The sequence below is a fragment of the Triticum aestivum genome, chromosome 2B (genome assembly GCF_018294505.1).
Source record: "Triticum aestivum cultivar Chinese Spring chromosome 2B, IWGSC CS RefSeq v2.1, whole genome shotgun sequence".
Taxonomy (NCBI): domain Eukaryota; kingdom Viridiplantae; phylum Streptophyta; class Magnoliopsida; order Poales; family Poaceae; genus Triticum; species Triticum aestivum.
In genome coordinates, this window is record NC_057798.1 from 124,194,521 (window position 1) to 124,266,609 (window position 72,089).

Below are 72,089 nucleotides of genomic sequence, written 5' to 3' on the forward strand. Positions count from 1 at the left end.
ACATCACGCCACGGCCAAGCCTTTATTTGAATCATTTTACTGTTCCACCTCAGCGCGTTTAGCGAGGCGGTTTCCTTGGCACGTCTTGTCAAAGCAGAGATCGTGTCCCCTTATTCCAGGATTCTCATCAATACGGGCGTGGGTAACCCAACCGCGCCGTTAACCGCGGCGCTTGGGAGATAAGCGAGTTTTATTAGGCTGGTGGGAGCTTATAGTTTCGGCCGCCCATATAAGGGGATAAGGATCCACCCTTTCCATTTACGCCTTCTTCCTCCTTTGCTTATCCATCCCTGCGCACTCGAGCTCCAGCGCCCAAGTCCTCACTTCCCACCTCAACCTTCTCCAATCATGTCCGGAGCGGGAGGTAGATGGATGGCCTCCTCCGTCACGGAGGGGCAAATCAAAAAGTTGAGGAAGGCCGGATACTTGTCTAACGACATCGCGCATCGGCTTCCAGATGAGGGGAAACTCATCCCCACCCCTAGGCCACATGAGAGGGTCGTGTTTCTCCTCCATTTCCTCCGTGGACTGGGCTTTCCCCTTCACCCGTTTGTCCGGGGGCTCATGTTCTACTACGGCCTGGACTTCCACGATCTGGCCCCGAACTTCATCCTCAACATCTCGGTGTTTATCGTCGTGTGTGAGGCCTTGCTCCGCATCCAGCCTCACTTTGGCCTATGGCTGAAGATCTTCAGCGTCAAGCCGCAGGTCGTGGGCGGCCGCCAAGCGGAGTGCGGAGGCGCCATGGTGGGCAAGATAGCCAACGTTACCTGGCTTGAGGGCGCCTTCGTAGAGACCATCAAAGGGTGGCAGTCGGGGTGGTTCTATATCACCGAGCCGCGTGACCCTGAATGGGCAGCGGCCCCCGAATTCTGATCTGGCATCCCCACACAGCTCACATCTTGGAAAGAGATGGGCCTATTGTGGGGTAGTCCGGAAGAGGTGACCGGACTCCAAACCTGCGTTCGAGACCTGGTGAACAAGAAGGTTAAGCTTGTCAACGTAGTCCAGGTCATGCTCTTCCGCCGGATCCTTCCGTGTCAACGACGGGCCTTCAACTTGTGGGAGTTCGACCCGGCCCAGCACCAGACTCTGTCCCGGCTCTTCGACACAAAGCACGAGCACGCTTGGAAGGTGCTATTCAAGAGCTCCGAGGTCTCCCCTCCCGTCACCGAGGATCGCGGATTCTGCGCCAAGCGCCAAGCCACCGAAGTAAGCTTGCTTTTAGTCCTCCACGGGACACTTGATTTTCATAGTTTGACTCCATGTAGGATCTAAACTCCTGCTCCTTTGACAGGACTGGAAGAGGACATCCGGACAGTTTGACTGTCCGGCCCCTTTGTCCGAAGGCCCAGCAGACGCATGCTTGACGAAGTTGCTGGTTCCGGCACCTCACGTGGTACCGGAGAAGAAGGCCAAGAAGAAGGCCACGGGGACTCGAAAGAGTTCCCGGCGCCTGGTGGTGTCGGACTCATCGCCTGACAACCCCGAAGTACCCTCCGCCTCTGTGGACGAGGAGGAGGAGGAAGAAGAAGCCTCTCCCCCTCCAGCGGCGGGAGGAAAGAAAAGGAAGGCCGCCCCAATTGGGGAGGCCGGAGGGACCAAAAAGGGGAGGACCCTTCTGCCGGACTACGCCTCCGATGCCGAAGATGGCGGGGAGGAATGGCCATCCAGGGTCAAGCCCCTGGAAAAATCGTAAGTATCCGGATACCAGAATAACTCATGGCGATCCTCTAATGTATGGTACCTTCTGACGTCGAATTCAATCATGCAGTCCGCCCAAGGCTCAGCTCGGCGATTCGTCGAGCGGCTCCCTGGATTCGTCGGACATGAATAGCGCTTCACTTCCGACGGCCTCCTCCCCTCTCCCTACGGACGACGCCGAGGTGGAGTCCCAAAAGGGACTAAACCAGGAGGAGGTGGTCCTGGAGGCGCCGCAAGGCGACCTCCCGGACTCCAGGCCCAAAGGGGGTAAAGCCCCAGAGGGATCGAAGTCCGGCCCTGGGCCGGACACCACTCCGGAACCAACAACGGTTCCAGAGTCCGGTAGACGGTGCCTTCGCAAGAAAGGCACGCCTACAACACTGGCGGCCTCCGTCCAACCGGAGACGCCGGACAATTTGCTGGAGGTGCTTAACGGCGCCTCCATCGACGGGGAGCACCGCATTGTTATGAGTGCAGTGATTCGGAAGGTTCAGTCCGCCAAGAGCAGGCTGACAGAAGCCTGTACCAGCCTGCTAATAGGCTTTGAGGTATGTATTCAAAACATATAAAAATGTTACTGCATAGACAGTAGCCCCTGATGCTCAGTTCGGCGTTCAAAAGAAAAGCCGGACTGAGGATCTAAAAAGATATACGCAGGAGTCTAACATAAATATGTCGATATGGGAATGCAGGCTGCGCTGCTGACCTCTGCCGCACTGACTGCGGAGGTCGACGAATTGAAGCAGAACCTCGAGCGGTCCGAGAACGAGCTCGGTCGTGCCAAGAAGCAGCTCGAGGACAACGAGGGTATGTAATACCGTATGTAAATGTATATAGAAATACCTGGTTGCAAATAATGACAGGACCAACGTGAATGTTGCAGGGGCCACAACTCGGGTGGCAACCCTGAAGGAAGCGCTTTCCAAGGCCGAAGACAATGCGGCCATGGAGCGCTCAGAGCGAGAAAAGCAGGAGGCGCAGGCGGCGGAGGTGCGGCAAGAGCTCGATGCTCTTGTGAAAAAACATGAGAGGTTAGAGCTTGACTCGAAGACTCGAGAATCCGAGCTTGCCTCGGCACTTGAAAGCGCCAAATCTGCCAAGGACGAAGCCCAAAAAGCCCTCAGGAGATTGAGGCAATGAAAAAGATTGCGGCGGGTAAGGCATTCTTTATGCAAAGCAAGCATGTGAAAGTAAATTACCTGTTACTTACCCGAATCCGGAGCTCTCCAGGAGCATTCGCAGATCTGCCCCGCAGTGTATCCAATGCCGCCGCATTCTACCGAGCCGAGGAAGGAAGCTCGACGGAGAAAGTGTTCTGGTCCCAGTATGCTGAGGCTGGACACCTGGTGCCCTTGAGCGACCAGCTGAAGCGGCTGGTCGAGCTTCATAAGGCAGCCGAACAGGCCATGAAGGGCCTGATAGGACGGCTGTGGCCTGGTGAGGTCATGCCTTTGAGCTACTTTGGGCTGGTGCGGCGGCTGGTGGATGCCTGTCCATGGCTTGAAGTCATCAAGAGTTTCGTGTGTATCGAGGGCGTCCGTAGGGCTTTTGGCCGTGCTAAAGTGCACTGGGGCAAGCTGGATGCTGAGAAGCTGGTGAAGGATGGGCCGCCGGAGGGGAAGGAGCATCGCAGGCCCGAGATGTATTATGAGGGCGTCCTAAAGGGTGCCCATCTTGTGGCGGAGGAATGTACCATGGATGCAATTTTTTAGTAAACTCGCTCGTATTTGTCCTGTGCACTGAAAACTTGTTCATATGCGCTAAGCAACGCTTTTTGGATTTAAAATATTACCTTCTGTGCAGCCGTTTATGAAATCTGAGAGATGCAAGTCATCGGCTTCTACCCCCATGCCACGAGTGCTGGGGTGTTCAGGATAAACCTGAGCGCTCTTGTTCCCATTCTTGGATCCATCTAGGGAGGCGCTTAGCAAAACGAACAAGGCCATCGGACTTATAATGCTTTATCACTCTCACTTAGCCATAGAATTCTATAATTTTAAATTTCGGCGAAGCCCCTAGTATTCGGAAGACCGAGTTCGGGGCTCTATCCACGCCTAGGCCATATAAATCCGGCTCCTCGCTCTAAGTGGCATAAGTCTTTAGGGACTCGAAAAACCTCACGAACAGCGACCAGTCTCTCGCACTATCATGACGGTCAGTTTTAGCTTTCTCTACTGAGGTGTTAACCCAGCTCAACTGGGGCACAATCGCAGTAGTTCTCCCAGCGCTACCTTAGCCTACATTGCGGAACGTAAGGTACCAAAACATGGGAGCCGGGCAAACCCAACTATTGACCCAAGACATGATTTGGAGCCGATGCATATAGTGCTATAAGTTCGGGGTGCCGCACTCCTGAGAGTGTTCTGTCTTCTCACACCGTGTTATGGGGTGCTTAAGCCCCTGGTGTATTGGCCGTACCAAAGTGTACGGTTGCATAATTTCATGACTGAACATATTTGTATAAAAATAGATGAATACAATAATAGATAAGAGCTATGTATTGTTTATTAAAAAGGGCTGCTATGAAAGCAGAACGATACAAATAGTGCTATAAGCAAGAGATGGGATTATTTGACATGTCCCCCTCTAGGGGCAAGCTGCGAGACTTTAAGTGAAACGGGTATTTAGCTCGTTATAGAGACCACCTGGACATTTTACGTGGCTTGTTGTCTCCCTGGCTGTTGCATCGTGTGTTCGGCGAGTGTGTTACCGGACAGGCCTTCCGGATAGTTGGGTCCTGAAAGTATATAAAAAAAGGAAATGGCAGAATAGGGAGCCCCTAGTGCGGTTGAGCCGCATTCTGGGCGTGCCGTGGTTGTGCCCCTCCCCTTATGCCCATGGTATTTCCAAAGCGTAATTATGTATGTGTGATACCGCTATCGCCATCTGGCGAGGGCTGGGGTTGGGGCCACACTGCTATGCTTGCTCGGAACGTGCCAGCCGGTTTTGTTGTAGGTTACTTCGGGCGCACTTGACGTTGTCCGGACGTTTAACACCCGGATTGGAGAATTGCCTTGAGAGGCTACTTTGTACTTCCGCCGCCAGGGCCGCCGTGTGCTCCTCCGTTCGGAGAGATCGTTCGGTGTTTCCATTGATCGTAATGACTCCGCGAGGGCCTGGCATCTTGAGCGTGAGATATGCGTAGTGCGGCACCGCATTGAATTTTGCGAATGCGGTTCGTCCGAGCAGGGCGTGATAGCCACTGCGGACTGGGACTGTGTCTAAGATTAACTCTTCACTTCAGAAATTATCCGGGGATCCGAAGACCACTTCGAGTGTAACCGAGCCTGTACAGCTGGCTTCTACACCTGGTATGACGCCTTTAAAGGTTGTCTTTGTGGATTTAATCCTTGAGGGATCTATACCCATTTTTCGCACTGTATCCTGATAAAGCAGGTTCAGGCTGCTGCCGCCGTCCATGAGGACTCTAGTGAGGTGAAATCTGTCAATGATTGGGTCTAGGACCAATGTGGTGAATCCGCCGTGACGAATGCTAGTGGGGTGGTCCCTTCGATCAAAAGTGATCGGGCAGGAGGACCATGGGTTGAACTTTGGGGCGACTGGCTCCAACGCATAGACGTCCTTGAGAGCACGCTTCCACTCCTTTTGGGGATATGGGTTGCGTATATCATGTTCACCGTCCGCATTTGCGGGGGGAAGCCCTTCTGTCCTCTGTTGTTCGGCGGCCGGGGCTCCTCCTCGTCATCGCTATGTAGCCCCTTGTCTCTGGTTTCGGCACTTAACTTGCCTGCCTGCTTGAACACCCAACAATCCCTGTTGGTGTGGTTGGCTGGTTGTTCGGGGGTGTCGTGTATCTGGCACGAGCGATCGAGTATCCGGTCTAAACTGGATGGGCCCGGAGGGTTTCTTTTGAATGGCTTCTTCCGCTGACCGGGTTTAGAGCCTCTGAATCCGGCATTAACTGTCATATCCTCAGTATTGTCGCCGTTAATGTGGCGCTTGTGCTTGTTGTGACGTGACCTGCCATTGTTGTCCTTGGTATCCGAATTGCCAGGGCTCTTGGTTATGTTATTGCTACGAGCTAGCCAGCTGTCTTCTCCCGCGCAAAAGCAGGTCATGAGTGTCGTGAGGGCTGTCATAGATTTCGGCTTTTCCTGTCCTAGGTGCCGGGCAAGCCATTCGTCTCGGATGTTGTGCCTGAAGGCTGCAAGGGCCTCTGGCTCCGGACAGTCGACTATTTGATTTTTCTTGGTTAGGAACCGTGTCCAGAATTGTCTGGCCGATTCCTCTGGATGCTGGCTTATGTGGCTTAGGTCATCAGCGTCTGGTGGTCGCACATAAGTGCCCTGGAAGTTGTCAAGGAATGCGGATTCCAGGTCCTCCCAGCAACTTATTGACTCTGCTGGCAGGCTGTTAAGCCAATGCCAAGCTGGTCCTTTAAGCTTGAGCGGGAGGTATTTGATGGCGTGTAGATCATCACCACGGGCCATGTGGATATGAAGGAGATAATCCTCGATCCATACCGCCGGATTTGTTGTGCCATCGTATGATTCGATGTTTACGGGTTTAAAACCCTCGAGGATTTGATGATCCATTACTTCGTCTGTGAAGCATAGTGGGTGTGTGGCGCCCCTGTACTGGGCTATATCGCGACGTAGCTCGGATGAGCTTTGTCTGTTGTGTTCGGCCTGGCCATATTTATCATATCCGGTGTGACGGTTATTGTCACGTGACGTGGGGCGCCCGCGCGATCCGTAGATCGATCTTGTTTGCCTTGCCTTATCCTCCAATATGTCTTGTAGGTCTGTTGCGTTTCCCCGTGCTCTGGTATTTTTGGAGCGGCGCCGGGGTGCGGCTTGAGTTGAGGGCCGAAAGGCCACTCTGTCGCGGCCACGGGGTGGCCGATCGGGCGCATCGTACGCTGGTAATGTAGGTTTAGTTGCTTCCTCCTCTAGTTGGGGTAGCAGCCTACACTTTGGGTAGCTCTTGGAGGGGCGTTAGAGTTTATATTCTTCGGCCGCCAGGACTTCAGTCCATCTATCGGCTAGCAAGTCTTGGTCAGCTCCAAGTTGCTGCTGTTTTTCTTGAGGCTGCTTGCCGTGGCCATAAGCCTGCGTTTGAAATGCTCTTGTTCAACGGGATCCTCTGGCACGACGAATTCGTCATCGTCGAGGCTTGCCTCATCTTTGGAGGGAGGCATATATTGTCGTCCTCGACTTCCCTGTCTGTCGCTCTCTCATGAGGGCTGGCTCCTCCATCCCCCTGCGCTGAATCCAGCTGGAGGGGGTTGTCTTCGGCACTGTTCGGGGTGTTGTTGTCTCCAGTGTCGGACACGCCATTTTTGCTTTGGCGGGATTTAGAGCAGCGCCGCTGACGTTGGCGCTTGGGTTGCTTCTTGGAGGGGTCGTCCTCCGTTTTTTCATCGCCATCCCCTGCTTTGGGGGTGTCCACCATGTATATGTCATATGATGAGGTGGCTTTCCAGTGCCCTATAGGCAAGGTTGTCAGAATCGCGATTCTGTTATACGATTCTACGACTTTACGATCCAAACTAACCCCTATGATTCTACGATTTTAGTTCATAGAATCTACGTTTATACGATCCTGATAGTGAAGATTCTACGATTTGCGATCTTACCATCGGAGCTCCGATCCGATTCAAAATCACGATTCTGACAACCTTGCCTATAGGTGCTGGTTCTTGGTCGTCTCCTTCATCGGCGTCCATACCATCGATGTCTTTGGAGTCGAAGTCGAGCATGTCGGTTAGGTCGTCGACAGTGGCTACGAAGTGGGTGGTGGGTGGGTTTCGAATTTCTTCGTCGTCCGCATCCCAATCTTGCTGACCATAGTCCGGCTAGGGCTCTCCTGACAAAGAGAGAGACTTTAGTGAATTCAGGATATCGCCAAAGGGCGAGTGCTAAAAGACGTCCGCGGCGGTGAACTCCATGATCGGAGCCCAATCGGGTTCGATCGGAAGGGGTGTGGAAGATTCAGAGTCCGGAAAGGAGTCCGGCACCTTGGAGTCACAGGCCTCGCAAAGGACTAGGCTGGTATTCGGCTCTATCGCCGTAGAGATTGCGGCTCCTTGGGCGGCATCCAACCGTCCATCCCCGACTGGCGCAGTCGGCTCCGAGCTAATGGTCAGAGCGGACACCTGAGCGGCGCTCTGGGCGCTGTCTGGCGGCAGAGCTAGATCATGCCCATCGTGACAGTGCGACGCACTCGGCCGTGGCTCGAGTCCGTCGAAGATCAAGTCCCCGCGGATGTCGGCCGTGTAGTTTAAGCTTCCAAATCTGACTTGATGGCCAGGGGCGTAGCTTTCGATCTGCTCCAGATGGCCAAGCGAATTGGCCCGCAGTGCGAAGCCACCGAATACGGAGATCTGTCCGGGGAGAAAAGTCTCACCCTGGACCATGTCGTGGTTGATGATCAAAGAAGCCATCGGGCCTAAAGGTGACGACACAGAGGAACTCTCAATGAAAGCACCAATGTCGGTGTCAAAACCGGCGGATCTTGGGTAGGGGGTCCTGAACTATGCGTCTAGGCGGATGGTAACAGGAGACAAGGGACACGATGTTTTTACCCAGGTTCGGGCCCTCTCGATGGAGGTAAAACCCTACTCCTGCTTGATTAATATTGATGATATGGGTAGTACAAGAGTTGATCTACCACGAGATCAGAGAGGCTAAACCCTAGAAGCTAGCCTATGGTATGATTGTTGTTCGTCCTACGGACTAAAACTCTCCGGTTTATATAGACACTGGAGAGGGCTAGGGTTACACAGAGTCGGTTACAATGGGAGGAGATCTTCATATCGAATCGCCAAACTTGCCTTCCACGCCAAGGAAAGTCCTATCCGGACACAGGACGAAGTCTTCAATCTTTTATCTTCATAGTCCGGGAGTCCGGCCATCCGGACACCCCCTAATCCAGGACTCCCTCACCCCCCTTTCCTTCTCCCTCTCCACCTCTTTCCCTTTCCCCCTCTCCGTTTAAGAAGGAAAAAAGGCGGGGAGGGGGGAATCCTACTAGGAGTGGAGTCCTAGTAGGACTCCCCCCTCCATGGCGCGCCCCTGGTGGCCGGCCTCCTCCCCCTCCTCCTTTATATACGGGGGCACAGGGGCACCCCAAGACTCACCGATTGTTTAGCCGTGTGCGGTGCCCCCTCCACCATTTACTCCTTCGGTCATATTGTCATAGTGCTTAGGTGAAGCCCTGCGCGGATGACATCACCAACACCATCATCATGTCATCATGCTGACGGAACTCATCGAATCCATCGACACTCTGCTAGATCAAGAGTTTTAGGGACGTCATCGAGCTGAACGTGTGCAGAACTCGGAGGTGCCGTACGTTCAGTACTTGATCAGTTGATTTGAGAAGATGTTCCACTACATCAACCGCATTAAGTTAACGCTTCCGCTTTCGGTCTACGAGGGTATGTGGACACACTCTCCCCTCTCGTTGCTATGCATCTCCTAGATAGATCTTGCGTGAGCATAGGATTTTTTTTAAATTGCATGCTACGTTTCCCAACAATAAAAACTTATCTTTTTCTCAATTCTAGTTGTAGGCAAGTTTTAGCAATTTCACCAAGTCAGTCAACACCCTACACATGCAAGTCTAAGAGTTGAGTAGTGGAAAGTAAAGACTTTGCATATGAAAGTAAAGGAGAGACAGGAGAAATCAAACACAATGAAGACACGGTGATTGTGGCGTGGTTCCGATAGGTGGTGTTATCATACAACCATGTTGATGGAGATTTCAACCCACGAAGGGTAACGGCTCCATGAGTCCAAAGAGGGATCTACCCACAAAGGGTCTACGAAGAAGCAACTTCTCTATTCCACCATGGCTTACATCCACCAAGAACTAGCCTCACTCGGGGTAGATCTTCATGAAGTAGGTGATCTCCTTACCCTTACAAACTCCTTGGTTCAACTCCACAAGATCTTGGAGGCTCCCAAATGACACCTAACCAATCTAGGAGACACCACTCTCCAAAACGTAATAGATGTTGTTGTTGATGATGAACTCCTTACTCTTGTGCTTTAAAAGATAGTGGTTGCTGTTGGCGCTGCCTTTCACAGTGCCTCTCTTCTTCCTCTTGGCTATCTCTCGCAGCTCAACCTTCTCTCTTTGTTTCTTGGTTTCTCTCAATAACACACACACACACACATGGACACACATGCATGCACCCATATACCAAGGAAGAAGAACAAGAGGCCTTTGCCTAGATCACCCCCTTGGTGACCACCGTGGCTACATTGTGTTTGTGGCCTCACGACCATTTTTCCATTCACTCAAAGGGGACTATTTATACAAGGAATTAGACACTCCATGGTGCATGCAGCCACAACCACCATGCACCACTCACGCCATGCCACTACTTTGACACATTACTCCACTAACCACTCCATGCAGTAAACACATCCTAGACTTCCTCCATTATCCATACTACTTGGCAACTACCTGACCAAGCAAACTACATGCGTGCAAACTAACAAACTAGTACACCGATTCACTCCGCTCTAGTCCAACTAGTCCATTCAATAGTTCTGACTCCAGTGCGCCTTGGTACTTCACGCGACCATGCTGCATCTCAAGGCACTGCGGCTTCACACCACAATCGACATCTCACCATGCTCGCCGCATCACATGGCAGCCCGGAATCTCGTCTTCTCTGTGCACTCAACTGATGTCTTGATGACTAGCTACTTCCTAGATTGCTAAGTTACATGCATGACGAAAAACCAAGCTAAAATGCTGATACAATAATATCAAGATTAGTGCTAACATTCACCCCCTAATCTTGCTATCATACTCTTCTTCGCGGATCACCCGCAGCCACTTGCGGCATGAAGTGACTTCTCCTTGCCGAGGACGACGCCATCGCAACGCTGATCACCGTGCACCGTCTTGTCGTGGAAATCGCCACCATCACAACGCCAGACACCACGGCGTCGTGTCGCATGCAGCGGCCACCACTTGACGTGGACGACGCCATTGATGACCCACAAGTATATGGGGTCAATTGTAGCCTTTTCGATAAGTAAGAGTGCCGAACCCAACGAGGAGCAGAAGGAAATGACAGTGGTTTTCAGCAAGGTAATGTCTGCAGGTGCTAAAATTGTAAGTAGCGGAGTAGTTTGATAGCAATATAACTTGTAACAAGCAAGTAACGATAGTAGTAACAAAAGTGCAGAAAAGTAGCCCAATCCTTTTGAGGCAAAGGACAGGCCAAAACAGTTTCTTATGATAAGCAAAGTGTTCTTGAGGGTACATGGGAATTTCATCTAGTCACTTTCATCATGTTGGCCTAATTCGTGTTCGGTACTTTGATAATTTGATATGTGGGTGGACCAGTGCTTAGGTGCTGTTCTTACTTGAACAAATCTACTACTTATGATTAACCCTCTCGCAAGCATCCGCAACTATGCAAAAAGTATTAAGAATAAATTCTACCCATAGCATTAAACTTTTGGATCCAATCGGTCCCTTACTGAATAGCGCATAAACTGGGTTTAAGCTTCTGTCACTCTCGCAACCCACCATCTAATAACTACCCCACAATGCATTCTCTTAGGTCCAAATATGGTGAACTGTCATGTAGTCGATGTTCACATGACACCACTAAGAGAATGACAACATACATATCTTCAAAATATCGAACACATATCAAGTTCACATGATTACTTGCAGCATGATTTCTCCCGTGACCTCAAGAACGAAAGTAATCACTCACCAATGATAAACATGCTCAAGATCAGAGGGGTATTAAATAGCATAATGGATCTGAACATGTAATCTTCCACCAAATAAACCATACAGTAATCAACTACAAGATGTAATCAACACTACTAGTCACCCACAAGCACCAATCTATAGTTTTGATACAAAATTGAACACAAGAGATGAACTAGGGTTTGAGAGGAGTTGGTGTTGTTGAAGATATTGATGAATATAGCCCTCCCCAAGATGGGAGAGTTGTTGGTGATGATGATGATGATGATTTCCCCCTCCGGGAGGGAAGTTCCCCCGACAGAATCGCTCCATCGGTGGGCAAAAGTGCTCCTGCCCAAGTTCCGCCTCATGGCAGTGGCGCTTCATCCCGAAAGTCCTCTCCATATTTTTTTTCTAGGTAAAAATGACTTATATATCAGAAGATGGGCACCGGAGGTGGAGCGAGGAGGGCAACACCCACCAGGGCGCGCCTGGGCCTTCTGGCGTGCCCAGGTGGTTTGTGCCCACCTGGTGGACCCCCTCTGGTACTTATTTCCTCCAATAATTCTTAAATATTCCATAAAAAATCCTCGGGAAGTTTAGATCATTTGGAGTTATGCAGAATAGGTAGCTTGACGTAGCTTTTTCAGGTCGAGATTTCCAGTTGCCAGAATTCTCCCCCTTTGTGCATACCTTGCATATTATGAGAGAAAAGGCATTAGAATTACTCCAAATAGCATTATTACACAATAAAACAACATAAATAAAGTAGGAAAACATGATGCAAAATGGACGTATCAACTCCCCCAAGCTTAGACCTTGCTTGTCCTCAAGTGAAAACCGAAATCGAAAAACATGTCCACATGCTTAGAGAGAGAGGTGTCGATAAAAAAATACGGACATAGCAGCATCATGTGACTTATTATAACAGAAAAAACTTTAACATAATACTTTTATCATAGACTTATCATGAAAAAGTGACAATTCATCACAACATCGAAGTATAAAGCATAAAATCTATTGGGAACCAACAAACTATGTTCTCAGTCAACTTTGCAACTACAATTCATCATCTTTTCAGGAAGGGTCACGTATCGGAGCCTTTAGGCAAGTCCACATACTCAACCATCATTTAGTCTTCTATGATTGCTAACACTCACCGCGTACACATGAGCAAAACATTTCAACCGGACACATACAAAGATAGGGGCTTATAGTTTTTCCTCCCAACACACTCACCTCAGGGGTGATGTCAACAATAATAACTCATGCTACCCATATTCAACTGGATATATATGTACCTAGATCTTTCCTCGCTCGATGATGCTTGCCAAAGGAGAAAAATAAAAGGAATAGAGAGAAAAACTTTGACTCTTGCATGAAAGTAAATACATGAAAGTAAAAGATAGGCCCTTTGTAGAGGAAAGCAGAGGTTGCCATGCGCTTTTTCTTTGTATGCTCAACCCCTTAGTGCAAGAGAATGCCACGTTATATTGCCCCTTGTGATGACAACCTTTATTATGCAGTCTGTCACTTTTATTCTTCACCATCACAAGTTCGTACAACGCTCAATTTCCCCTTACACTAAATGATCTTACACTTTTAGAAGCAATTTTATTGCCCTTTTTGCACTGATGACAACTTACTTGAAGGATCTTACTCATCCATAGGTAGGTATGGTGGACTCTCAAACAAGATTTGGGTTGAAGGGTTTTGGATGCACAAGTAGTATTTCTACTTAGTGCGGAGTTTTTGGCTAGCAAAGATAGGGGCAAGCACCACATGTTGAAGGATCTATGACAATATAACTTCTATGTGAATATGAACAAACATAAATCATTGAGTTGTCTTCCTTGTCCAACGTCAACAATTTTGGCATATAATATTTTGATGGGCGCTCACAAGCATAAAAGATTTCCAGGATAGTATATTTATATGTGAATCTTCTCTTCCCTTATTAATTCTTTCATGAGTTGCATCATTGACCAATGATATGTTTGATCTACAATAAAATTTTCTACTTATACTTTTTCTTATTTAATGTCATCACTTACCATAAGATTAGCACATGATCTTTTTTTATTTTCTTTCTTTTTGTTGAAACAAGAGAGTAAAGAAGGCAAAACTCAAACTAAACTTTATTATATATCTCACACACGATTACAAGGATTGATCACTAAGCAAACTCACAAAAAGAAAGGATTGAACTAAACTTTTATTCATCTAATAGTAAAAGATAAACATGGATCGAACTAAGAAAGTAAAGGCTAAAGATAGTGGAGATGATACGATACCGGGGCACCTCCACCAAGCTTGGCAAAAGCCAAGGGGAGTGCCCATACCCAATACTCAGTTTTCTTTTGGCGGTGAAGAAGGAGGTGGTGGTGATGAAGTAGAAGGATTCTTGTCCTCGAGTTTCAATGATAGAGGCTCACCATCATAATAGGAGGAGTGAGTCTCCCAGATCCTGCAACTGGCAGCCAAACTCATACCTTTAAACCTTGCCTCATATTCAAAGACTTGGCATTGAAGGTCATGGATCTGGCTATGGAGGAAGTTGATTTGCTCGTTGAGGGAGAAGATGATGTCCTTTATGGGCTAGCCATCCATCTTGAGATCATGGGTGTAGTCTGTGATCATGAGGTGATTGGCATTAAGTCCATGTTCCACCATCCCCTTGCACCTCAATATGTCCTGCTCCATAGCTTCAAGCCTGGCCTCCACGGATCCAGACCCCTGGGTCCTTGAACATAGAGGGTGTGCAGCATCCCATTGCGCATCTGGATAGCTTGAGGGTGCTGCATCACCTCCCACAGGTATGGGTTGATGACGTTGCCGAAGAATTTGTCCTTGGAGGAGCTTGAAGCGACCTTGATGGATTGGATCTGACAGAAAATAGCAAGAAAAGAAACAGGAGATTTCTCCGTGATACGGAGGTCAACGGGTTCTGGAGGTATATATAGAATTTTTTATCTTGGGGAGAAGGCATAACGAAAGAAAAACAGAGGCCTGAAACTACCCGAGGTGGGCACAACCCACCTGGGCGCGCCAGGCATGCCTGGCACGCCCTGGTGTATCGTGCCCACTAGGGTCACTTTCCTGAAAGTTTCTTATTTTCCTAATTTTCTAAATATTCCAAAACTAACAAAAAATATTTTTGCGAATTTTTCGGAGTCCGTTCACTTACCGTATCATACACCTCCTTTTTTCATTATTCTGGGGTGTTCCGGAAGGTTTCCTTTATGTGTTCTTCCGGTGTCAAAGTTTGGATAATATTGCTTTCAACATTAATGGGCGTACCTGAGATTATGTTTTATTTGTTGCCCATTGACAACCATCGGGTTAGTACCTTCGGCATTATTTATTTTGATAGCTCCAGATCGATAGACCTCCTCGATGACATAGGGTCCTTCCTATTTGGAGAGGAGTTTTCCTGCAAAGAATCTGAAACGAGAGTTGTACAAAAGAACATATTTTCCAACTTTAAACTCACGCTTTTGGATTCTTTTGTCATGCCATCTTTTAACTTTTTCTTTGAATAATTTTGCATTTTCATAAGCCTGGGTTCTCCATTCATCTAATGAGCTAATATCAAATAACCTCTTTTCACTAGCAAATTTGAAATCATAATTGATTTCTTTAATTTCCCAATATGCTTTATGTTCTAACTCAAGAGGCAAATGACAAGCTTTTCCATAAACCATTTTATATGGAGACATACCCATAGGATTTTTATAAGCTGTTCTATAAGCCTAAAGTGCATCATCTAATTCCTTAGACCAATTCTTCCGGGACCTATTGACATTCTTTTGTAAGATTAGTTTTATTTCTCTATTGCTAAGTTCAACTTGACCACTAGACTGAGGATGATAAGCTGATGCAATTCTATGGTTAACATCATACTTAGCAAGCATTTTACGGAAAGCACCATGAATAAAATGTGAACCACCATCAGCCATTAAATATCTAGGGACCCCAAACCTTGGGAAAATAACTTCCTTAAGCATTTTAATAGAGGTGTTGTGATCAGCACTACTTGTTGGAATAGCTTCTACCCACTTAGTAACATAATCAACAGCTACCAAAATATGTGTATACCCATTAGAGGAAGGAAAAGGTCCCATGAAATCAAATCCCCAAACATCAAATGGTTCAACAACAAGTGAAGAATTCATAGGCATTTCTTGACGCTTACCGATATTACCTATTCTTTGGCGTTCATCACAAGACGAGACAAACTTACGGGCATCTTTGAAGAGAGTAGGCCAATAAAAACCAGATTGCAATACCTTATGAGCTATTCTGTCTCCCGTGTGATGTCCTCTGTAAGCTTCAGAGTGACATTTCCGTAGGATTTGTTCCTGTTCATGCTCAGGTACACAACGTCTAATAATACCATCTACTCCTTATTTATAAAGATGTGGGTCATCCCAAAAGTAATGTCTTAAATCATAGAAGAATTTTTTCTTTTGTTGGTATGTGAAGCTAGGTGGTATGCATTTAGCAACAATATAATTAGCATAGTCAGCATAAGAAGGTGTACTATTAGAAACATTTATTGTAGCTAATTGTTCATCAGGAAAGCTATCATTAATAGGTTGTGGGTCATCAAGAATATTTTCAAGCCTAGACAAGTTATCAGCTACGGGGTTCTCTGCTCCGTTCCTATCAGTGATATGCAAATCAAATTCTTGTAGCAGAAGAACCCACCTAATGAGTCTAGGTTTAGCATCTTTCTTTCCCATAAGATATTTTAAAGCAGCATGATCAGTGTGAACAATTACTTTAGAATCAACAACGTAAGATCTGAATTTATCATAAGCAAACACCACTGCTAAGAATTCTTTTTCAGTAGTCGCATAGTTTCGTTGAGCACTGTTTAGAGTTTTACTAGCATAATGAATAACATTCAGTTTCTTATCAACTCTTTGTCCTAGAACAGCACCAACAACATAATCACTAGCATCACACATAATCTCAAAAGGCAAGTTCCAGTCAGGTGGTTGAACAACAGGTGTAGTAATTAAGGCTTTCTTTATTGTTTCAAAGGCTTCCAAACAATCATCATCAAACACAAGGGAATATCCTTTTGCAAAAGATTCGTAAGAGGCCTAGAAATTTTAGAAAAGTCTTTCATAAACCTCCTATAGAAACCAGCATGACCAAGGAAACTACGAATACCTTTGATATCTTTAGGACATGGCATTTTCTCAATTGCATCAACCTTGGCTTTGTCCACCTCATTGCCTCTTTCAGAAATTTTATGGCACAAAACAATACCTTCATTAACCATAAAGTGGCACTTCTCCCAATTCAAGACAATATTTGTTTGTTCACATCTCTGCAAGACTCGATCAAGATTGCTTAAACTATCATCAAAAGACTTCCCATAAACAAAAAAGTCATCCATGAAAATCTCAACAATCTTTTCACAAAAATCATAGAATATACTAGTCATACATCTTTGAAAGGTAGCAGGTGCATTACATAAACCAAAAGGCATACGTCTATAAGCAAAGGTTCCAAAAGGACAAGTAAAAGTGGTATTTTCTTGATCAGATTGCAATACAGGTATTTGTGAAAAGCCAGAATATCCATCAAGGAAGCAAAAATGTGTGTGCTTAGATAATCTTTCTAACATTTGATCGATAAAAGTCAGAGGGTAATGATCTTTTCTAGTTGCTTTGTTTAATTTTCTATAATCAATTACCATCCTATAGCTTATGACAATATTTTGTGGAGTGAGCTCATTCTTATCATTAGCAACAACAGTAATACCTCCCTTCTTAGGGACACAATGAACAGGACTTACCCATCTACTATCAGCTATAGGATAGATTATACCTGCTTCCAGAAGTTTCAATATTTTCATTACCACTTCTTTCATCTTCGGATTTAACCGGCGTTGGTGATCAACAACGGGTTTAGAATCAGGTTCCATATTAATCTTGTGCTGACATAGTGTGGGACTAATGCCCTTAAGATCATCACGACTATATCCAATAGCAGCTCTGTGCTTCCTTAGAACTTTAAACAATCTTTCTTCTTCATGTTCTGAAAGGTTAGCACTAATAATAACAGGATATATCTTCTTTTCATCAAGATAAGCATATTTCAAAGTGTCTAACGATTGTTTTAATTCAAACACATGATCACCTTTAGGTGGAGGAGGACCTCCTAGAGTTTCAATAGGCAAATTGTGTTTAAGCAGAGGTTGTTGTTCAGAAAAGATTCTATCTATTTCATTTCTTTCACGCATATGCAAATCATTTTCATGGTCTAGCAAATATTGTTCCAAGGGATCAGTAGGACGCACAGCAATAGAAGCAAGACCAATAATTTCATCCTTACTAGGCAAATCTTTCTCATGAGGTTGTCTACTAAACTTGGAAAAATTAAATTCACGAGATTCTTCACCAAAGCTAACACGGATAGTTCGTTTCTAACAATCTATTTTGACATTGACGGTGTTCAAGAAAGGTCTACGAAAAATAATGGGACAAAAATCATCTTGTGGGGAGCTAAGAACAAGAAAATCAGCAGGGTATTTCATTTTCCCACACAAGACTTCAACATCTCTAAGAATCCCAATTAGTGATATAGTATCTCTATTAGCAAGTTTAATAGTGACATCTATGCCTTCTATTTCAGCGGGCGCTATTTCATCTTTAATTTCTTGATATAAGGAAAAAGGAATGGCACTCACACTAGCACCTAGGTCACATAACCCATGATAACAGTGATCTCCTCTCTTAAGTGAGACAACAGGCATGCCAACAACTGGTCTATGTTTATCTTTTCCTTCAGGTTTTGCAATTCTAGAAGCTTCACCACAGAAGTAAATAACATGCCCATCAATATTATAAACTAAGAGATATTTAACCATAGCAAAACTAGGTTCAACTCTGATTTGTTCACATGGTTTGGGTGTTCTAACATAACTTTTGTTAACCACAGTTGAAGCTTTAGCATGTTCCTTCATCCTAACAGGGAAAGGTGGTTTTTCAATATAAGAAGTAGGAACAATTGGATAAACATTGTAAATGATAGTTTCTTCTTTAGCTTTTACCGGTTCTTTAATTTCTTCTTTAATAGGTGGGTGATATTTAAACCACTTCTCCTTAGGGAGATCAACATGAGTAGAAAAAGATTCACAAAAGTAAGCTACTATCTCAGAGTCAAGTCCATATTTAGTGTTAAACTTTTGAAAAGCATCGGTATTCATAAAGGATTTAACACAATCAAACTTAGGTTCAATACCCGACTCTTTACCTTCTCGAGTTCCCAATCTTTAGAGTTGCATTTAATTTTTTCTAAAAGATCCCACCGGAATTCAACAATCTTCTTCATAAAAGAACTAGTACAAGAAGTATTGAGCATGGTTTGATCATTACAAGAAAGCCGAGCCTAAAAATTCTGAATAATAATTTCTCTTGAGAGCTCATGATTGGGGCATGAATATAACATTGACTTAAGCCTCCCCAAGCTAGAGTGATACTTTGTCCTTCATGAGGCCAAATGTTATATATATATAATTCCGATCACGATGAACTAGATACATAGGATAATTTTTTTGATGAAATTCCAATTTCAGACGGTTCCAGTTCCAAGATCCAATATCATCGCATAGCCTATACCATGTCAATGCTTTTACCTTCAAAGATAAAGGGAAAACCTTCTTCTTAGCTTCATCTCCGGGCAAACCTGCAAGCTTAAACAATCCATAAATTTCATCCACATATATCAAGTGCATATCAGGATGTTCGATTTCATCTCCTCCATAAGGATTAGCTGGCAGTTACTCTAACATACCCGAAGGAATTTCATATTCAATATTTTTAGTAGGTGCAGTAGGTTGAGGGGCAACTAATTGTGGTTCTGGTCGAGGTGAAGATATCCCGAACAAACCCCTTAAATGATTGTTTTCCATAGTAGCAAGTGACAATAAATTTTAGCACGTAGTAATAATGTTTCCTTACCAATTTCCACTTACCAAGAGCGCTTCACTCCACGGCAACGGCGCCAGAAAATAGCCTTGATGACCCACAAGTATATGGGGTCAATTGTAGCATTTTCGATAAGTAAGACTATCGAACCCAACGAGGAGCAGAAGGAAATGACAAGTGCTAAAATTGTAAGTAGTGGAGTAGTTTGATAGCAAGATAATTTGTAACAAGCAAGTAATGATAGTAGTAACAAAAATGCAGCAAGGTAGCCCAATCCTTTTGAGGCAAATGACAAGCCAAAATGGTTTCTTATGATAAGCAAAGTGTTCTTGAGGGTACACATGAATTTCATCTAGTCACTTTCATCATGTTGGCTTAATCTGTGTTCGGTACTTTGATAATTTGATATGTGGGTGGACCGGTGCTTAGGTGTTGTTCTTACTTGAACAAACCTCCTACTTATGATTAACCCTCTAGCAAGCATCCGCAACTATGAGAAAAGTATTAAGAATAAATTCTAACCATAGCATTAAACTTTTGGATCCAATCGGTCCCTTACGAATAGCGCATAAACTGAGGTTTAAGCTTCTATCACTCTCACAACCCACCATCTAATAACTACTCTACAATGCATTCCCTTAGGCCCAAATATGGTGAAGTGTCATGTAGTCGACGTTCACATGACACCACTAAGAGAATGACAACATACATATCATCAAAATGTCAAACACATATCAAGTTCACATGATTACTTGCAACATGATTTCTCCCGTGACCTCAAGAACGAAAGTAACTACTCACCAATGATAAACATGCTCAAGATCAGAGGGGTATTAAATAGCATAATGGATCCGAACATATAATCTTCCACCAAATAAACCATAAGTAAACAACTACAAGATGTAATCAACACTACTAGTCACCCACAAGCACTAATCTATAGTTTTGAAAGAAATTGAACACAAGAGATGAATTAGGGTTTGAGAGGAGTTGGTGCTGTTGAAGATATTGATGAAGATAGCCCTCCCCAAGATGTGAGAGTTGTTGGTGATGATGATGATGATGATGATTTCCCCCTCCGGGAGGGAAGTTCCCCCGGCGGAATTGCTTCGTCGGAGGGGCAAAAGTGCTCCTGCCCAAGTTCCGCCTCGAGGCAGTGGCGCTTTGTCCCGAAAGTCCTCTCCTTATTTTTTCTAGGTCAAAATGACTTATATACCAGAAGATGGGCACCGGAGGTGGGCCAAGGAGGGCATCACCCACCAGGGCGCGCCCAGGTGGGTTGTGCCCACCTGGTTGCCCCCCTCTCGTACTTATTTGCTTCAATAATTCTTAAATATTTCATAAAAAATCCCCGAGAAGTTTCAACTCATTTGGAGTTGTGCAGAATAGGTAGCTTGACGTAGCTTTTTCAGGTCCAGATTTCCAGCTGCCAGAATTCTCCCCCTTTGTGCATACCTTGCATATTATGAGAGAAAAGACATTAGAATTACTCCAAAAAGCATTATTATACAATAAAACAACATAAATAACAGTAGGAAAATATGATGCAAAATGAATGTATCAGTCATCGCGTCGCTGATCACCACACCATCATCACCTCGCGGCATCACACAGCAACGTCCCACCGGCGGCATTGAGCCGCCACTGGCCATCACCTCGCGCCGGCGTCCTCCACCTCACATGCTGTCCACCGCGACGCCACCAACATGGGTCGACAAGGCTCTGAATACCAATTATTGGTGCTGCCTCTCGCAGTGCCGCTCTTCTTCCTCTTGGCTGTCTCTCACAACTCAACCTTCTCTCTTTGTTTCTTGTTTCTCTCAAGAACACACGCACATGGACACACACTCATGCACCCATATACCAAGGAAGAGCAACACAATGCCTTTGCCTAGAGAACTCCCTTGGTGACCACCGTGGCTACATTGTGCTTGTGGCCTCACAACCATTTTTCCATTCACTCAAAGGGAACTATTTATACAAGGACTTAGACACTCCACGGTTCATGCAGCCACAACCACCATGCACCACTCACACCATGCAACTACTTTGGCCCATTACTCCACTAACCACTCCATGCAGTAACCATGTCCTAGACTTCCTCCATTATCCATACTACTCGGCAACTACCTGACCAAGCAAACTACATGCATGCAAAACTGCAAACTAACAAACTAGTACACCGATTCACTCGGCTCTAGTCCAACTAGTCCATTCAGCAGTTTTGACTCCAGTGCGCCTTGGTACTTCACGTGATCGTGCCGCATCTCACGGCACCGCGGCTTCACACCGCAATCAACATCTCACCATGCTCGCCGCATCTCATGGCCGCCCGGCATCTCGTCTTCTCCGCGCACTCAACTGACGTCTTGATGACTAGCTACTTCCTAGATCACCTAAGTTACATGCATGACGAAAAAACAAGCTAAAGTGCTGATACAGTAATATCAAGATTAGTGATAACAGTTGCTGCTCTGTGTTCGCCAAGAGCGACGTGGCGCCGGAATGGATCCGGAACGACCCAGACCTCGCCACAGCGTGGGCGCTCGACCGCTCCGTGAGCACCGCGAAGACAACTGCTAGGCGCTGTCGCCGCCTTGATGGCAAGCTCGCCAAGATCGGCGAGGAGTGGTCGCTTGGCAACTGCTCCACAAACGTCGGTCGCGGCAAGGCCGCCGTCAGGACTCCTAACGCCACGTCGGCAATGGCCGTCGCGGCCCTTCGCACGGCGCAGCAGGAGACGGAGAGGCTCCTCCACAAGCGGCAGGCGGCCGCCGGACAAGGATGCCATGGCCCTCCAGTGATGTACCGACGCTGGAGGGACGATGACGACAACGACAACGATGATGACGACAATGATGATGGCACGGACGGCGACGGCGGCGCGGCGGGGCAGGGCGGCCACGCGTATGAGGTGGTCGTCCTGTATAGGGGCTTTTTTTTAGTTAAACGTCGAATTTTAATGAAATCCGCCGTGTTCACATGAAATTCGTCATGTTGGGTTAAATGCGGGTTGAAATGTATGCGTCTACAGTTGGATGGCGCCTCCGCATCCGTGTCTGCAGACTAATCCCCCTATCCGTGGACGGATGCGGAAGAAATTTAGCGGGTCGACGTTAAAGATGCCCTAACATATGTGTAGTGTCATACAACACTTTATTTATTAGATTGCAGATCATCTTGTCTTTGTATGGGATGTTAATATGTTACTCAAATCATCTCTTTTGGTATTAAATCATTGCTAGTGAATTTGCTCAGTTGTACCTTGCTCTATGGGCAGTCTTAGCGGAGAGACATTTTGTACCAGAGGCGCAGGTGTTCGTCTCTTGAGTACAGTTCGTCAAGGACCCATTATACAAGCAGGCAAATGAATGCATCCCATCCACCAGCTTCGGTCCTGTTTGAGGAGAAGGGGATCGAGCCGAGGAAATTACAGCGGGATGGCGGCGGCGAGCTCGCACACTGCTTGTCTACTCGCGGCCGCGGACGTTGTCTCCGAGCAGCGGAGGCGCAGCCATGGCGATGGATTTCCCCGTCTCTCCGGTAGACAGGTAAAAGAATCCCTCCTTGTGCAGCACAAATTGTTCTTCATTACCGTCCAGCATAAAAAAAAGAAGCTTAGAGCTTCAATTCAACGGGCGCAGGTTGCATGTCTTCCCGGCGGAGGCGGCTAGCGCGGCGTCCCTAGTGGAGTTTGATTGGTGGGGCTGATCGTGGGGAAGAGGAGTCAGCTAATGGATCTCGCGGGGCGGTTCTCGGACGATTTGAGCGCAGCTTAACTGGGCAGCACGGGGTCCTGCTGCTCTGTGCGGCGAGGAAACAAGTGTGGCTGCTGGCGCCGCCGCCATGTCCGGTTTCAGTGAGAGTGAGGGGGACATCGCAGATGCCATTGACCGGGGGGGCGTTGAAGCACATCTGGATGGAGACACTGTAATTGAAGATCGAACAGAAAGTGGCGATGGAGGCTCCGCTCAGTCTACTGGCAAGGTGAATCTGCAATCGCCGGGATAGACTAGGAGGTAATTAGCATATTCATAAAAATGCATTCGTCTCTTGCATCAGTATGTGATATGATCTGCACGCTCTGTAAGTGTCACTCCCTCCGTCCCAAAATAAGTGACTCAACTTTGTACTAACTAAAGTTAGTACAAGTTAGTACAAAGTTGAGTCACTTATTTTAGGACAGAGGGAGTATGTTGGAAGTCTCGATTGAATAAATCACATTGTGATTGCCGTATGTGTGCTCCTGGGTATTAATGTGCAGCTGGAGTTGTAATTGCAGGGGAATTCTATAAAAAGAAAACAGAAGGCCATGTTCCTGTTTAGAGTGGTATATAGGTTGGTATAGGTTGAAAAAAGTCAATCTGTAGCAATCGGCCGGTGCTCAACTCGGCCGAGCTAACGGATTTTGTGAACTTCACACCCAAGGTACAAACCATCCCCCACGAACCTGTAGTGCTGGATATATTGATGATTCCAGACTAGTAAGAACTGCAGAACTCACAAAGAGAATGTCCGCTGCCGTTGGTGAATGACTTCAAACTTTAAATTGAGAAATCTGTCGATATATCTGCTCTGCTACTGCACCTGTTGAAGAACTTTATGTTTGATTTTGCAGGGTTAGGGTGGGGAGTCATCCAGCAGATATAACACCATGTCCCAGCAGGGTGGGGGTACTCGAGCAAATGATAAGAGGATATGCAGATAAGTTGGGTGAACATGTGGTAGAGCCAGCACTAGGTTTGACATTGGAGAAAATCAACAAAGACCAGGCGGGAAATGATGCTAGCAAGACAATAGATATGTTTGCGGAGATACTCCCTCCAGTCCTTTTTACTCCGCGTATTAGATTTGCATCCGGTCAAACATTGCAAAGTTTGACCATATTTATATTAAAAAATACCAATGCCTATAATACCAAATATATATACTATGAAACTACATTTCATAATGAATCTAACAATATTGATCTGGCATTGTGAATGCTGATACTTTTTTTCTATATGTTTGGTCAAAGTAGAGATACTTTGACTTTGGACAAAACTTATAAGCACTTTGGCCAAGGACTGTGAATTCCTGTTTAGAGTGCAACCTGATGTTGGGAGCCATTTTTTTCAGTCGTGTTGGGAGCCATATTAAGAGTCTGATGTGGGCTACCAGTAGCAGCCGTGACCACATAGGAAGAAAACCTGCTCAAATCCTCTGGGTGAAAATTTTACAGCAATCCAGGTGTAACAGGTCCTTGTAATGCATAATTCAGCAAGTCTGAAAATCAGTTGTTTTCTTTTTTCCTGTGGGGTGGGTGTACTCCAGAACTAGGAAGTTCTGTTTGTAGTAGAATGCTGTGATAGATGTGGAGACATAAAATGACGCTTACGGGATGTTTTATTTGACTGAACTGATTTTGATTCTGTTTGAGAAATTGTGTATCAGGCGATTTCTTGAGACATGCAGTTCTGGGAGTTGGGCTTGGCACACTCAGGGTACCAGTTCCTGTCGAGGAGTAAACATGACGATCGCGTGCACTACCGAAGGAGGCCAGCATATGGAGGTTCTTGCGTTAATTTTCTTTACTGATGCTTGCACAAGGCTATGGCTCCTCACCCGCAACAATTTCGTTTCCAGTTCTCTGAATCTAGTGGTGGCCTAGTTAGTGACGGGGTGGAGGGCACAGATGACGCCCAAACAGCACAAAAATGTCAGTCTCCGTCTGGACCAACGGCGGGCAGAGGTTCATGCGTGCATTAAACGATAGCCAGGCGTGTGCCAGGTCACTGTTCCAAAATGGTGATACGGCCGTGAATACATCACATTTTATAGGACATAGCACAGATCATGATAAAAGGGTGTGGTATAGATTGTAGGAGCATTTGGACTTGGGAGCCGAATTGCATTTCCGTAGTACTCACATCCTTCAAACAATGGAAGCCTCCTGTTACATCTTCCTAGCATATATTAAGGTCATACTCGAGTGAAGCATCTTTCGGTTGGGAAGCGACGATTTGGTGCTCGGGCTCAGCTGAGCCCGAAATCCCGCTCGTCCATTCCAAGCTCGGGATGTGAACAAATCCAGATGGTGTGTCAGACCCGAGCCGTGGTAAATCAGGGGTACAGGGGAATACGGTATGAAACAGTGGCGAAGTCGTGGGCCCGAAGCGTAGCGGCAGGACGGACTGCACTGCGCGTCCCACTGGGCCGTGGACCAGGACGTCACCTTTTTTGTCTGGGCCACAGATCAGATAATGGGTCTAGGTCGGGGTCGATGCCTGAGCCGTCTGTCGGTCAGCGCAGCGGGGCAACACCGATTTTTTGTCCAAAAGGACCCCCTGGCCAACAGAATTGCCAAAAAAGACCACATGTCAAAAACATTGTCAGAAAGGACCCCCTCGCTAGTGGCGGCAGGCGACACGTGGCGCCTGCCGCCACCGCAGGAGGCGGCCGCGCGGGATATAACCGTCTGTGCACAGTGCGCCGAGCCGGGACGGAACGGCCAGGCCTGGTGGGCCACGCCGCCACCCAGCGAGGCGGCCTCTGTTGCCGTTGTCGCTCGCGGGCCGACAGGCCGTGCTGCAGTGGCGACGTGACTGCGGGCCAGGCCGCCAGCTGCTGAGGCGGCCTCTCTGCCACAGCGGACAAGGGGACACTGACGGCGTTGATTCCCGTGTGCGACAGCGACGCTGACGGCGGTGATTGCCACGCGCGGGAAAATGCACGCTGGTGCCCTGCTTTAGATTCTTTCGCCCGGGAATCAGTCCTGCTTTAGCTTCTTTTGCCTCAGCGGATGGGACAACACTGTGAGAATTGCTCTGGCTATTGCTTGAGCGGATGCGACGGCACTGCGGGAATCAGTCACTCGCTGCGGGAATCCGATGTTGCGGGAAGCTGTTGTGCCGACACTACAGGAATCCTAAAATTTCCCGCTTAATTTTCTCTGTATTTTGATATATTCTTTAATAACATTCTTGTTTCTTGTTGTAGTCTCCTTCGCCACGTACTATCATTGGATTGACACGGAGATGTCGGCTTGGGCAGTGACTGAGGTTCGTGAAAGAAGTCACCGTGCATGGAATAGTTTCTATGCGGAAGAGCGACGCGAGAAGGCGGAAGCTGAGGAGAAAGCAGAGCAAGAGAGGGAGTTAAAAGAATAATATGCGGAGCAACACCGTTTTTTTCAGGATTTAGGAAAGAAAAACAGGGAAGAGGCTCGTCGCATGAAGGAGCAGGAACGACAGCAAAAAGAGGCTCGTGAGGCGGAGAGGCAGAGAAAGAAAGAAAGGGCTCGTGAGGCCAAGGCAGCAGAAGAAGCTGGCGATGGAAAAGGAAAATATCCACGCTGGACTCAGTAGATCCCTGTGGTAGTATTATAAATTTCGCAATCATTTGTATCTTTATTTCTGCAGTTTAATGTAGCTTTATTTCAGTAGTTAAATGTAGCTATATTTCAAATCTACGATGTATCTTATTTTCAGTTGTACCGTGTTGTAATGGGAAAAAATATAGTTTTAGAATAAAGTAGTGGCATTTTTTCCCCTCCACTAATGTTGAACATCGTGCAACAACTACAAATTAAGATAGAACACAATGCCCTACAATAAGAGAGTACAAACTAATAATGCAAGTACATCTGAATTAAACGGTAGAACTGGAATACAGCTTAAAAACTACATGAAGGCATCATTGTCATCCTCCGTCGATGCAGAACTCTTGCCCTTCGAGGATGCAGAACTCTTACCCTTCGATGATGCAGAACTCTTGCTCTTCGAGGATGCAGTACTCTTGCCCTTTGAGGATGCAGAACCCAAAAGCGGCGGCATGAAGATATCATCTTCGTCCTCGTTTTTCTCAGTCCATAAAAATGGATGCTTTTCTAAAGTCCTTTTGAAAGTTTCACTCTTCGGCTCCACTACCTTCTTTCACCTTGCATGCAACCTAAAAAGTTCTTTACGTACCTTCTCATAGGTCCTTTCAGGCCATCCAGACCTACGTAATTGGTGAGCCAACTCATTCATTATGGTGTCACTACTGGTGAGTTCGTCCCATGGAACTATCCTATTGTCCATCCTGAAATCGGTAGCTAGCCTGAGAAGAGTGCTGCTCATCCCAGGGTGAAAACTACGATCGAAAGGATAATGGGACATCTTGACTACACTACACTCGAATGCTTATCCACCTCTGTCTGAAGGGGGTTTTATAGGTAGAGAGGAGAAAATGGCGGGAAAGAACGATTGTAGTATGGCGGGAAAGGGTTGGCAGGAACATATGGCAGGAAGGGGTTGGCGGGAAACAGGTGGCAGGAAGATATGGCGGGAAGGGGTTGGCAGGAAACGGGTGGCGGGCTCATATGGAGGGAAAGCGTTAGCGGGAAAATATTGAGGGGAAAGGGTTGCGCGAAAACATAAGCCGAAGACTGGTGCATTTTTATTTCAGCATACATAGATGTTCAAATCGAAAAGTCTGATACTGACATATGTAGATACAATGGGTCACACACGTGGATAGATGAATCACCCTAGTTTACGATGACCACATGGCATTTCCTTACGACCGGAAAGCTCCAAGCGATTAGGTGGCCGAGTTACACGAAGACCGCGGCCGTACTCCAATTCGGCTTCATGTGTCTGCGACTCCTGTGTAGGTGGTGGAGTCGGGAATCCTTGTTACGAACCTGAAGCATAATTGTAGGTGTATGGTTGTGACTCCGCGGGGATAAAAGATGGGCCAATAACGTCCCCTCCGAAGAACTCTGTAACTAATGATGTAACCGTGTCGCCATGATCATGTGATGCTCCCGGGACGCCTGTGTTGACGCCACGTTGGGTGTTCTCATCGTCCCAATTAACATCAGGTATGCCACCCTGCACATAGAAACATTGTTAACAAACTGTTAGAGGATAATATATGTTATCATTGTAAATGCATTAAAATGTAAACATGACTACCTGATCAGATCCCTCGCCTGTACTGTCTGGCCATTGTACGTGGTACTGGTTTAAATCTGGTACACGAGTCTCCTCGGGCATGGAGATCCCTCGCGTGGAGAGATACGACTAAGATCCCTCACCTTGGGTGTATGCGTCATATCCTGTGTACGCATATGGGTTAGGGGAAAGAGTCTGCTTGGGCATCGAATCCAAGCCCTTGCCATGGCCCTGAGATGTCTGCCCCTGACGAAGCTGCACCGAAGAAGAGCGATGCAGTGGCAGAGATGAGTCATGTCGTGGCAATGTCGTTCTAGTACTCGGACTCTCCCCCCACTGCCCATGGCTCGTACGCGCCTCGCTCGGTCTGGACGACGGCGCCGCACTCGGTCTGGCTGACCTTGCTACTGGCATGTTGTACGCTCCAGTGACAACATCATCGCCTCTACCGCATCTGAACTTTGTTACCAGGTATTGTTGAAAACATTTGCTGAATGACGGGCGAGCTGGGCCCTGGGCAGGCATGCTTTCCATAGCCATCTGCCCTACTTCGTTGCAACTTGCAAGTTGAGCAATATTTGGATGTTATTTGGTTCAAATGATTATGAAATGATGGACCTAAAAAAGTTACAAGTGATTACCATCTGATCACAATAGTAAGCTGCATGCAGCTCAATATGTCTCCGCGCCTGCTCCTCCTGTGTGAGATGTGTCGGTATAGTAGTTGGCTGACTGGCCAGGCTAGCACGTGTGTTGATGCAGTACCACTGCTTGTACGCTTGATCTGTACTTCCATCGTATGGTCTGTAAAATTAAATAATTACATAAACCGTTGTGATGAAAGCAAAGTATCTTCATGCATCGTAAATAAAATAATGTAAATAAAATATACCTAAGTTCATGCACTATATCTACTAGCGCTTCATTTTCCCACTTCTGTACCCATTGAATGTTGTGTTTCCTCCAATCGTATAAATTCCAACCCCTGCCCATATTGGTTAGCCTGCAAATTATGTAACAAAGTGTGAGTTTAGTAAATTAAAAAAGACACTAACTATTTAGGGAGGTCACATCTTACTTATGGGTTTCCTCATCGATACGTCTTGGAAAAGGTGGTGGAATTTCTTGATAGAGACCGAATTGTCTCATTACACGCTCTGGGTTGTAAGGCTCAACATACCACAGGAACAATAAGTTGCAGCGAGTCAGCCAGAATGCACTATCGCTTAACATGCCTAGTGTGAAGGGTCGAGCATCAAAGACCATTTGTAGTTGGTCCTGAGTCCACGGGTTCCATGTGACTTCTGCCTCATCAAGTATCTCAAACTGCTGGTGGTACATAGGGTAACAATTTTTCGCAATATCTGGAGACCAACGTTTCCGTGCCTTTGTCCACCTGGTGGCCATAGTTGCACTACCACCCTCACTAAAGTCGTATGGGTGTGCGGGTTGTACTATACGAGGTCGTCCTACAGGGGGGTATTCCCAGGACCACAACTGTAGAAATTCGTAGGCGACACAAAGTAATGGAGCTTTTTGTGCGAAAGAGGTTTTTTGTGTGGCATCACACAAGCCTCTATATGTATGAGATAACATGGCAGAACCGAAGCTGTATTTTGGCTGCTCGGGTAAAGGTTCATCTACCATATTCTGTGCAATGTAGATGAGATCAGGGAGAACTACGTCCCCATGTGAATTTGGAAACAGAGTCCCGAAGAGCCACAACAAATACGCAAACAGATGTCTTTTTCTCGTCTCCTCATTGGCGAAGCTAGATAAAATACGGAAGTTATCATGAAGCCAGACGAGTGGGATGCCCCGAGGGCCACCAGTACGTTGTGATTCTGGCATTTCCATCCCAAGACGGGCTGCTATATCTAATGGCCAAGATGGAGACACTCTTGGAGAGACTAACGGCTCACCTCTAATTGGTAGAGCAGTGATCATAGAAACATCTTTCAGTGTAGGTGCAAGCTCCTCAAAACGAAAGTGAAAGGTGTGGGTTTCAGGTCTCCACCGGTCAATGAGGGATGTCAAAAGGGATGGGTCCGAACGTAACTGGGAAGGGTCTTCGCTTGATGTGAGCCTAGCAAAACCTTGTAGTCCATATGCGTCAAGGTGAGTAAGGAAAGAATTGTGTATTGGCCATGTTTTCTTTATGGTTCGAAGTCTGAAAGGCCGATAATCATGCTTAGTATTTGGGTTCAAAAATAGGTGGCAACGGTGGCCGGCGTCATGGGGCCCCTACAAAAGCACTGGCACTTCACCCATAACCTGCACACAAACATACAAATATAAATTACGAGGAAGACACAAATACAAATGTAAATCAAAATTAACTTAAAAAATACAAAGAGATACGATTTATATTAATTATCTGAAGTTAACATCACGAGTACAATAATACAAAGAGATTCAATTTAAATTTAATATAAGTACACATAACGAGTACCTGAAGGCTTGTATAGTCTGGGCGAATGCCCAGAATAAGCGGTCCAGGATTAGTTCACCCGGGTTCATTGGGTTTGGACGTTCTCTCCGCCAAACTTGAGTCCCCCTATTAGCACTTGCTATCTAATGAAGCATTCTAGGGGCATAAGAATAGGCCTCCTCATAGGTACCATACAAGTTCTTGAATATATTTTCCTTCGCATGCCTAGTCTTGCTGTAGCTAACAGGGAAGCCAATTTGATCCTCTACATCTTTTTGCAGAGCCCTAACACTAATGTTGAGAGTTCCCTGCACAATCGTTTCCATTATCTGTGCCACATATTTTGCTGTCACATTGCAGTGATTTGAAAGAGTCCCAGTTTGCTCACAGGTATGCTCCACTATTTTTGTGATATGCCATGACTGACATACCCCAGGCTTCAGTCTAGCGAGAACTCTTCCGTGGCAACCTTTCACGGTGTGGGTGCATATGACCTTCAACTCTTTTTTATCAGACTGCTTCACTCTATGCTGGTGGTGGATGCCGATTGCATAGCTACCCATTGCCTGGTAAGCAGACTTCTTGTCTGGGAAAACTTGCCCAACCTCCAGGCTCCCCGCTCCTAGGCCAGAAGTAGAGTGAAATTCGTTGGTGATGCTCATATCCTGTAAAAATCCAGGTTGAAGTGCCGCCGCGACCGTCCTTTGAGGAAGAACATCTTCTTCTTCGCTTGACTCCGAAGACGCAGAAGAATGATCATCATCATCTAGCGCCTCTGGCAATCCCTCCACGTGTTTGCTCATGTCAACGGCCGCAGACCAATATCATGTGTCATACATAGGTTGGCCGCCCGTCGGTTCTGATGGGCCGACGCTAGGGGCTGATGTGATGGCCAACTCGACCTCACCACCCCTGCTACTGCATCCGGCAACATCAGTGACTGAAATGAACTCCACATACACCATCGGCTGAACATACATTGAGTTATTGGGATTGCTTGCAAACCTCATGTACGACCCCCACGACCGATCACCTGTGACAGGCCGCAAACCCCAACGGGCAACTGTCCCATCATTTCCTCCGTCAACGATGAAGGCCTCCATTGTCATTTTTTTCCCCTGCATCCCTGGGCCAAACACCGCTCGGATGTACCTTCTAACTGCTGCGTAACCCACGTTGACCATGTCTCTCATTACAATTGTAGTCGACTCGCACAAGGACACATCCACCCCGAAAGGACCGTCACGTAAGACGTTCCTATAGTACACTACTAAATTCTCCATAGTACCTAACCACCATACATTTTTACATTTCAAATAGTTAGTAACTGAACATTTAGTAATGATGACAACATTTATATATCATACGACTAAAATAATAACCGTATTTTTGTTACAAATATTTGGTTTGTTTCTAGAATCATTTGCGTAGACTTTAAGGGTTTGGTTAAAGTGTATTTAAAGATCTATTTTTTCTCAAACTCGTCTACAAGAGTAAAAATGACTATTAGTACAAATTAATTTTCTTACAACAACCATTAAACATAACAGTACAATAATAACATTTTAATGTCATATGAGTAAAACATTTAATTTCTTCCGGCTTTATATAATTTTTTCATAGCATACGATAGCAATCATTTATTTACAAATAATAATATTTGCAGCGGCATGCACATTATTCACAACAGTACATCAATATAAAAAATATTAACAAAATTACGGTGTCATTTTATACCTTAGCTTCAATATGGATGTGCTTGCGAATGCAATTAAAAGTCCAAATAGTTCGAATAAATTTCCGTCGCCAGTACTATATGAACTGAGTCAACCTATTATCACATGAACATCAATATTACACACGGATTTTTCTTTCTGCTATCAAAAGTATGAAAATAGCACTTGCATGTATGTGGTCATCACCTCAAAAGGGACAGCGAAGATAGAAACACAATTTCTTCAATCACGTCATCTCCTCCTTGTTTGCTACCAAGATGAATTATTTTATCTAATTACATACATCATCAAGTACATTAGCACATAATCTTAACATATAAAATTTAGATTATTGCGACATAACAAAGTAAACCTACGCTTCCTAACTATAGACTTATTAATAAACATACCATATGAAATAACATACCACATGCAATGAACAATTACTGTACAAGTTTTTTTCCTAATTACCGTATTAAGATTTCTCGCATGTCAATACTAATGGATGCACCTAACATAGATATAACATGTTCAATCTACTCTTCTAAAAAAATATTATAAATGTTGTATTTGTCGTCTGAAATTATTTCTAACATCTACGCACTAACATCGCATAGCTAATGACGGGCTAAAAGACTAACTAATTACCATCGTGCATGCACAAAAAATTACACGTATTGCAAAGCTCATACCTTGATCTTCAACTTCGTAGTTCACTTTCGCAACGCAAATCCTACTCCTCAAGCTCTAAATGACTCCTTCAAGTGCTAAAATTATGCCTAAAACAATAGAGAATACACACTTAGGAACTAATCAAACAGAACAAAAACATCATGCATGTGAACGAAACCAACAAAAATGGATAGATCTTACCTTAATCTATCTTTTCTTCAACTTCATCATCTTCAAAATCCAACTCCAAATCGACCAAAATCACGAGTAGAAGTGGCTACCAAGTTTTTCTTTCTGTATGTGTATGCGCTTAGAGAGAGCAAAGAGGTAGAGAAGGCAACCAGAGATATGCGAGAGAGAGTGTATGCACACGGAGCCGTGGATGTGCGTTTAAAAAGAAGAGGAACACTGTATTGTCGACAGAACTAGCCAGAACTCACCTACCGCGGCATCGGATTCCAGCATCGCGGTGTCTCATCACACGCAGCAACAACAACGCTCTCGAGTGTGCGGCAGGAAAACACGCGTTGAAAACAGCACGCCTGAGTGCTGTCGCTTCGGCTGGAGAAATAGACGGAAGCGAGAATCACGCACTGCTTTAATCAGTATCGTCTACGTAGCAATCAGTACTACAAAGTTTAGGCGGGAATCCGATTCTGAATCATCGAAACTTGTGGCAGAAAGCAAACAAGGAACTGGGGAAAAGCAGCGCCTGTGAAAATCTGCGCCCACCGGAATCAACGCCGTTTGCGTCGTTGTCGCGTGTGCAGCAACAGGGTCGCCGCCTGCTGCAGTGGCGGCCTGGCCCACAGGCGGGGCCCGCGAGCATCACAGGTTGTCGGCCCGCGCCCAACAGCGGCAACAGAGGCCGCCTCGCTGGGTGGCGGCATGGCCCACCAGGCCTGGCCGTTCCGTCCCGGCTCGGCGCACTGTGCACAAACGGTTATATCCCGCGCGGCCGCCTCCTGGCGTGGCGGTAGGCGCCACGTGTCGCCTGCCGCGCCTGCCGCCACTAGCGAGGGGGTCTTTTTTGACAATATTTTTGACAGTGGTTTTTTTTGGCAATTCTGTTGGCCAGGGGTCCTTTTGGACAAAAAATCGGCAACACCCCACCCCCGCACGCATGTGTCCAAAAGAAAAAAAGTATTCCACCCTCTCCCATCACCTCGTTTGTTCTGGAAACCCTCGCCGGCGCCGCCCACTCGTGCTTCATCGCCGGCAACTGGTGGGATGGACACTGCGGTCATGGAGTTTTTGCTTGACGTGGTTGACAGGTTAGTTCCCAGCAGATCTATGCCTTATTGCTTTATGGATTTGTTGCCCATAAGCTCCATCAGCTGATAGAAGTGCCCCCCTGACGATCTATCCTTTTCTTCCGGTGATGGTTGCCGATTTTCTCAGGTTCCCAATAAGAGAGGAATTCGCTGACAGCCTTGAACAGCCGGATCCGGTTTTGCTGCATTACCTGATAGGAAACAGGGCAGTGAATGCAGAAGCAGGTGATTCTGATGGTGGATCTAGCATGGCTCAAAAGGATGGCGAGGATGGGGCGGATGTACCATGAGAAGGTGCCCGTCGGCGACATGCTGCTTCACCGACGAGGTCAGCTCAGCACACTGACAGAGTAAATCTAGAGGCCCCTGGGTGGACCAAAAGGTAGGAGGAAAAAATGCAGTTTTTTTTGGTAATTATAGCTGCATTCTGTTGTGGATTCTTGTGTGTATCACGTACCTTGCATTTTAAGATCAAGGGTTGTTGATGAATTTTTGTTTAGCTGGTGAATTGCGTTGGCAGATACAAGAATTTCAGTCTGATTCACTTTCAGAAACCCGGTTCAGTTATGTTGAACGTCTAACTATGTAGAGCACCAGTACTTGTGGAAAAGTATGAGTGTTCATCGAGCAACTATCACATCTGACAAAGTAAAATTTTCTTTCATTTGCAGACCAATGCAGAGCTATGGAAGTGGCGATCAGCAAGACTTACCCTGGCATCGTGCACCGATGGTGCAAGTGGCATGTCCTGAAGAAAGAAAAAGAAACATTGGGTCCACTGTACACGAAGAAGATTGATTTTCTCGGATAAATCAGAAAATAAAATGAGAAAAATTGTGGTACTGAAGACTAAGACTCTTTTTTCTCTCTTGATGATCACACAATTGATGGAGATTCTACGCCTCGAAGAGATCCCTAAGCACCATGTCGTGAAGCGGTGGACGAGAGACGCAAGGGATATACTGCCAGATCACTTGGTCCGGTACTAGTGAGATAATTCAGTAAACCTATCGTTCACGTGTAGGCATGCAATGTTGTACCTGAAGGCCATGGAAGTCGTGTAGATGGGGGATGCAAGTGCTGCATGTTATGACCATGTGAATGCAGGTCTCGGCGCTCTGCTGCTGAGTGGAGCCCCATTGGCGGAGAAAAGGGATGGTTTGGCATTTGAGGACCAATTGGTTGAAACAATGGGTGCAAGGCTACATGGCACCTTGGACATTGCAAATGTGGAAGGAGGAGATGGACGATGCCACGGTGCTGGGCATTCTGCTAGTGTGAATGGGCTGCATGGTCTTTCAGCCCCGGATAAGCATAGAGGCACTGGAAGGCCGACAAACAGCAGAGACAGAGCCCCATACAAAGGGTTAAGTAAACCAACTAGATTCTGCAGCATTTGTCAACGAGAAGATCACAAAAGGACCACATGACCGGATAGAGGGGATGCACCAAAGAAGTCACGGAAGCCAGGGAAATGCAAGAACTGCGGAATAGAAGGGCATCGGCGGAATACCTGCAAAATCCCAATTGGTTTTACTGGGAACTGAGCTATAAAAATTTCAGTTCGGGCTAAATGTTCTTAACCAGGGGATTTTCCAGCGTGTTTGAAATGGACACTCCTCCACTCTATATTCCTTCAGTCTAGATGGTCGTGTGTCCTGCTGTATCTAAGAGCATGAACTCTGTGTGTGTATGTCTGAATTGCGATGAACCATGTATGGTTTTTGTTTGAATTCTGATGAACTAATTTACTTGCAGACAAATTGTGTTCCTCCCTAGGAAAAAAATTCTGCAAACACCAAGAAAAATGGGACATATGCCCAGTCTAGCCGATTATTTGTCTTTCGTCCGAAATGGTGTGTGCTTTGCTTCCTGAACTGAAGATGTGCTGGGTTGACACATGGGCACCATGCATGATCACGACGGAGTAGGTCTTCAGCGGGCACTCTCATTTTCAATATTCAGAAAACTGATGGGCAGATTAAATGCGTGCGGGGTCCTGGGGTAGCCCCGGATGCAGTATAAAACAGGGATTGCCTCAGTTCAGCAATTGCCAATAGTTCAAACATAATTGAAAGCTAGCGGCTACATCAGACAGGGCGCTCGTTTGTTCAATCGGCGGCGAGTGGCTCAACCTGAACGTCCGGTGGGCGTGACACTTTTGGCCTCTCGAAAGATCAAGTGATCATGGATTCCCCCCTTCTTGACCAATCCATCTATAGTGATTCTCTAGAGGAGATGAGGTGTTGCGTCGTTTGCTGATGGAATCTGCTCCTCGCAGACATTGTCATACACGAGCATGGATTCAGCATCAAGCGCGTGGAGTACAACGCAACTGCCGGAGATGGAGCTGGAAATGGATCAACACGAAGAGGGGATTTTTTTTTTTTTTGGATGGGGAATGGGTGTGTGGGTTGGCATTTATGGCCAGTGCTCTGGCCACCGTCTGGACAGACGCCTCACAAGGCTCATGAACGCTCAGAACTATTGCTGAGCCATCTCTAGTCCTTCTGTCCCTCAACGGCAGCGAGACGCATCGTCGCATTGAATGCATCTCAACAACAGTCGCAAAAAGGCATATACGGAATAGAAATACACTGCGACGCACACATCCACATGTGAACCATTGGTCTGGATTTCGGGATCAGCTGAGCCCGAGCTCAGAAGAGGATTTTCGCTTTCGGTTGCCCTTATTTTTCTAGTGTCTCACTTTGCATTTTGCACCAGGGGCTGAAGTTTCTACGTCGTTCTCGGTGCAAATATTTTTCATACCAAGTAGTTCTCAGTGCAAGATTTTGGCGTTCTAAGTCTATTGGAGTCGACGCCCAAATAACTGAGCCTAGTCAGTATGATTGGGACGTCATGCCTATTCAGCTATTCTAGTCTCGGGAGTGGAAGAAAGTTTAACTTGTCAAGGTTGTTTGTTCAGACTGAAACCATGACCATCTCTTCTAGGATAATGTTCATCATAAATTGAATAATAACTGAAACCATCTCTTGTTTTCCTTCACGCCGTGTGTATAAGATAAGAAGGCAGCAGAGAGTACACCTTGTGACTAGTGACAGTACTCACATTCTTCAAACAATGGAAGCCTCCCGTTATACATCTTCCTCACAGTATTATCAAATAACATATATTAAGGTCATACATAGTACTCGAGTGAAATATCTTCGGTTGCCCTTATTTTTCTAGTGTCCCACTTTGCATTTTGCACTGGGGGCCAAAATTTCTAGTCGTTCTCGGTGCAGATATTTTTCATACCTAGTCATTCTCAGTCCAAGACTTTGACGTCCTAAGTCTTTTGGAGTCGACGCCCAAATAACTGAGCCTAGTCAGTATGATTGGGACTCCATGCCTATTCTAGTCTCGGGAGTGGAAGAAAGTTTAACTTATCGAGGTGGTTTGTTCAGACTGAAACCATGACCATCTCTTCTAGGATCATTTTTATCATAAATTAAATAATAACTGAAACCATCTCTTGTTTTCCTTCACGCTGTGTGTATAAGATAAGAAGGCGGAGAGTACACAGCAACCACACTACTCGCATCCTCCTTCAAACAATGGAAGCCTCCCGTTACATCTTCCTCGTAATATACCTTCACATTCTGTGCTCAATCCTCCTTCCTGTCCCAGCAACATCCGCATCCAACGAAACCGATCTATTAGCGCTTGTATCCTTCAAGTCTCTTGTATCAGGTGATCCACTGAAGATACTATCCTCGTGGAATGGCTCTGTCCACCACTGCCTGTGGCCGGGCATCAAGTGCGGCCGCCGTCATCCTGACCGTGTTACTTCTCTCATTCTAAACTCTAGCCGTCTTTCAGGTCAGATATCTCCAGCTTTGTCCAACCTCACCTTTCTCTATGAGCTGAGCCTCAGTGATAACCAGTTCACCGGAATTATCCCGGAAGAGCTCGGGAAGCTGGTTAGACTAAGCTCCATTGATCTGTCTCACAACACCCTCGGTGGCCATATGCCACCAACTCTTGGAAACTGCACAAGATTACTCACTATTAACCTCAGAAAGAATAACCTTCAAGGCATGATCCCTTCTAGTCTTGGACTATGTACGGACCTAGTTAACCTGGTGTTAACCTCTAATAACCTCGTAGGAAACATCCCACCAGACCTTGGCAATCTAACCAGTTTGCTATTACTTCGTTTGGATGTGAACAATCTGACTGGTTCCATCCCATCTTCTCTTGGCCAGCTCCATGTACTTCAAACCATTTGCGTTAACGAGAACGATCTTTCTGGCGAGATACCGCCTTCCTTGTACAATATTTCATCCATGGATATCTTTCAGCTAGCTTACAACAGTCTCCAAGGTAGTCTTCCTTCTGATATTGGTGTTTCGTTTCCTAACCTGGTGAGTCTGGTTATATTTGGAAATTACCTTCAAGGGCAAATCCCTGAGTCAATATCCAACTGTTCCTACTTATCTTCTATTGAAATTGCTAGTAACAAATTCACAGGTCCCATTCCTGCTAGCATAGGAAGCTTGCAAAACCTTGAGATATTAGCATTTTCTAACAATCTACTTGAGGCCAAGACAACTAGAGACTGGGGATTTCTTGACCAGTTAAGCAATTGCACAGAGTTGCAAGTGTTAGACCTCGCCCAGAACCAACTCCAAGGAATGATACCTAACTCTATAGGAAACCTTTCCACTAGTCTTTACTTTTTTAGTATGAGATATAGTGGAATTTCAGAAAGCATCCCTGCTGTAATCGGTAACCTAGTAGGTCTGACTAGAATTCTGCTAGACAACATGCTACTTAGTGGCCCCATACCCCAGGAAATTGGCAACCTCTTGAGACTTGAGATAATAGATCTGTCCCTTAACTCCATATCTGGGGAAATCCCGTCGATGTTTAGAAATCTTACCCGGATCAGTGGATTCTTTCTCCAAAGCAATGATCTTAAAGGGAATATACCAGAGCAGATGAGTCGTATGCAATCGCTACAATCCGTGAACCTTTCAGATAACAAGTTAGTGGGTACTATTCCAAAAGAAATAATGTCTTACTCCCTTTCTATGGCCATAGATTTGTCGCATAATCATCTCAGCGGTCCATTGCCACTGGAAATCAGTAAGCTGAAGAACATACAGAGTATAATCCTTTCAAATAACAACTTATCTGGTGAAATTCCGAGCACCATCGATGGTTGTGAAGTACTGCAAGCACTTTATCTTGATAGGAACATGTTTGATGGGTCCTTGCCATCCTCTTTTGGTAACATGAGATCTTTGCAAGTTCTTGATCTGTCCCACAATTCTTTTTCTGGTGAATTACCACACTCTATAGATCAGATGAAGCTCCAATTCTTGAATATTTCTTTCAACAATTTTGAGGGAGAACTACCCAAAGGAGGAGTATTCCTTAACATTACTGCAATTGATGTAAGAGGAAATCCTGATCTTTGTGGTGGAATATCACAAATGAAGCTACAAAGATGTGGCATACATGTCCAAACACACAAAAAAGGTTACTGGAGAACCATTGCAATTGCATTTTCCATAATTGGTGCATTTGCAAGCTTGTGCATGGCCATATGTTTCTTTGCATGTCGATATTCCAAGAGATCACATAGCAATGCAAAATCCAGTCATGCCTTGAAATTTGAACTCAAGCGGGTGTCCTACAATGACATTTTCAAGGCTACAGATGGTTTCTCTCAGGCTAATCTAGTCGGAAGAGGCGCATTTGGAACAGTATACAAAGCCACCATGAGCTTTGAAACTCCAACAGTTGTTGCTGTAAAGATCCTTGACCTTCAAAAGCAAGCTGGTTCTAAGACATTTGTGACTGAATGTGAGGCACTGAGAAATATACGGCACCGAAACCTTATTAAGGTTTTGAGCTCATGTTCCAGTACGGATCACAACGGTATTGATTTCAAGGCACTGGTTTTTGAGTTCATGCCGAATGGGAGTCTGGAGACTTGGCTACATCCTACAGCATGCACTGCTCGACCATTTGAAGCTCTAGGCCTTACCCAGAGGATGGACATAGCAATTGATGTTGCCACAGCATTAGACTACCTCCACCACCACGGTGCAGTGCCAATTGTGCACTGCGATTTGAAGCCTAGCAATGTTCTTTTGGACGGTGAAATGGTTGCACATGTGGGTGATTTTGGATTAGCAAAGTTTTTGGTTCAACAAGATACCATGATATCTCATTCGGCAACAAGCACCGGGATCAAGGGTACTATTGGCTACATTCCCCCAGGTATATATATATGCATATATGTGGATGTTTGTATATATTTGTGCGGACAGATATACTATGTTTTAGCATATCTATCAGTAACGTTTACCTTTTCATGATTTTCTTAAGAACAGTTACATGGATAATTAGTTTTAGAAAAGTCCATGTGCCTATTTATGCACTTAATCATATCTAACAAATTAATAGCTTGTTTTCTGTTGCAAATAAGAATGGAACAAATATAAGTTTACTTTCGCATTCACACACTACTGAAAGCAGCAGTAGCACCGCCTCCAGAAAAAAAAACCTATGCCCATTTTAGCATTAATTCAGCTGTTGATAGAAAATGCACCATGTGTAAGAAAGGCATTAATTCCCTATTATTTATTTTCAGAATATGGCATGGGAGCTCAAGCATCTGTGCAGGGCGATGCATATAGCTATGGGGTTCTTCTGCTCGAGATATTCACTGGAGTAAGTCCAACTGATGAAAAGTTTGTAGATGGGATGAGCCTTCAGAAACTGGTTGAGATGTCTTTTCCTGAGACAGTCATGGAAATAGTTGATCACAAACTGTTCTTTACTAACGGTCAAAATAAGAAAGGAAACCATACCCATGACCGCGACAATATCTATCAGTGCCTGCTCACGGTGATACGATGTGGACTCGGGTGCTCCAGGGAGTTGCCAAGAGAGCGCACCGATATGCATGATGTTGTCAAAGAGCTAAACTCAGCAAAAGAGAAGCTACTGAGATGGGACAACCACCATGTCATGGTTGATTGATGCTTGGCGCTGCCCGCGGTCGATCATTTTGCGTAAATAAGGACTTTATGCATCTCCTGTCCTCTGCATCAAGATAACGCACACAACCCAGTGATCGATCAACTTAGAAAGACTAGTATATATGGAGAACGATTTGTGCTGAATATTTTATCAGCAGCTTGTAAATTAGCTGGAGTCTCTTATCCTCCTTCCGCTATTTTTGGTACAAGAGTAGCACAGTGGCCTCGTGTGGGCAACGTCTTTAAAATGTGCAATTATTGTTTGAAGCTTAATCAATCTTATCTTAAAATCATATTATCAAAATTTTACTTATTATTTCTACACATCGAGAGATTGAAAACCGTGGAGGGAATGAACAACTTCGCGATGACCTTGTTGAGCATTTGTGAGCGCTCCATGGGCAATAAAATTCTTCATGTTATGTTTACTTCGCATGATTTGGACCATATGTTATGTTTACTTTCAATGATTTAAACCATTTATTATGTTTTAATTTGAATTAAATGTTTTAAATCTAATATCATCAGTTGAATTATTACGGTGATAGAATAGACATGCATATGTCATCTATATGTAATTTTATAAGAGAAATTGTCGGTGTAAATAAAACCAGGTTAATAACGATCTGGTGCAGTGGGCCCTGAGAATAAACCGGGCCGTATGTTTTTGTGCGTCGGAGGACATCATAAAGAGGTCGAGCAGAATCCGGTGGACCTTGCCCTGCGCCTGGGCGGGACATCACGGGCTTGAAACCTTTCGGGAACTGGTGTTGCATTACCCTCTCTGTGAAGCACAGCGGGTGTGCGGCGCCTCGAACTCGGACTATATCGCGTCGGAGGTCTTCGGCCATCCGGCTCCGCTGCCGCTCCCGAACTCTATCGTTTTTGGTTCAGTCAGTCGTCCCGGTGAGCGGGCGGGTCTTCTCTAGGTCCGTAGGTGGACCTGGTATGGCCTCCTCGAGCGTCTAGGTCATGATGGAGGTCATATTTGTAGGAAGGTCGCGCTTTATCCTTGCCATTACGGCGGCGTGGAGCGGCAGGGTGCTCGGCCTCGTCAGCTTCTCTGTCCCGCCCCCTAAGGGGGCGGTCCGGCTGTTCGGCGCGGGTGTGTGTTGGACACGTTTGGCTCTACGGCCTCATTGTCGAATTGTGGCAATAATCGTCGCATGTGATAACTTTTGATTGGCCATTCACGGCCGTACCCTTCTTCGACGACTAGGACTTTAGTCGATCGGTCGTTGAGGGTTTCCTGTTCAGCCTTGATTATGCGTTTTTGTTTCTTCAGGCTGCGGGCGGTGGTTATAAGCCTCCGCCTGAAACGTTCCTGCTCTAGCGGGTCTTCAGGGACGATGCAATCTTCATCCCCGAGACTGGCCTCCTCATCGGAGGGTGGGAGGTAGTTGCTGTCTTCGGAGTCCTTGAGGTCTTCTAGGTTGAGCGGGTCCTCCTGCCCCGCGGCGTCATCCTGCTGATGTTCGTTGGCTGCAGCTCCCGCGAGGTCATCTGTATTATTCATGGTGTCATTTTCCGTGGAGTTCGCGTTGCTCGCATGGCTTCAACGCGCCTTTATCGGTGGCGCTGTCTGGGACTTTTGGGTGGCTCATCTCCAGGCTTGTTATTATCCTGATTGGCAGTGTCGTTGCCGTCCTTGGGGGTGTCCACCATGTAGATGTCACAGGTGGACGTGGCCGACCAACGGCCGATGACGGAGGGGGGGGGGCAACATCGGTGCTAGCCGTGGCTCCGCTATCCTCGTCCATGTATTCAGCGTTTTCCGAATTATAATCTAGCATGCCGGTTAAATCTTCGACAGTGGCTACCAAGTGGGTGATGGGTGGGCCGCAAAATTCCCCATGGTACGCCTCGAAGGGTTGCTGATTGTGGGTTGAGGGCAGGTACTCCCAGATGGTCATTCTCTGAATTCGGTCCAGTGGCTCGTTTAACGTAGCGAGGCTCGCCGAACTTGAGGGCTCTAGGCCAAATTCCGTCGTAATGGGGCGGGGGGGGGGGGGCAGTCTGTGCCCTAGTCGATCCTTGGTTTCCGCAGGCTGAGCTAAGCTCGGGGTACGGGACCGGATCCTTGAGGGGCTCCGGATTATCCCCGGAGACAGAGGACGGGTGAGGGAGTCCTGGACTAGGGGGTGTCCGGATAGCCGAACTATCATCATCAGCCGGACTCCAAGACTATGAAGATACAAGACTGAAGATTTCGTCCCATGTCCGGATGGGACTTTCCTTGGCGTGGAAGGCAAGCTTGGCGATACGGATGTGTAGATCTCCTACCATTGTAACCGACTCTATGTAACCCTAGCCCTCTCCGGTATCTATATAAACCGGATGGCTTTAGTCCATAGGACGAACAACAATCATATCATAGGCTAGCTTCTAGGGTTTAGCCTCCTTGATCTCGTGGTAGATCTACTCTTGTAACACACATCATCAATATTAATCAAGCAGGACGTAGGGTTTTACCTCCATCAAGAGGGCCCGAACCTGGGTAAAACATCGTGTCCCTTGTCTCCTGTTACCATCCGCCTAGACGCACAGTTCGGGACCCCCTACCCGAGATCCGCCGGTTTTGACACCGACATTGGTGCTTTCATTGAGAGTTCCTCTGTGTCGTCACCGATAGGCTCGATGGCTTCTTCGATCATCATCAACGACGCAGTCCAGGGTGAGACCTTCCTCCCCGGACAGATCTTCGTATTCGGCGGCTTTGCACTGCGGGCCAATTCGCTTGGCCATCTGGAGCAGATCGAAAGCTACGCCCCTGGCCGTCAGGTCAGATTTGGAAGTTTGAACTTCACGGCTGACATCCGCGGGGACTTGATCTTCGATGGATTCGAGCCACAGCCAAGCGCGCCGCACTGTCACGACGGGCATGATTTAGCTCTGCAGCCGGACAGTACCCTGGAGGCCGCACTCGAGCCCGCTCCGATCTTCAATTCGGAGCCGGCTGCGCAGATCGAGGACGGATGGCTAGACACCGCCTCGGGGGCTGCAACCTCTACGGCGATAGAGCCGAACACTGACCTTGTCCCTCATGAAGCTCGTGACTCCGAGGTGCCGGACTCCTTGCCGGACTCCGAACCTCCCGCGCCCCCTCCAATCGAATCCGATTGGGCGCCGGTCATGGAGTTCACCGCAGCGGACATCTTTCAACACTCACCTTTCGGCGACATCTTGAGTTCGCTAAAGTATCTCTCGTTATCAGGAGAGCCCTGGCCGGACTGCGGTCAGGACGGTTGGGATGCGGACGACGAAGAAATTCAAAGCCCACCCACCACCCACTTAGTAGCCACTGTCGACGATCTAACCGACATGCTAGACTACGACTCCGAAGACATCGACGGTATGGACGACGATGCCGGAGACGACCAAGAACCAGCGCCTACCGGGCACTGGAAAGCCACCTCATCATATGACATATACATGGTGGATATCCCAAAGGATGGGAATGGCGAAGGAACAGCGGAGGATGACCCCTCCAAGAAACAGCCCAAGCGCCGGCGTCAGCGGCGCCGCTCTAAATCCCGCCACAGCAAGAATGAAGATTCCGGCACCGGAGATAATAACACACCAGACAGTGCCGAAGACAACCCACTCCAGCAAGATTCAGCGCAGGAGGACGGAGACGCCAGCCCTCATGAGAGAGCGGCAGAAGAAGAGGTAGAGGATTATATGCCTCCCTCCGGAGACGAGGCAAGCCTCGACGATGACGAATTCGTCGTGCCTGAGGATCCCGTCGAACAAGAGCGTTTTAAACGCAGGCTTATGGCCACGGCAAACAGCCTCAAGAAAAAGCAGCAACAGCTTAGAGCTGATCAAGATCTGCTAGCCGACAGATGGACTGAAGTCCTCGCGGCCGAAGAGCATGAGCTCGAACGCCCCTCCAAAAGCTACCCTAAACGCAAGCTGCTCCCCCGATTAGAGGAGGAGGCGTATGAACCTGCATCACCAGCAGACAATACGGCTGACCGACCACCCCGTGGTCGCGACAGAGAGGCCCCTAGGCCCTTCACTAGAACCGTACCCCGGCATCGCTCGAAAAGCACAAGGCCACAGGGGAACGCTCCGGACTTGCGAGATATATTGGAGGATAAGGCAAGACAATCAAGATCGATCTATGGATCGCGTGGGCGCCCCATGATACGTGACGACAACCGTCGCGCCGGACACAGTAAGTCCGGCCGGGCCGAACAAAATAGACAAAGCTCTTTTGAGCTCCGTCGTGATATCGCCCAGTACAGAGGCGCCGCACACCCACTATGCTTCACAGATGAAGTAATGGATCATCAAATCCCCGAAGGGTTTAAACCCGTGAATATTGAATCTTACGATGGCACAACAGACCCCGCGGTTTGGATCGAAGACTATCTCCTCCACATCCACATGGCCCGCGGTGACGATCTTCACGCCATCAAATATCTCCCACTCAAACTTAAAGGACCAGCCCGGCATTGGCTTAACAGCTTGCCAGCAGAGTCAATCGGGAGTTGGGAAGACCTGGAAGCCGCATTCCTCGATAACTTCCAAGGCACGTATGTGCGACCACCAGACGCTGATGACCTAAGCCACATAATTCAGCAGCCAGACGAATCGGCCAGACAATTCTGGACACGGTTCTTAACCAAGAAAAACCAAATCGTCGACTGTCCGGATGCGGAGGCCCTCGCGGCCTTCAAGCATAACATCCGCGACGAGTGGCTTGCCCGGCACCTGGGACAGGAAAAGCCGAAATCCATGGCAGCCCTCACATCACTCATGACCCGCTTCTGCGCGGGTGAGGACAGCTGGCTAGCACGCAGCAACAACCTCAGCAAAAATTCTGGCAGTCCGGATATCAAGGACCGTAATGGCAGGTCGCGTCGCAACAAAAACAAACGCCGCATTAACGGCGATAATAGTGAAGATACGGCAGTCAATGCCGGATTCAGAGGCTCTAAACCCGGTCAGCGGAAAAAGCCATTCAAAAGAACTACTCCGGGTCCGTCCAATTTGGACCGAATACTCGACCGCTCGTGCCAGATACACGGCACCCCCGAAAAGCCAGCCAACCACACCAACAGGGACTGTTGGGTATTCAAGCAGGCAGGCAAGTTAATTGCCGAAAACAATGACAAGGGGCTGCATAGCGATGACGAGGAAGAGACCCGACCGCCGAACAATAGAGGACAGAAGGGTTTCCCCCCACAGGTGCGGACGGTGAACATGATATACGCAACGCACATACCCAAAAGGGAGCGGAAGCGTGCACTCAGGGATGTATACGCGATGGAGCCAGTTGCCCCGAAGTTCAATCCATGGTCCTCCTGCCCGATCACTTTTGACCGAAGGGACCACCCCACCAGCATCCGCCACGGCGGATTCGCCGCATTGGTTTTAGACCCAATCGTCGATGGATTTCACCTCACCAGAGTCCTGATGGACGGCGGCAGCAGCCTGAACCTGCTTTATCAGGATACAGTGCGCAAAATGGGCATAGACCCCTCAAGGATTAAACCTACCAAGACGACCTTTAAAGGCGTCATACCAGGTGTAGAAGCCAATTGTACAGGCTCAGTTACACTGGAAGTGGTCTTCGGATCCCCGGATAACTTCCGAAGCGAGGAGTTAATCTTCGACATAGTTCCGTTCCGCAGCGGCTATCATGCTCTGCTCGGACGTACCGCGTTCGCAAAGTTCAACGCGGTGCCGCACTACGCATACCTCAAGCTCAAGATGCCAGGCCCTCGAGGAGTCATCACGGTCAACGGAAACACTGAACGCTCTCTCCGAACGGAGGAACATACAGCGGCTCTCGCGGCAGAAGTACAGTGCAGCCTCTTAAGGCAATTCTCGAGTCCGGCCGTTAAGCGACCGGACACGGCTAAACGCGCCCGGAGTAACCTACAACAAGACCACCTGGCACGTTCCGAGCACGCGTAGCAGTGCGGCCCCAACCCCAGCCCCTGCAAAACGTCAAGACAGGTCCTTCGCGTACACCATTACGCTCTGAAGATACCATGGGCATGGGGAGAGGGGCACGACCACGATAGGCCCAGACTGCGGCTCAACCACACCAGGGGCTCTCAAGTGTGTCGTTCTTTTTTTCTTTTTCCTTTTTATTTTTACCCACAGGACTCCGTTCGTCAGAGGCCCTGTCCGGCAGCAGACCTGCCGAACTCACGATGCAACAGCCAGGGAAGGAGAAAGGCTACAACGAATATCCAGGTGGTCTCCATTACGAGCATTAAATCTGTTTTATGCACCATTCCGCAGCCTACCCCTGGAGGGGGACATGTTTAATAGTCCCACCCCTTGCTTATCGCACCATTTGTATCGTTCTGCATTTACAGCAGTTTTTCTTGAATAAGTAATGCAGCACCTTTTTGCTTCCAATTGCATTTCTTTCTTATACATATGTTCATTTATGACATGTTGCATCCGTACATTTTGGTACGGCTAAATACACCAGGGGCTTATGTTTCCCGCATCATGGTGTGATAAGTCCGAACACTTTCACAAGTGCGGCACCCCGAACTTATAGCATTATATGCATCGGCTCCGAATCATGTCTTGGGTCAATAGTTGGGTTTGCCCGGCTCCCATGTTTTGGTACCTTACGTTCCGTTGTATCGGCTAAGGTAGCACTGGGAGAACCACTGCGATTGCGCCCCAGTTGAGCTGGGCGAGCGCCTCAGTGGAGAAAGCTAAAACTGACCGTCATGATGAGGCGAGAGCTGGTCGCTGTTCGAGAGGTTTTTTGCGAGTCCCTAAAGACTTATGCCGCTTAGAGCGAGGAGCCGGCTTTTGTCCGGCCCAGGCGTGGATAGCGCCCCAAATTCGGCCTTCCGAAGACTAGGGGCTTCGCCGAAATTTAAAATTATAGAATTCTATGGCTAAGTGAGAGTGTTCAAGCATTATAAGTCCGGTTGCCTTGTTCGCTGTGTTGAGCGCCTCCCTAGATGGACCCAAAAATGGGAACAAGAGTGCTCAAGTTTATCCCGAACACCCCAGCACTCGTGGCATGGGGGCTGAAGCCGACGACTTGCCATCTCTCAGATTTGATAAACAGCCGCACAGAAGGTAATATTTTAAATTAACAAGCGTTGCTTAGCGCATATGAACTAAGTTTTCAGCGCACAGGATAACAAAATGCGAGTCTACTCAAATATTACATCTTTGGAGCACTCACCCGCAATAGTGCGGGCACCCTTCAGCACAGTCTTATAATACATCTCGGGAGTACGATACTCCTTGCCCTGCGGTGGCGCGTCCGTCACAAGCTTCTGAGCATCCATCTTGCCCCAGTGCACCTTTGCGCGGGCAAGGGCCCGACGGGCACCTTCAATACAGGCGGAGTGCTTGATGACTTCAACCCATGGACACGCATCCACCAGCCGCCGCACCAGGCCGAAGTAGCTCCCAGGCATGGCCTCCTTCGGCCACAGCCGAACAATGAGGCCCTTCATGGCCTGTTCGGCCGCCTTGTGGAGCTCGACCAGCTGCTTCAGCTGGTCGCTAAGGGGCACCGGATGTCCGGCCTCAGCATACTGAGACCAGAAGACCTTCTCCGTCGAGCTCCCCTCCTCGGCCCGGTAGAACGCGGCAGCATCGGACACGCTGCGAGGAAGATCTGCGAACGCTCCTGGAGAGCTCCGAATTCGGGTAAGCAACAGGTAATTAACACTCACATGCTTACTTTGCATGAAAAATGCCTTACCCGCTGCTATTTTCTTCAACGCCTCGATTTCTTGGAGGGCCTTGTAGGCTTCGGCCTTAGCGGCTTTGGCACTCTCAAGAGCCGTTGCAAGCTCAGACTCTCGAGTCTTCGAGTCACGCTCCAGGCTCTCATGTTTTTTCACAAGATCCTGGAGCTCTTGCTGTACCTCCGCCACCCGCGCCTCCTGCTTCTCTCGCTCGGTACGCTCCGCGGCCGCATTACGTTCGGCCGCGGCCACCGCCTCCTTCAGGGTAGCCACCTCGTTAGTGGCCCCTGCAATACCCACGTTATCCTTGTCATTCTTCTTGCAACCAAAATCCTTTTCTGTAAGGTACAATTTTAATAAGGTGTTACTCACCTTCCTTGTCCTCGAGCTGCTTCTTGGCACGGCCGAGCTCGTTCTTGGACCGCTCGAGGCTTTGCTTCAAAGTATTGACCTCCGCAGTCAATGCGGCAGAGGTCAGCAGCGCAGCCTGCAATCCCATATTGACATATTTTTTATGACTCCTGCGTATATCTTTTTAGATCCTCAGTCCGGCTTTTCTTTCCGAACACCGAACCGAGCATCAGGGGCTACTGTCTATGCGGTACTATTTTACATATATCAAAATTCTTACCTCAAAGCCTGTTAGAAGGCTGCTGCAGGCTTCGGTCAGCCCGCTCTTGGCGAGCTGAACCTTCTGAATCACCGCACTCATAACAGTGCGGTGTTCCTCTTCGATGGAGGCGCCATTGAGCGCCTCCAGCAAGCTATCCGGCGCCTCCGGTTGGACGGAGGCTGCCGGCGTCACGGTCTTGCCCTTCTTACGAAGGGGCCGCCCGCCGGACTCCGGAGCCACTATGGGTTCCGGGGCCGAGTCCGGTGCAAAGTCCGGGAGGTTGTCCTGCGACACCTCCGGGGCCTCCTCCTCCTGGTGGGTCCCTTCCCGGGATCCCACCTCGGCATCGTCCGCATCACGGGGGGTGGAGGCGGTCGGAAGAGAATCCATATCCGACGCACCTAAGGACCCGCTCGACGAAGCGGGAAGATCATCCTTGGGCGGACTGCAGGGTTGTATGCGGCATTAGAAAGACATTGCGTGGCAAAAAAGAAAAACCATGAAGTTATTCGGGAGTCCGGATACTTACGATCTCGCCAGGGGCTTGGCCCTTGGAGGCCAGTCCTCGTCGTCGTCACTGGCGTTGGCAGAGCAGTCCGGGGAAAGAGTTTTTCCCTTCTTGGACCCTTCGGCCTCCCTCGTTGGGGAGGCCTTCCTTTTCCTCCCTCCCCCCGCTGGGGGAGAGGCTTTCTTCTTCTCCTCCTCACCTTTGTGAGAGGAGTCGGCCTCGGAGTCGTCATCCGATAACACCTGAAAACGGGAACTCTTCCGAGTGCCCGTGGCCTTCTTCTTGGCCTTCTTCTCCGGCACCACGTGGGGTGCCGGAGCCAGCAGCCCCGTTAGGCGGGCGTCCGCTGGGTCCTCTGGCAATGGGGCCGGACAGATAGTCTGTTCGGCCTTCGTCAGCCAGTCCTGTCAAAGGAAAGGGAGTTTAGATCCCGCATAGAGTCAAACTATGGAAAACAAGCGTCCCGTAAAGGACAAAATCGCTTACCTCGTCAGCCGGACGCTGCGAGCTGAATCCGCGATCTTCGGTAGCGGATGCGGGAGCCTCGGCGCCCTTGAACAGCACCTTCCAGACATCTTCGTACGTAGTGTCGAAGAGCCCGCTCAAAGTCTGGTGCTGCGCCGGATCGAACTCCCACATGTTGAAGCCCCGTCGTTGGCACGGGAGGATCCGGCGGATGAGCATGACCTGGACTACGTTGACAAGCTTGAGCTTCTTGTCCACTAGCTTTTGGACGCAGGCTTGGAGTCCGGTCAGCTCCTCCGAATCACCCCATGTCCGGCCGCTCTCTTTCCAGGAGGTGAGCCGTGTGGGGATGCCAGATCTGAATTCGGGGGCCGCTGCCCATTCGGGGTCACGCGGCTCGGTGATGTAGAACCACCCCGATTGCCACCCCTTAATGGTTTCCACGAAAGTGCCCTCAAGCCAAGTAACGTTGGACATCCTGCCCACCATGGCGCCTCCGCACTCCGCTTGGCTGCCCTTCACAACCTTCGGCTTGACACTGAAGGTCTTGAGCCACAAGCCGAAGTGGGGCTGGATGCAGAGGAAGGCCTCACACACGACGATAAACGCCGAGATGTTGAGGATGAAATTCGGGGCCAGATCATGGAAATCCAGGCCGTAGTAGAACATGAGCCCCCGGACAAAGGGATGGAGTGGGAAGCCCAGTCCGCGGAGGAAATGGGTAAGAAATACTACCCTCTCATGGGGCCTGGGGGTGGGGATGAGCTCTCCCTCGTCGGGGAGCCGATGCGCGATGTTGCTGGATAAATATCCGGCGCTGCGCAGCTTCTGGATGTGCCCCTCCGTGACGGAGGAGGCCATCCACTTGCCTCCCGCTCCGGACATAGTTGGAGAAGGTTGAGGTGAGATGTGCGGACTTGGGCGCTGGAGCTCGAGTTCGCGGAGATGGATAAGCCAAGGAGGAAGAAGGCGCAGGTAAAAGGGTTGGATCTTTATCCCCTTATATGGGCGGACACAAACATGCGTCCCCACCGGCCTGATAAAACTCGCTTATCCCCAAGCGCCGCAATCAATGGCGCGGTTGGGTTACCCACGTCCGTATTGATGGGAATCCCGGAATAAGGGGAACACGATCTCTGCTTCGACAAGACGTGCCAAGGAAACCGCTTCGCTAAACGCGCTGAGGTGGTACAATAAAAACAATTCGAGTAAAGGCTTGGTAGTGGTGTGACGTCACGCCACGAAATACGTCAGCAGATTGAACTTGTGTAAATATTATTCTCTCTACGGTGGTATGTGGAATTTATTTTGCAGAGCCGGACACTATCCTGGTGTTCACAATCTTCTATAAATTATTCGGAGGAGGAACCCGCCTTGCAATGCCGAAGACAATATGCGCGCCGGACTCGTCGTCATTGAAGCCTGGTTCAGGGGCTACTGAGGGAGTCCTGGACTAGGGGGTGTCCGGATAGCCGAACTATCATCATCGGCCGGACTCCAAGACTATGAAGATACAAGATTGAAGACTTCGTCCCGTGTCCGGATGGGACTTTCCTTGGCGTGGAAGGCAAGCTTGGCGATACGGATATGTAGATCTCCTACCATTGTAACCGACTCTGTGTAACCCTAGCCCTCTCCGGTGTCTATATAAACCGGATGGCTTTAGTCCATAGGACGTACAACAATCATACCATAGGCTAGCTTCTAGGGTTTAGCCTCCTTGATCTCGTGGTAGATCTACTCTTGTAACACACATCATCAATATTAATCAAGCAGGACGTAGGGTTTTACCTCCATCAAGAGGGCCCGAACCTGGGTAAAACATCGTGTCCCTTGTCTCCTGTTACCATCCGCCTAGACGCACAGTTCGGGACCCCCTACCCGAGATCCGCCGGTTTTGACACCGACAACGGGCCTTGGTCCTTACGCGGTTTCCACGCCGGGATTCGAGGTCGAGCCGTTTCGAGCCGGGAGTGACCCCCGGCCATCGGTTGCCGACTCGTCGTAAGGGCTCAAGGCCAGCAGAGGTTGTGAGGGGGCAGGGGGTCCCGAGCTGTGGATCTTGGAAGTGGGGAACAAGGGACGATGAACACGGTGTTTACCCAAGTTTGGGCTCTCTCGAAGAGGTAATACCATACGTCATGCTTGATTATATTGGATATGTATATGGTTACAGGGTGGATCTACCTCGAGATCAGCATGAGCTAAACCCTAAGGCGATGAGGTGATGTATGTAGCTCTAGCCCTAAAGACTACGAGCCTCGGTTTTTATAGACACCGATAGGGTTAGGGTTACACGTGATAGGTTACAAAAAGAGAAAGATCTTGCCTGTTCTTGGCTTGGAGGGCACACCACGACTCCAAAATCTCCTTATCCGATCATGGGTCCATACTCGGTCTTGGCCCCATAGCAGCCCATCAGTCCGGCCCAAGCACAACAGGCCAACAACCCGAGGACCCCTTAATCCAGGACTTCGTTAATGGGTGACATTTGTTTGCAAGTTCCAACTGGCGAATAATGGTGTAGATGATAAGACATGGGTTGGTGTTACTTCCTTTTGCAACCTCTTTGCTAAAGTGATTCAAGATATGTTTGCTTGCTCATTTAGGATAGTTACTGAACCTCTTTGGTACCAAGGGTTGTTCTGTTTTTGCAGAAACCTTATTCTAGATTTATATTTACGCATATGATCTTTTATCCTGGTTTGTGAGGATCGTTAATTGGTTTCATCATTTTTATAGGCTATTGAAGGTGACACAATCATGAATGGCCGCACTAATGGGTAGGAGAGTTTCTAAAGGGTTATAATAAGGAATGTTAAGATGCTATAAGGGTTGAAAGAATTTGTCAAAACATGTTTAGCTATTTGAAAAATCATCAAATGTATTCTAGAAGAAAGGAACAATTGTATGTTTTATGGTGTAGCAGTCAGGAACTACAAACATGTATCTTGTCATTCTAATGGAAGTTTGTCTAAGGAGACAAAGTCCTGGATGTGGGGTTGTTCATGCGGTGCATATGTTAAAATGTTAGGGGTGACTGTTAAATGAATTTAGTAGCTCAATACTTCTGGTTTGTGTGTTGGCGCAAGAATAGTTTCAATACATACATTAGCATATACATACTTGGAAGTGTGTAACACATCTTGTCTGGAGTAAGGAGATTTAATATGTATACAAGGAAACTTACAAAATTTGTGCTGTTTATTTACATTGCAGGGTAAAAGCCACACAACCTCACTGTACTTCTAAGTTTGTTGTATTTGAAGAGCTATGTTGTTTAGTGATATGCAACAATGCTTACAATTCGGACAAAGAGTTTAGTTGTTTCACAACAAATAATAGGTTAAATGATTGTAATGTTTGACTATTTATATTCGTCAAAACGTGCGTCGGACATGCACGCTTACTAGCCAACGAAAAAGACCAAAACAGCAAAATAAACCGGCTATGTGGCAAGTCTAGTCACCACCAAATACCCTAGGCACAAAGTGCATCAATGAGGTTATAAATATATTTTTCTTCAAAATATGGGTAATGTCTGTCACAAAGGTCAATCTTGGTGGTAGACAAGGGGAATTTTACTCTAAAAGAAGTAGTAAACATTTACAATAACAATCTATATTTACTCTATTGGATATGCTCTTACACTGTATTGGAATTTCTCTATATTTAGTGGAATTAGAAGGGTGATCCCCGTATTTGTGTAGCTAGATTATAAATGAACTTTCCGTATTTTTTTACATATATTTGAATTCAAACAACGAAATTTACCACAATTTGGCAAAATAAATTCATTTGACTAGATATTTGGCCTTTTAAGGCTGCTAGACATTGGTTTGCTCTCATGTATTCTTGCTCGGTTATATTTTTAATCTACGGCCCATGTAAATTACATTGCCTAAACACTTTAGTACCATTTTCAATCATCATTTGCTCTATCCACTAGTAGAAAAGAGGGCTTTGGTCCAGGCCGGATTAGCCCATTAGTCCCGGTTTAGTTCAGAACCGGGACCCATGGGGGCATTAGTCCCGGTTCGTGAGCCCAGGGGGCCGGCCGGGCCACGTGGGCCATTTGTCCTGGTTCGTTTGGACCTTTAGTCCCGGTTCGAGCCACCAACCGGTACTAATGGGGTTTGAGGCATTAGTACCGGTTCATGGCACAAACCTGTACTAAAGGTCCCATTTTCAAACTCTACCCCCCCCGGTGGATCGCCTTTTCAGTTTTAAAAAAATAAAAGAAAATGATGGAAATGTCAAAAAAAATAAAAGAAAACAAGTTTCTCATGTGATATGTGGTCTAGTTGTTGGGAAAATTTGCAAATATGAATTTTGACGTTATTTGCAAAATCTCTCGAAAATTTGTAAAATGGGCATAACTTTTGCATACTAACTCGGATGAAAAAGTATTTTATATGAAAAATCATCTACTCGAAAAGTTACATCCAAATTTAACGGGGGGAACCCTGCTAAACATTTTCAAAATCCTCAAAAACCTAACAGAAAAAAGTTACGAGGCTTTTAAAATCTGGAGGCAAAAAAATTCATCAAATATCAGTTTTTTTTTGAATTTTTGTTAAATCTGGTCAAACTATGGTCAAACTATGGTCAAACTACTTATTCAAGAAGTATTAGTGTTACTAAATAATTATTCAAGAATATTAGTGTTACTAAATAATTATTTCAGTTTTTTGTATTTTGGTCAAATCTGGTCAAACAATGGTCAAACTAATTATTCAAGAAATATTAGTGTTACTAAATATTAGTGTTATTTTTTAGAACAATAGTTTCAAACTCAAACAGTGAAATGTGTGACTTCATGCTCAAGCTAAATTCCTGAGGTTAATAGGATTGGCATCTTACTATTGTTAGGAAAACAACAAGTGCAGACTTGGAAACGAGGATAGAACCCGGAAGTTAAGCGTGCTCAACCTGGAGTAGTGAGAGGATGGGTGAACGTCCGGGAAGTTAGATGATGAGGGGTGATTAGAGGTTAAATTGAGCAGTGATGAGGGGTGATTAGAGATGAGAGGTTAAAATAATTCAGAAATTTGAAAAAAAATTATCCAAAAAAAATCAATTTCCTTTAGTTCCGGTTCGTGTAAGAACCGAGACTAAAGGGGGAGGCTTTAGTAACGACCCTTTAGTCCCGGTTCCCAGAACCGGGACTAAAGGCCCTTATGAATCGGGACAAATACCCATTTTTCTACTAGTGATCCTCCTAAAATTAATCTTTGATATATATTTTTACAAAGAATACATTTTTAGAGCTGTACACATGAATGCAGTGATTCTTTTTTTTCTTTTGTACAATCTCTAATTTATTAGGAGCAGCAGTATCATGTAAGCTCGAGCGCCGAATTGGATTGCCATGTATTCATGTCTATTTGCATCCATGCATTACTGTTTGTGTTATGTGTATGTTGGTGGTTCCATATATATCCTCACCTGGTGCATGTGACTGTGTTAGATGTACTACTACTAATATAAAGTCTTGTAAAATCAACATTAACGGTGTGGGAAATTTAGCCTATGTGGATGAATAAGATGAGTATGTAATATAGATATATACGCACTAATAGAAAAACACCTAATAGTCCCGGTTCGTAAGGGCCTTTAATCCCGGTTCATGAACCGGGACTAATGGGTCGTTACTAATACCTCCACCCATTAGTCCCGGTTCAAACATGAACCGGGACCATGCCTCCACGTGGCCCTGTGCGCCGAGCCCAGTCAGGGGGCCTTTGGTCCCGGTTGGTGGCACCAACCGGGACCAAAAGTCCATGTTTTTTTAGAAAAGTGGCTGCTTTAGGGGTTTTGGGGGTTATTTTCAGGTTGTTATTAGCTAGCTAATAGAAAGAAGTGTCCTCTCTTATATCTTCGTCCTTGGTTTACCAACACTGCTGCTATATATGTTCATTTCACCAGCTGATATAATAACTCATGCATGCTCGCATCATACATCATCATATATAATAACAAGTCCTACTAATCATGCATCATCATACAACTTCTACTCGTTATTAATAATAAGTCATACGATCATCATCCTCATAGTCATCGAACCCAACCCTACATAATTGTTCTTAGCACATGATCATCAGTATCAGGTAGGACACACACCCTTAAGGTAAAATAGCATAAAACAATATAGACCCGGACTCTCCATTATGAAGAATGGCGATCATCCTGTCTCCAATTTTTGCCCTTCGCTGATTGTTGCTTTCAAGAAGCTCCTTACGACTGTCCATACATTTTTCCATTCTTTGATTGTCATGCCTCCACTTGTTTTAGAAACCCGGTATGGACAGTTCAGATTCGTAGGAAGACCTGGTTGTATGTTCAAAACATGAAGGCTACCGTGTGTATACATCAGATGAGGCACACAATCATTCGGGATTATCTCTTGAAAAACATAGTAATAACTTCGTAGTTAGCAATGATGTACTAGTTTTAGAAGTGTGCAAAAAGATGCACGGATGTCGTAATAGTAAAAAATCTTATCAGGGTATCTCCATGGTAGTTACCGTAGTTCAACACGTGCACTAGTGGCACGTATTGACCATAATGTTGAGGAGTTCGATTGTAGACATTGTAATTCTCAAGATCAGTACAAAATCCAACCAGATGATTTTTCTCCTGATAAGTTAGTTCGGAGCCTTCGGTGTAGTAGGTTCTGTCTACCATCTTCCGCACATTCTTTGAAGAATGAAAATAAGCTGTCAATGGAAATAAGTTGACAACTATTTTGAAATAAACAATATAAATTACTTAATAACTATGTTAAGCTCACATGGGGGAAGAATTGGAGGTGTATCCACAAGGACGAAAATCGTAGGTCTCTCTTACGCGATTGTAGGATCACCAAGATCCATGGTGACAAGCATACCCTCATCAAAACCATACATCTTGCAAAGTGCTTCCCAATTTTTGCAACCAAAATGGGTTACACTCTGAGCATTGTACAGCTTTACTTGAAAATCCACACCATGATGGGTACTTAGGATAATTTTTTTGGTTTCCATACTTTCTTGGTCTTCAAAACCCATCCTCTTCAAGACATAGCGTCTTGCAAAGCATGGGATAAGCTAGTTGAATTGGAAAAGATGAAAAATACACATTAAAATAGTTGAAGTCGTGCTCAATTATGAAAAAAAACTATTGTCGTCGTTGCGTACCGTATGAACATCGCAGGTCTCCTCGAGCTTAATGCTGAAGCGCTGATCTTTGTCCAGCTCAATGAACCTGTCGCAGATACCTCGGTCGTCGTGGCACCAGTCGCACTCCCCCGGGCGGTTTTCGTCGTCCGATGAGTACGACATTTCCGGCCTATGTTCATAATTCAAATATTAAATGTATGTACTAAAAAACCTAAATTAGATATTAATCACGGGTTGACTATCGGTGATGGTATGTAGCTCCTCCTTTCATTCCCGAGTGCATTATTACAACAACTTGTCTAGCACACGAGAATGAAGGAGAAGCTACCCCCATGATGGCGTGGATGATGGAGGGGGCTCCTAGATTTCTGCATGGAGTGCTCTTCAATTTTAGCATTCAAAGTAGGACTACTTTTCCAATATGAGCATTCAATAAGCAAAATCAAATCATAAAATAAAGTAGTATTCAAATTAGTATGCATTCAATTATAACCAAAAGTACATCATCTCTTGTGTCCGTACATCGTCGAATACTCCTCGAATACTATCATACATATAGCATCGCTAATTAATATAGCTAGAACCGTAGCGCCCAACGGGTATCGTCGCGGGCGGTGGACACCCAAAGATAAGGAACGATCACAGGATCATAGCTCCACTGAGATCCCTGAAGAACCTGCCAGGTATTGTCGAACCTGCCCTCCAACGCAACCATGTAGCGACGGATGTGCTCATCCTCCTCGCTGACACGGTGACGTACCACCTCCACGGTGTCCGGAAGCCTCGGCACCGTCACTGGCCCATGCGACTGCCACCAAACAAGGATCGGGTCAACAACGGGCTGCCTCCTCACCAACCTACGTCCCCCAGAAGGTAGCACCTCCCAATACCAGCCCGGCGGAGCCCAGTCCCGAACATGGCCCTGATCAAGCAGGCCTCCACCGCCGAGTTGACGACGACGAGGATGCGGGATAGGCATCGCCGACGTTGATGCAGGAACTACGTACTTCTATATATAGTTAAATAAAATAGTTTTATTAATTAAATCAACTATCTAGTTCAACTACTAAGTACTTACTAAAAATAAAGTAGCACTTACTATATTGTACTTACTAAAAATAAACTAGTATTTTTCTAACTAACTAATATTTTTCTAATTAATTATATTACCAAAAACATCTAAATAAAATAGTAATTATATTTTTCTAACTAGCTAGTTCAATTATAGTACTTACTAACACAATCTAAATATCACCAAAAAATCTATTAACAATAATATCACCAAACATACTATGAACAAATTAATAGAAAAAAAATCTATTAACAGAAAAAAAATCTAACACAATATGAACAAATTAATTACACCAAAAAAATCTATTAACAGAAAAAAAAATCTAACACAATATGAACAAATTAATTACACCAAAAAAATCTATTAACAGAAAAAAAATCTAACACAATATGAATAAATTAATTACATCAAAAAAATCTATTAACAGAAAAAAAAACTAACACAATATGAACAAATTAATTACACCAAAAAAATCTATTAACAGAAAAAAAATCTAACACAATATGAACAAATTAATTACACAATCTAAATTAACATACTATGAACTACATATCTAAATTACTACACATCTAATCTAACAAAAAATCTATAAACTACAAAAAAATCTAAAAAAAACTAACAAAAATCATAAAACGTTGCTCACGGCGAGGTCGACGGCGACGACGACGGCGAGGGCGAAGGCGAGGTGCGGCGCGGGGCGGCGACGGTGTCGGGGGCGGTGATGTCGGGCGGCAGGGCGGGGCGGGGCGGCGACGACGTCGGGGCGGGGCGGGGCGGCGACGACGTTGGGGCGGGGCGGGTCAGCGACGGCGTCGGGGCGGGGCGGCGATGGTGTCGGGACGGGGCGGCGACGGCGAGGTGGCGGCAGGCGACGGCGTTGGGAGATCGAGAGGAGGAGGAGAGATCAAAATGGGGATGCGGTTCTGAAATTTTCCTTATATAGCAAAGCCTTTAGTCCCGGTTGGTGGCACCAACCGGGACCAATGACCCCCTTTAGTCCCGGTTGGTACCACCAACCGGGACCAAAGGTCACTTTTCAGCAGCCAAAAGGGCGGGAAGCATAGGGCTTTGGTCCCGGTTGGTGCCACCAACCGGGACTAAAGGGTAGGCATTGGTCCCAGTTGAAGCCACGAACGGGATCAATGGTCGTGTGCTGGCACGGTGCGGCACGAAAGTTTAGTCCCACCTCGCTAGCTGGGAGGGGCGCGCAGTGGTTTATAAGCCCCACTGCCGCACCCCTCTCGAGCTCCTCTCCACTTCAGGCTTACGGGCCTACTTACTACCGCGTTGCCTGATGGGCCTACTGGACCACCTGCGGGCCTGAATCCTGGCCCATGGTGGGTTTCTAGTCGTATTCAGGCCGTGGGGGCCCAGTAGGAGGCACTTTTTTTCTCTTTACTTATTGTTGCTATTTTTATTTTTTCCCAGATTTTTTGTTTTGTTTTCTGCATTATTTATTTTCTTTTGTTTTTTTGCTTTATTTTTTAATTCTTTTTGCTTTTAGTTTTAGAACAATTTTAAACTTTGTGTTAGTGCCATTAGTTCTCAAATTTGAAAACACTTTTTTTGTTTTTTTGTTTTGTTTCGTGCTTTATTTATTTTATTTTGTTTCTACTTACAACAAAATACTTATTGTTGCTATTTTTATTTCCCCCCCAGATTTTTTGTTTTGTTTTCTGCATTATTTATTTTCTTTTGTTTTTTTGCTTTATTTTTTAATTCTTTTTGCTTTTAGTTTTAGAAAACTTATAAACTTTCTGTTAGTGCCATTAGTTTTCAAATTTGAATACACTTTTTTTGTTTTCTTTTTGCTTTATTTATTTTATTTTATTTCCAGTTTTTTTGTTTTGTTTTCTGCATTATTTATTTTTCTTTTGTTTTCTGCATTAAAGCATTTCAAATGAACTCTGAAAAAGTTGAAAGTTGAAAGTTGGCATGGTATCACGAGGGCCGAATCATAAGACTAAAGAGGGGCATTTATCCCGTTTGTAGCCACCAACCGGTACCAATGGACCCATCTAATTACATATCTACGGTGGTTTCACTAGTGGGGTTTTTTAGTCCCACCTCGCCAAGCGAGAGGCACTCGCAGCTGTTTATAAGCCCTGAGTGCAGAGACGATGAAGAAGAGGCTCAATGCTCACCTGCATGTTGGTTCGCTTCAAGCCTTGAGGAAAAGGGTGTGACGCCCTCGATTCAATCGTACACTAATCATACACGCAAATGTGTACGATCAAGGTCAAGGACTCACGGGAAGATATCACAACACAACTCTAGACACAAATTAAAATAATACAAGCTTTATGTTACAAGCCAGGGGCCTCGAGGGCTCGAATACATAAGCTCGAATACATAAGAGTCAGCGGAAGCAACAATATCTGAGTACATGCATGAGTTAGACAAGTTTGCCTTAAGAAGGCTAGCACAAAAGCAACATCGATCGAAAAGGCAAGGCCTCCTGCCTGGGAGCCTCCTAACTACTCCTGGTCATCGGAGGCCTCCACGTAGTAGTAAGCATCGGCGGTGGCATCTGGCTCCTGGGCTCCGTCATCTGGTTGCATCAGCTGGAAAGAAGAAAGGGGGAAAAGGGGGAGCAAAGCAACCGTGAGTACTCATCCAAAGTACTCGCAAGCAAGGATCTACACTACATATGCAACATTATCAAAGGAAGGCTGTATATGTGGACTGGGCTGCAGAAATGCCAGAATAGAGAGAAGGCCTAGTCCTGTCGAAGACTAGCATCTTCTGGAAACCACCATCTTGCAGCAAACAAGAGGGAGTAGAGTAGCATAAAGTAAAGTGGTAGTAGTGTTATCAACCTCGGCCAGAGATCCTTTCTCGACTCCCTGCGAGAAAGCAATCCCAGAGCCATACTATCTAGTTATCATCACAATCAAAACCTCATCACCATCCAGTTCTAGTTGTATCAATCGGGATACAACTCCAAGCGTCCGTTACCGTAGGACAGGCTATGCATAGATTAGTTCTTCCCTGCAGGGGTGCACCAACTTACCCACCACGCTCGATTGACTCTGGCCGGACACACTTTCCTGGGTCATGCCCGACCTCGGCCAAACAATACGCCGCAACCCGACCTAGGCTTAATAGAGAGGTCAAGCACGCCGGACTAAGCCTATGCCCCCAGGGGTCATGGGCCATCGCCCCGGGAACTCCTGCACGTTGCGTGGGCGGCCGGTGAGCCGACCTAGCTACCTCCCTAAAAAGGCAGGAGCTTACCAGTCCAACCCGGCGCGCGCCGCTCCGTCGCTGACGTCTATTAAGCTTCGGCTGATGTACACGACGCAGAACGCCCATACTATGCCCACGTGATGGTTAGTGCTATCAGGCCAGAGGCCCCTCGGATCAAATATCCAAATCGTAGTGGATTAGGAACGCGCGGTAACAAGCAGAGACTCACGAAAAATGTGACCCCGTTGCCCCATCTCGAGGACTTGCGGCAAGGGCTAGGAATGCCCGGCCACGCCTCGTAATTATCTCGCGGGCGCCCTCCAGGTCAACCCGACTCCACATCACTCGCAATTAAGCTCGCGCGGGTACCCCTCAGGGTCGACCCGTCTTTCCAAGTAACAGTGGTAAAGTCCAAGTATCCGTGTGTCCAAACATTAAGGGGAAAACCCGAGGAATCACCCCCGGTGAATTCCACTCGATGTAATCATCAAGGTGAACGTAAGAGGAATCACCCCCGAGGTTCACACTTGAGGGGTTGCACGACAGAGTCGTATCGGAAGTGGTTAAAGAGGAAATCACCCTCGATGACCACGACCGAATAGCTACACTACAGGGTTAACATCAGAAGTGTTGTAGAGGTCTCACCCTCGGCACTCGATAGTATCCCAGTAGTGTCGAGCAACTAAGGGGAAAGTGATGTGTGGTGCCGGGGCCTGGTCTTCGATCCCGTTGATCGGGTCTTCAATGATGAAGCAGGGGCAACAAGGACAAGGTGGGGGTCACTGATGGATCACTAACCAACCTATACTAAGCAGTTTAGGATAAGCCGGTAAGGTAACAATAAGCAGGTTACAAAAGCAGGCTATGCATCAGAATAGGAGCAAACAATAACAATAGCAAAATCTAATGCAAGCATGAGAGAATGGAATGGGCGATATCGGGATGATCAAAGGGGGGGCTTGCCTGGTTGCTCTGGCAAGGAGGGTTGTCGTCGACGTAGTCGATCACAGGGGCATCGGCATCGGTCTTGGGGTCTACCGGAGAGAAGAGGGGGAAGAAACAGTAAATATAAAGCAAACATAGCATCACAAAGCATAACGTGGCAATATGTTGTGCCGGGTGTGACCTAACGTATGGCTACATGATATAGGTGAAGGGGGAATTCAACCGGGAATGTATTCCCGGTTCCGGGCGTGTGTCAAACAGATGACATGAGGGGGAATGTTCCATGTTCAGATAGTTAGAGGCTTCTGACAGGTAAACGGACCGCATATTTGGATTCGTCTCGTTTTTCTGGGCGTTTTTCATATATAAACTTTTACGATCCGAGCTACGGTTTAAAAGTTACGGATTTTCAAAGTTTAAACCAATTTCTGAATTATTTTTAAAAGCAGAAAAGGTTTATTGCGTCAGCAGTGACGTCAGCACTGCGTCAGCTCTGCTGACCAGTCAAACTGACAGGTGGGACCCACCTGTCAGCCTCTCTGTCTAACAGAGGCTTAACTAAACTAACAGGGTTAGTTAGGGGGCGTGGGCCCCAGCAGTCAGTGACTAGATAGTACTAACTAACTAACTAATTTAACTAACATTATAATGAATCGCTTTTATTTAGCAAAACGTTTATTTAACAAAATATGCGATGGGGCCCGCGTGTCAGAGACACTGTGTGCCCAGTCAGCACAGTTGACCACGGTCAACGTGGTCAACTAGGGCCAGGGGGCCCATGGGCAGTGACCCAGAGGCGGGGCCCAGGTGTGCCACGTCGGCGGCGGCGGGGTTTCGCCTGCCGGCGACCAAAACAGTGGCGGGGCTCGCCGGACTTCGCCGGGAATCGCGCACAGGGGGTCATTTGGCCCGGGACTTGGCGCGTTCGAACGAGGAGACGAAGCCGCGCCGCATGGTGTGGTCGGTTAGACGCGGGGGTGACCGGAACTGCGTCGGCGACGAGTGGAGGCGGCAGTGGGGTTCGGGACCTCGTCGGGATCGGCGTTGCAGTGCGTGTTTTGGCGAACGAAGAAGCTGGGCGAGGTCTACGGCGCTCCAGGAGCTCGTCGGAGCTACTAGCTCGAGCGGAGGAGCTCGGTGGCGAGCCCTACGACGGCAATGGCGGACGGCGGAGCTCGGCTTGCGGGCGAGCTAGCTACGGTGGAGGCGGAGACGCGCGAGGAGAGGGAAAAGGGGGCCGGAGCTCACCTTGGGGGCACACGGTGGCCCGTTGGGTGACTAGGAGCAGCAGTGGTGTGGATTCGGGGCGGCGGCGTTCGTCGGAGCCGAGGGCGAAGGCGAGGTCGTGGCGGTGCGGCGGGGCCGTCCCGGTCCGTGCGGCTCGGCGGGGCGGATGTGGAGGTCGAGGCAGCGCCTGGGGGCACGTCGGAGAGGGCCGGGGACAGCGGTGGCCGCGGGATCAACCGACGCACGGCGACGGTGGCGCTCGGGAGGAGTGAGCACGTGAGGGAGAGGGAAAAGGTGGATCTGGGGGAGGAGAGGCGCAAGTGGGAGTGGGGGAGGGATCGAGGCGCGCGCGTGGCGGCCTTATCCCCTCGCCGACGACGGCGAGTGGGTTCGGCGGGGCTACGCCCCTGTTCCGACCCCGGTCGGCAGAACAGGGAAGGGGACGGGCAGGGGGGATCTGGGCTGGCTCGGGTAGGTTAGGTGGGCCGGTCCAGGCGGGTTGGGTCCAGGGGGGTTGTTCTCTCTCTCTCTCTTTCTTTTGGTTTTCCTTTTTTTAACTTCAGAAAGCAAAATAGTTTTATAAAAACCAATCTTGCACCTAAAATACCATTTTAACTTAGGCCATTGCTACAATTAACTTGGCACCAAAATAAAGTAGTATTTTATTTTTATAACTTAACAAGCATTTAATTTATTTGCTTTAGCTACTGTTTTAAAGTGGTATAGGGCATTTGGACATTCTGGAAAAATGTTAGTTCACCTCCTATATTAACAAGTGATTATTGGACACAAGATGAACATTTTAGTTTTCATGTTTGAGAAGTTTTGTATTTCGACATTAACTTGGATTTGAACTTGAATTGGTTTGAATGCAAATGAGGACTAGCAACAGTAAGAGTGATGACATGGCACCATCAGCAGGGGATTACTGTAGCATGATCCTCGGGGTGTTACAAATCTCCTCCACTACAAGAAATCTCGTCCCGAGATTTAAGTGGGGAAGTAAAGAGTAACTTCGGGAGAACTGACCCTTATAGGGTTAATTATCTGGTGAACAATTCAGGGAATGAGGCAGGAGTATCTCTCGAGTTGAAACTTAATAAAACATCGAGAGCAAGTATGAAGGTACAATAGGAAGTTTCAAGCGAATCGACAAACGATTGATACCTGAACAAAGTGTGAGAAAGGGGTTCAGAGCATCAGGAATAGATCATCTCTCAAAAGGTGGCTCGTGACACGATGCGAAGCCAAATGCAAGAATATTTCGGAATCAAAGATATACAGGAGAGTCAGGTTTCGATCCTGTGGAACTGTGGGTTATAGGCCCACCATGTGGGTTAAAGGTAGAAAGGGGGATGACATCTTGCATGGTCATGATAGTAAGGCATGTCAGAGGATAGCCTGCCAATTATGTTGGCAACAGCGTTGGTACCAAGGGCGAGGGACGAAGAGAACCATTTTCCTGCTCGTAATACGAGGCGGACCAATAGGCAAAGTTCTCGTCCATCGGTGGTTACCGGAATGTCATCAACAATAGTAACAGGGTCTCACTGACAAGGTTGTACATCGGGGTGTTTTATAAGCAGGAAATTATTCCTGCTTATATCATATAGCTCACAAGAAGGTTAAACAAAACAATGGCAAGGAAATAAGTGGTTATTAGGATAATCAGACCAATGGAAAGGAAAGGTGTTTATACCCAAGTATTAGGGTATAACTTTCCCAAGGAAAGGCAGAGCATGATAGGGCTCCAAGTATTAAAGCATTTAGGCAAAGGGGCAAGGAATTTATGAGGCTTATCCATACAACGGTGTTTGGATAAATGATCAAGAACAGTTAGCATTGCGCTCCCAAATGTTCTTGTGGATTAACGGAGTACCACACACATGCTTCAGGATAGTGTTGACATGGTCATCAGGGAAATGTTAGACTTCGGATACACAAAGGATCCATCGGAAACAACTTAGAAAATAAGTCATACCATTTCAGCAAGGAAAAGATGAGGGTGTGGCCGACGGGCTCAGCAACAATCCATCGGCATGTCAAAAAGGATGTATTTCCAAAATTATATGAACAAGTTTGTGTTGGGGGAGGCAAGAATGTTGTTGATGATAATTCAAATCATCGAGGGGCAAGGATGGTGTTTCTCATCATGAATTCAATTGATATCCTAGAAGAGCTCGGAATGTTGATGATGGTCACGACACATTTGTCGAGAGATTTCATGAAGATGTAATCGATCGACGATGACATCAAGTCATAGGAATGATGAAGCGAAAAGTTATTGGAACCACATGTACAACACAAACTCGAAAACAAGCTTGCTGTTCAAGGCGAAAAATGATAAGGCGAGGAATATCAATGTAAGCTTAGCTCATTGTCGGAAATTGTGCTCCGGGAAGAAGGACCAGATAGCACAGGTAAAATTTTAGTACGATAATGATATAGCCGATCAGGCTAGGACTGACTTGAAGGATTATTAAACTCGTAAGCAACAAAAATGACTTAGAGTTATTGAATCGGAGTGCGGAATCTATTCACTTATCGGTGTTCTCGGTTGACAAACAACCCTAGAACCCATGAAGTGACAAGACAGGGTAAGGTAGTACTTCATCAAAAGTTCATAAGATGTAGTGCAATGGCATGATATCCTCGAAATACCAGGGGTAATACTCGAAGGTAGATCATAATAGAGGTTGGGCAGGCGTATTGACCTGCAGAAGACAAGTGATTTAACTTGTCCAAGAAATGGGACCAAAGAAGAACAATCATGGTTGGAACCATGGTTGCGAAGGATCAACTCACCGATACCAGATGATATTATATCAAGGAAATAATTATTATTACACAAAGCTTACATGATAAGTTTCGCAACGTGTCCATGGGCATGAACACAAAGTTCAAGGTCGACTCCCACTTCTTCAATGCATAACCTTTCATTCACTCCTCGTTTTCAAAGGAATTGTAGGGCAGAAGATTTATTTGGCGAAGTACCAGAAGAGTAAGACTCGTGGGAACTCTCGGGTTCATACGAATTATGGAAGGCATAAGTTCAACCCATCAGGGCATATTTTACGAATCTATACAACCATCAACCAAGCAAGAGGTACGATTTCGAAAGCAGAGTACTGAAACCAAAGCAGGTGATACAATTTACCGAAGGTATTATGTATCAGGGAAAAACTCACAAGATTTTGGATGTGAAGGGCACTGTCAGATAACAATCCAACAATGGATCTAGCGATTCACGACAGAGTTGAGGTGAGTATCGATAATCAATCAGATGAAGAAGGGGATGCAAAGGCATCAGCTTATAGAAACTTATGAATAATTCGATGCTTGAGTACAAAGGAGTTATGGTTCCAAGATGAAGGATCAGAAGCAGAGGCTCTGATCAAAAGATGAGTAAGTTGAATAGACTTAGAGGTGCACCCGTTCAAATCTTGATTGGGTAAGAACCAACTCATATTCAAAACAATGCCTGAGCCGGAAAGAAAATTTCCAGGGATTAATTGATGATCGTGAGCATTCTCACAGATGCTGAATCAACAGGATCAGAATGTTAATCCCAAAGGATTTTAAAGAATATCGCTAGACAAATGGAATTAACCAGAAAGCAAGTATGCAAGAATTCCAAGAGCAACAGGTTGTAGAGGATTTTCGGAAGATCAAATAGTATTTCGAAGAGTTTTGTGAACAACACGAACAACTGAGGATGAACTGATCCTCGGTGAGTGCGAGGAATTATTCGAAGGGGGGGTATTCATGGGGCAAAGAACTGCAAGGCAGTAAGCTCAAAGGATTCTCGAAAATAGAGAATTTCGGGGCATCTTGTAATATCAGAAGCAACTAGGGAGGAAGGTACAAGCGGCAAGGATGTTATTCAAGGGGATTACCGGTGGTCAGGAACTGCAAGGCAGTTGGTACAGGGTCTCGAGAAACATCGAGGAGTATCCGCAGAATCTTCTGGCGAAGCAAGCGATCACCGATAATGTCGAGGCTCTCCGGGAGGAAGTGGGTACGAGAACCTAATGTCAGAGTTTAGAAAAATGGTTAACCCAAATATAAGAGAGATCAGAGTCCCAGAGTATAGACGAGGAATAAAAGATCCTAATACCACCCAATGGCGACATGGGCCCGTAAGCCACACAGCCAATGTTAGTAAAAGTTTTTAATGACTAGACTCAACTTCGGCCAAGGAGTTGGAAAGGGGGCTACCTACAGGCAGTCGGCTCTGATACCAACTTGTGACGCCCTCGATTCAATCGTACACTAATCATACACGCAAATGTGTACGATCAAGGTCAAGGACTCACGTGAAGATATCACAATACAACTCTAGACACAAATTAAAATAATACAAGCTTTATGTTACAAGCCAGGGGCCTCGAGGGCTCGAATACATAAGCTCGAATACATAAGAGTCAGCGGAAGCAACAATATTTGAGTACAGGCATGAGTTAGACAAGTTTGCCTCAAGAAGGCTAGCACAAAAGCAACATCGATCGAAAAGGCAAGGCCTCCTGCCTGGGAGCCTCCTAACTACTCCTGGTCATCGACGGCCTCCACGTAGTAGTAAGCATCGGCGGTGGCATCTGGCTCCTGGGCTCCATCATCTAGTTGCATCAGCCGGAAAGAAGAAGAAAGGGGGAAAAGGGGGAGCAAAGCAACCGTGAGTACTCATCCAAAGTACTCACAAGCAAGGATCTACACTACATATGCAACATTATCAAAGGAAGGCTGTATATGTGGACTGGGCTGCAGAAATGCCAGAATAGAGAGAAGGCCTAGTCCTATCGAAGACTAGCATCTTCTGGAAACCACCATCTTGCAGCAAACAAGAGGGAGTAGAGTAGCATAAAGTAAAGTGGTAGTAGTGTTATCAACCTCGGCCAGAGATCCTTTCTCGACTCCCTGCGAGAAAGCAATCCCAGAGCCATACTATCCAGTTATCATCACAATCAAAACCTCATCACCATCCAGTTCTAGTTGTATCGATCGGGATACAACTCCAAGCGTCCGTTACCGTAGGACAGGCTATGCACAGATTAGTTCTTCCCTGCAGGGGTGCATCAACTTACCCACCATGCTCGATTGACTCCGGCCGGACACACTTTCCTGGGTCATGCCCGGCCTCGGCCAAACAATACGCCGCAACCCGACCTAGGCTTAATAGAGAGGTCAAGCACGCCGGACTAAACCTATGCCCCCAGGGGTCATGGGCCATCGCCCCGGGAACTCCTACACGTTGCGTGGGCGGCCGGTGAGCAGACCTAGCTACCTCCCTAAAAAGGCAGGAGCTTACCAGTCCAACCCGGCGCGCGCCGCTTCGTCTCTGACGTCTATTAAGCTTCGGCTGATGTACACGACGCAGAACGCCCATACTATGCCCACGTGATGGTTAGTGCTATCAGGCCAGAGGCCCCTCGGATCAAATATCCAAATCGTAGTGGATTAGGAACGCGCGGTAACAAGCAGAGACTCACGAAAGATGTGACCCCGTTGCCCCGTCTCGAGGACTTGCGACAAGGGCTAGGAATGCCCGGCCACGCCTCGTAATTATCTCGCGGGCACCCTCCAGGTCAACCCGACTCCACATCACTCGGAATTAAGCTCGCGCGGGTACCCCTCAGGGTCGACCCGTCTTTCCAAGTAACAATGGTAAAGTCCAAGTATCCGTGTGTCCAAACATTAAGGGGAAAACCCGAGGAATCACCCCCGGTGAATTCCACTCGATGTAATCATCAAGGTGAACGTAAGAGGAATCACCCCCGAGGTTCACACTTGAGGGGTTGCACGACAGAGTCGTATCGGAAGTGGTTAAGAGGAATCACCCTCGATGACCACGACCGAATAGCTACACTACAGGGTTAACATCAGAAGTGCTGTAGAGGTCTCACCCTCGGCACTCGATAGTAACCCAGTAGTGTCGAGCAACTAAGGGGAAAGTGATGTGTGGTGCCGGGGCCTGGTCTTCGATCCCGTTGATCGGGTCTTCAATGATGAAGCAGGGGCAATAAGGACAAGGTGGGGGTCACTGATGGATCACTAACCAACCTATACTAAGCAGTTTAGGATAAGCCGGTAAGGTAACAACAGCAGGTTACAAAAGCAGGCTATGCATCAGAATAGGAGCAAACAATAACAATAGCAAAATCTAATGCAAGCATGAGAGAATGGAATGGGCGATATCGGGATGATCAAAGGGGGGGCTTGCCTGGTTGCTCTGGCAAGGAGGGTTGTCGTCGACGTAGTCGATCACAGGGGCATCGGCATCGGTCTTGGGGTCTACCGGAGAGAAGAGGGGGAAGAAACAGTAAATATAAAGCAAACATAGCATCACAAAGCATAACGTGGCAATATGTTGTGCCGGGTGTGACCTAACGTATGGCTACATGATATAGGTGAAGGGGGAATTCAACCGGGAATGTATTCCCGGTTCCGGGCGTGTGTCAAACAGATGACATGAGAGGGAATGTTCCATGTTCAGATAGTTAGAGGCTTCTGACAGGTAAACGGACCGCATATTTGGATTCGTCTCGTTTTTCTGGGCGTTTTTCATATATAAACTTTTACGATCCGAGCTACGGTTTAAAAGTTACGGATTTTCAAAGTTTAAACCAATTTCTGAATTATTTTTAAAAGCAAAAAAGGTTTATTGCGTCAGCAGTGACGTCAGCACTGCGTCAGCTCTGCTGACCAGTCAAACTGACAGGTGGGACCCACCTGTCAGCCTCTCTGTCTAACAGAGGCTTAACTAAACTAACAGGGTTAGTTAGGGGGCGTGGGCCCCAGCAGTCAGTGACTAGTTAGTACTAACTAACTAACTAATTTAACTAACATTTTAATTAATCGTTTTTATTTAGAAAAACGTTTATTTAACAAAATATGCGATGGGGCCCGCGTGTCAGAGACACTGTGTGCCTAGTCAGCCGAGTTGACCACGGTCAACGTGGTCAACTGGGGCCAGGGGGCCCACGGGCAGTGACCCAGAGGCGGGGCCCAGGTGTGCCACGTCGGCGGCGTCGGGGTTTCGCCGCCGGCGACCAAAACAGTGGCGGGGCTCGCCGGACTTCACCGGGAATCGCGCACAGGGGGTCATTTGGCCCGGGACTTGGCGCGTTCGAACGAGGAGACGAAGCCGCGTCGCATGGTGTGGTCGGTTGGACGCGGGGGTGACCGGAACTGCGTCGGCGACGAGTGGAGGCGGCGGTGGGGTTCGGGACCTCGTCGGGATCGGCGTTGCAGTGCGTGTTTTGGCGAACGAAGAAGCTGGGCGAGGTCTACGGCGCTCCAGGAGCTCGTCGGAGCTACTAGCTCGAGCGGAGGAGCCAAGTGGCGAGCCCTACGACGGCAATGGCGGACGGCGGAGCTCGGCTTGCGGGCGAGCTAGCTACGGTGGAGGCGGAGACGCGCGAGGAGAGGGAAAAGGGGGCCGGAGCTCACCTTGGGGGCACACGGTGGCCCGTTGGGTGACTAGGAGCAGCAGTGGTGTGGATTCGGGGCGGCGGCGTTCGTCGGAGCCGAGGGCGAAGGCGAGGTCGTGGCGGTGCGGCGGGGCCGTCCCGGTCCGTGCGGCTCGGCGGGGCGGATGTGGAGGTCGAGACAGCGCCTGGGGGCACGTCGGAGAGGGCCGGGGACAGCGGTGGCCGCGGGATCAACCGACGCACGGCGACGGTGGCGCTCGGGAGGAGTGAGCGCGTGAGGGAGAGGGGAAAAGGTGGATCTGGGGGAGGAGAGGCGCAAGTGGGAGTGGGGGAGGGATCGAGGCGCGCGCGTGGCGGCCTTATCCCCTCGCCGACGACGGCGAGTGGGTTCGGCGGGGCTACGCCCCTGTTCTGACCCCGGTCGGCGGAACAGGGAAGGGGAC

At 47.1% G+C, this 72,089-nt stretch overlaps 1 protein-coding gene and 3 long non-coding RNA genes across 4 annotated transcripts; 3 read left to right on the top strand and 1 right to left on the bottom strand.

The window, feature by feature from the left end:
* The first annotated feature begins 22,626 nt into the window (after positions 1-22,626).
* Positions 22,627-25,301, top strand: LOC123043848 (uncharacterized). Its single transcript, XR_006419629.1, has 3 exons — positions 22,627-22,888; positions 22,982-24,888; positions 24,963-25,301. It is a non-coding gene; the product is annotated as an uncharacterized lncRNA (long non-coding RNA).
* Positions 25,302-27,742: 2,441 nt separating this feature from the next.
* LOC123040773 (uncharacterized) lies at positions 27,743-30,494 on the bottom strand. The gene is made up of 3 exons (XR_006418255.1): positions 29,148-30,494; positions 28,277-29,059; positions 27,743-28,192 (listed from the first exon to the last, which is right to left on the bottom strand). It is a non-coding gene; the product is annotated as an uncharacterized lncRNA (long non-coding RNA).
* Positions 30,495-34,208: 3,714 nt separating this feature from the next.
* Positions 34,209-36,705, top strand: LOC123040774 (uncharacterized). The gene is made up of 3 exons (XR_006418256.1): positions 34,209-34,347; positions 34,475-34,729; positions 35,019-36,705. It is a non-coding gene; the product is annotated as an uncharacterized lncRNA (long non-coding RNA).
* Positions 36,706-37,894: 1,189 nt separating this feature from the next.
* LOC123040775 (receptor kinase-like protein Xa21) lies at positions 37,895-41,688 on the top strand. Its single transcript, XM_044463532.1, has 2 exons — positions 37,895-40,585; positions 40,959-41,688. Exons 1-2 carry the CDS (start codon positions 37,909-37,911, stop codon positions 41,348-41,350), a joined length of 3,069 nt encoding a protein of 1,022 aa, XP_044319467.1. The 5' UTR covers positions 37,895-37,908; the 3' UTR covers positions 41,351-41,688.
* The last annotated feature ends 30,401 nt before the right edge of the window (positions 41,689-72,089 follow it).

Excerpts from the sequence above, each read along its gene's own strand:
- LOC123040775 (XM_044463532.1), top strand. The coding sequence starts at position 37,909 with ATGGAAGCCTCCCGTTACATCTTCCTCGTAATATACCTTCACATTCTG. Across the intron at positions 40,586-40,958 it reads TATTGGCTACATTCCCCCAG|AATATGGCATGGGAGCTCAA; the intron begins GTATATATATAT and ends ATTTATTTTCAG.